The following is a 72,089-nucleotide window of genomic DNA, read 5'->3' on the forward strand; positions in this document are numbered from 1 at the left end:
AGGCAAATGCTAATTAATAGGGCCTAATGTCACCGGCTTCTATTTAGCATTTTGTCTCATGTAGGAAGGTAGTATTTAGCAAGCTACTGTGACATTAGATAAAGTGGTACTTAGTACCTGCTACATGAGCCAGTTGGTGTTATTAGGCACTATTAATTATTAGTTTCTAGCTTCAACTATGATAGGGTTCTATTTAATAAAATACTAATTAGCACATCGAGACATGCTAAGTAGGACTTACTCACATCTGGCATAGTGCAAATTAGCACCAACTGACATCGTGCATAGTTCTTAACAAGATCTCCTTATCCTATATGGTGCTAATTAGCACTTTGTGGTATGTAAATAGGTGCTAGTTAGCACTTTGTAGTATGTCTAGAGGTGCTAATTATCACTCTGCAGTATATCTATAGATGTACACCTATAGTGCTATAATTAGCAAACTTGTTGACATACTATAGAGTACTTATTAGCACTCTGTAGTATATCTATAGAGTACTTATTAGCACTCTGTAGTATATCTATAGATCCACACCTATAGACATACTACAACGTATTAATTAGCACCTGTATGCAAACTATAGAGTACTTATTAGCACTCTGTAGTATATCTATAGAGTACTTATTAGCACTCTGTAGTATATCTATAGATCCACACCTATAGACATACTACAATGTACTAATTAGCACCTGTATACACACTATAGAGTGCTAATTAGCACTTGTCAATATACTATAGGGTGCTAATTAGCACCTGTATATACACACTATAGAGTGCTAATTAGCACCTGTAGATATACTATAGGGTGCTAATTAGCACATGTAGACACACTATAGAGTGCTAAAATAGCACCTGCAGACATTTTGCAAAGGCTTTTTTAGCACCCATTGACATGAAAATTAGCTTTACCACACATCTAAAATGAACTTACCTCCATCAAACCCCTTGAAGCCCACACCAGACATGGCACTTGATGGTATCTACATACTACAATTTGCAGCTTCGCATTTGTTTACTGAGTTGGCATATAGTTGTGCGAAACAACAGAAGGTGTGGTAGGAATGTTTCCAAGGTAGAACCACAAGCATATGTACCTCCTTGTTAAGAATAGGTAAACCCCATGCAACACATTTTCCCTTCACTTCCACCTTCTCGATAACAAGGATAGGTGTAGATGATTGGTGAGGGGAGATGAAACCATTCACTTATGGTTGTTTCTAGCTTTAATTATGACTCTAGGATTCATGTCTCAATGCAACTACTTCATATAGTTGGTATCTTGACAATGCTTCTTCCCCAACAAGTACATTACTTCTCAAAGAATTTTGTTCAATAATATGGAATCTGCGAAGGATGTGGTCACAATGTCATGTGTACCAACAATGCCTCCTACCTAGTCAAGGGTATTGGAATCTGTGCAAGATGGTCACACTGTTATGTGTGCCAACAATGCCTCCTAATCCTAGTTAAAGGTATTGGTGATATTTGACTTATTACTACTAGTGTGAGGATTTTTATCTTAAAAATGTACCTTTTTGTTCTAGGTATATATAAAAATCTACTTTTAGTTCCCACTCTAAAAAGAGGGGATCTTAATGTTAAATTTGTAACCAACATGGGATATTAGAGGACCTACCTCAACAACATGGGATGTTAGAGGACCGGCCTCAACCTGATCCTCCACCTAGATAGGGTTTGCGAAGGATGTATCCTTGGAAAACTCTCCCACCAATTTTTCCTAAAAAATATAGTGAACATAGCTATAACCAACAAATTGTAGCAAATTGCAGCTAATACACAATGATGTGTGTGGTCCAATCCAAACTTTGTCTTTGGGAGGAAATCTTTGCTTTGTGACCTTAATGAATGATTATACTAAATTCGGTTGATCTTACCCCATGAAAGAAAAAATGAAACCAATTTAAAAGTCCAAAGCCTCGTATAGATAGAGAGGGGGGATTTTGTCTAATTCTTTCAAAGACTTTTTGGCACAAAATAACACTAAGCATCAATGCATAGCTCCGTAGCAAAATGGTGTTGAAGAGAAAAAATAGGACTCTCACATGGAGATGCATGGTTAAAGGTTAACAACTTCCATAAAAGTGTTGAAGAGAAAAAATAGGACTCTCACATGGAGATGGTTAGATGCATGGTTAAAGGTTAGCAACTTCCATAAAAGTGTTGGATGGAAGAACTTTTTTAATGCTACCTATGTATTAAAATAAGTGCCCCACTAAAGCTTTGAAAACCATCACTCCTTATGGAGCCTAGTTTAACAAAAAACCATCACTCCCTATGAAGCCTAGTTCAACAAAAAACCATCACTCCCTACTATGAAGCCTAGTTCAACAAAAAACCTAATGCATGTTTTTGGTTATTTGGCATATGCCCATGTGCCAACACAAAGCAATACTACGCTTAATGATAAGGCAATGAAATGCATTTTTATGGATATCTTTCAAAAACCAAAGGCTATCGCCTTTACAATGCTCTTACCAAGTAAATCATTGTCTCAGTAGAGATGTTCTCTTTGTTGAGACAATGTATGCTTGTTTGAGGTGGACATCCACGTAACTCGATCGAGTTATGTGGTTGAATCCATGTATGTGTCACTTGTATGTGTCAACTTGGTAAGTGGACATCGACCATGTAACTTGAATGAGTTATTCTTTGCATATGTGGATGACATGTTTATAACCCGACCGAGTAACATATACATACTTTCGAAGTGCGCTTCATGCATGCAACAACACGATCATGCTCCCCCTTCCCATGGCCAGTCCCAAAAAAGCTCCAAATGGCCTGTCTACCAGTCTCTGAGTGCCATCTGTAAAGCCAATAGAACTACCTCAAAGACTTAAACTAACCACCACACCTATCATACCAAATCCATCGCTCATGCCATGTGCCTCCATAGTCCATCATAAATGCATTGTGAAGGGAGAAACAATGATGTACAAAAAGTGCATTATGCAAGTGATCATCTCACGAATGTAAAAATGGTACTCCTTGATGATACAAGCTGCCTCGGGGGTGTTTGCAACTCCATCCAAGTGTATCTCTGCATTGTAATAGCTAATAGCACCAAAATAGCCACCTAAAGTGTAATAAAAATTCGTCTTAATACAATGGTCAATTGTGATCTATTACATCACAAAGCAATCAATGATATTATACTTGCTCTAAAAAGTAGTACTCATACGGTATCTCCTGGTAGGGCAACAATGTATAGTTCTCAGCAAAGTCCACCACTAAGATAACCACACCAATGGGAAACTACTCCAAGAACACATGAAACTAATGGTCCTACCTCTTGGCACATGGGTGTGTCATATATAAGGGTAGATGTGCTCTCTAAAAGAAGTATTGCACAATGCATGTGCAATATATTTTTCCACGAGCTACAAGCTCTTGGATTTCTCCCCACCATTGAGCAAGCGCACTACATACTCATATTGCCGCCAATGCACTACCTCAATGTCACTAACATTCCCCTCAAGGATAGGTAGCCCTGCAAACCCAGCACATGTGCCACACATCCCCTCGACACATGAAAGGTGATGGTATAAGGCATTTGGCTTGCGTGGACACAAAAGAGAAAGTATGAAATTGTATGGGCTAGTAGGTCTCCCATTGTTTCCTCTAAGGGAACGAAACACATCATAGTAAAGTTGAAACTCCGCATGGTATCAAAACAACATGTGTCGTGTTGATGGCTTGCATCGCTCAAAAGATCTTTGGCCAATCTTGAGGTGAGGCTGTGCCTCCACAAACTAAGTGTATAACTTAATTTGACTCACCTTAAGAAAGCAAGCCCCATATTCAATGAACACACCCTTTGAGGCTCTTTTTCACAATGCTTTCTTCAACGCTGGCAAAGCTCTACAATTCTCCTCCCAAAATTTCTCTAGAAGTTCCTTGGTGCTATTGTTAATTAAACGATTACACCTAGGAGCACGATCACTAGAATCCCACAATACCCCAGCATCTAGAATTTCCCTCCTCAAAGAACCACCTTTAAGAGTGTGTGGTGCTATGTGAAGAATGCACGAGATAACTCTCATCTCGCCTGCCATGTGGGGTCTACAAATGGCCGCTATAATAGCGTGACGAGCATCTAATGCATCCAAGGTATTCCTCTTCTTGATGGATGCATATGAGCGACAAACACTATTAAGAACCTCAGCACCCGCTCTCCTCTCTCGACACTCACCAATCCCAACAATATCCCTACACTTAGCTAGGTCAGGATGGTCAATAAGGGATGTTGAGAAGAACAAATTGTGACAAGGGAGTGAGATCTTGAAAGAAGTTGCAAATGATCTGGGACACACAACAACGTATGGCGGCTCCTAGCATTCACACTCTCACCAAGAGGAGGAGGATTAAACATTGTGAGAAGGGAGTGAGATCTTGAAAGGAGTTGCAAATTATCTTAGACACACGATGACATATGGCGGCTCCTAGCATTCACACTCTCACTCTAGAAGGAGGAGGAGGAGGAGGAGGCTCACATGATTCAACCAAACCAAGGGGAGCAATATTAGGGAGAGGTGGAGAAGGTGAGGGTGGTGGTGGCCCACCAACATTAGTTGGCTGCCTATTGCCATACTCTCCACTCTCTTTTTCACTCGTGAGCTATCCTCTTTCTCTCCACTTCTTGAGCCACATGAGCAGGGGGCTCTCCTATTCCTATCAAATTTATTACTCTTATAACTTTGTGAGCCCATTCTCTTTATGAAATGCTATGAAGACTAGACACCAAGTTATGATTGAACGAAATGAGCATAGAAGTGTGTGCATTTGTAGGAAAAAAATACTCTCTTATCTTGTATTGTATTGGATATTCTAATTCATAAGATACGATTACCTTATTCAATTGGATGATTATGGATTAATAGATATATCTTTTTTATTAAATCTACATGATAACTTTAGTTAGCTTTTTAAAATGGAGAGGATTTTGATCTAATATATATTTAAAAAAATACTAAAAAATAAAAATTCTAAAAATAAAGAAAATCTCTCTCAAAAGCAACACAAAAAATATATTTCTTTTAACTACAAAATAATATATTATTTAATTTATATATGTTATCTATTTTTTAAAATTTAAATTTACTATTGTGAAAATAAATAATAAAAAACGTACACAATATATATATATTCAATAAACTAACAAATACATGTGATTTTTTAAAAAATCATATAGATGAAATAGTATATTTTCTTTTTATTTAATTTTTATTTTAAAAAATAAATATCATAATAGTATTTTACATATATATGGATGGATTATCTATAAATTAAATATGTATTATTTTACATGTATGTGAAACCATGAGTGGATGCACCCATGCATGGGAGGTGATGATGACATGGGAACTCAAATTGATGATGTGGAATGGCTGACTACCGATGTGGCATACAGGTGAGACACATGGCAGTAACTCAAGATGAGGTAGTAGCTCTCCCTCCTTGATGTTGTGTTGGTCCATGTGACATAGCATCTAATGAGGTGGCATTCCATGTCATTTATAATGAGGTGGAATAGTAAGGTGGCATCCAAGTCATCAATGATGAGGTGGCATGCCAAATGGCCAGAGGCCTCACTCATAGTGATCACCCAAGACTACAGTCATAGGCCTCACTATCTCCTAGTGATGCCAAAAGCTCCACAGTCTCACGAGAGACCCTTGTGACCAAATGGTCATTGGCCTTACTCACTAGTGATCCCTAAGACTTCATGGCTTGAGGAGAACCCTATGGTCAAACGGTCATAGGCCTCACTCACTAGTGATCCCCAATACTCCATTTCTTAAGGAGATACCTATGGCCAAACAATCAAAGTCATCACTCATTAGTCATCCTCCAAGACTACTTTCATTATTAAAAGAATAGCTGCTAATATCCGTAGCCTTTTGAATAACGTAGGCCTCACTCAATAGTGATACCTAAGACTTCATGGGACTCTAAGACTTCATGGCTTTAGGATACCCCCTATGGCCAAACAGTCATAGGCCTTCCATTACTGATCCTCCAATACTCCATGCTTGTGGAGACCCTTGTGGCCAAACGTTCATAGGCTTCACTCAATAGTGATCATGGCTTATTTGAGCATATGGGCAAATTTTCCTCATAATTTTCTATTGTTGGATCATTCAATTAAGTAAAAGTACATAATTGTTTGTATAAAGATGTGCTATACAAAAAAAAGCCTTTTTGTATACTTTAAAAATAGATAATAATTAATTAAAAAAAAGAAATTACATGTAAATTTACTTAATAAATTAAGGTAAGAATTCCATTGCATGAATTCCTTGTTCGTAAATTGGGGGTGGAATTGGAGTTGAAACAAAGAAGTTATCAATGTTTTATGGTCGTACTATCTACCTCTCTAAGTTTGGGACATGCCATATGTACTATATTTGTGACGTAAAAATTTTGGCATTTGAAATTTCTTATTTTTGATCGAACCATATATTTAAGTGCACAATTAAGAGTGTGATGTTTCATTAGAAGATCTCAATGTCAAATTCATTTGCCAAGTGGGTGAGATTAGCCAAGTGGTTCTCCATTGCTTATTTCTTTGTTTTTCAAGCTACACAACTTATAAGCTTTTCATAGATTCTCCTATAGATTTTAGTTTTCTATAGAGTGGAGCTCACGAGGTGTCATTAAATGTTTTCTTGAAGTTTTTAACTATTATGTGGGCACCTTGTCTGTAAAAACCTCACATAGTCGGCTCTATAGTAGCTTGTTTGGTGGTTTCCATTTGAATGTAGACTATATAGCATATAGTCTGGTAAACACACACTTTACAAACAGACAAAAAACTACACAACAATCAACTATATTACAATCATACAGCTAATTGATTCTAGTGTCCATTTCTATCATGAATTAGTTGATGATAATTTTTGTCTCGAGATGACTTAAGAGATCTGTCAAGGATTCTATTTTTTTCCAGTGCTCCATTATAGTGTGACATGTGGTAGATAAAATCTACAATGGTTTGCAATTTTCTAATCACTTAATAGTCCAATTAATAGTTTGAGCAATTGTGAATATTTCAATCGTCCAGCTTTTATAATTTCTAGCCTAAACAATCTATGACTTCTCCAATCATCAACTTCTTCAATCGTTTGCATTAACAATTTATTCTACATTCCAATCAATGGATTGGATTGGTTCAGTAATTGCTGCACAGAGAAATCACTCTAATTTTCCAATCATGGCTTCTTCAATTGGTTGATCAAATTGTCCGATCTTATAGTTCAATCCATGATTCCCCTTATCTAATAGTTCAACCAGATCCCTGCCTGAGTTCAGAAAACAACTCTAACTCCTTGTTCCATTTTCTTCCTCGACGCACGCGTGGGTATCTTTGGCGATCCAGAGCCTAAGCACCGTATGGTCAGCACCCTCTAGGCTCCTTCGCAAGTCACCTAGCACTTCACTCATAGGCCGCTTACTTGGTCCCTCATCCACTGTACCGGAAGCTCACCATTTAAATCGAATCGAGGCTGGTCAACCGGCCTTGCTACACGAGACGTTCTCCATTGACTCTCCGTCACAGCTGTTGCAACTTTATCACTTAGGTCTCCACGACCTCATTCACAAGATGGTCAAAATGCTTCGCTAGTATTCTTGACATAAAACAGTCATTTAAAAACAGGTTTCATAACTAGAGTTTCTAATGAACTCTCATCTTTCCACATTGTTCCACATCATTTCCCGTTATTCCTCATTCTTCTACATCAATTCACATTGCTTATTCCACATCCAATCATATGTATTTCCATCGTCCTTCATCCATCCATTCACATCCAATCACATCATATTACATCTCATCACATCTATCCGAGTCATATCTCATCCATTCATATTTAACCAGATCCACATCATATCTCATCCATTCATATTTAACCAGATCCACATCACATCTCATCCATTCACATCTCATAACATCACATTAACATCTCATCACATCCCACCACATCCATTTCAGATATCATCACATCACATTCACATCCATTCACTTCTCATCACATCCTTTCACATCTCATCACATCCACTCACACCTCATCACATACATTCACATCTCATCAAACCCAATTCACATCTCATCACACCTGTTCTTCACATCTCATCACATCCACTCACATCTCATCACATTCACGTGCACATCCATTTACATCCCATCACATCCATTCACATCACATCACATTCATCCACATCTCGGCACATCCATCCTCATCTTATCACATCTCGTTCACATCTATCCACATCACATTACATTCATTCCATCCATATCACATCACATCCACATCTATCCACATAACATTCACATCTATTTACATCACATCACATCAATTTACCTTCATTCAAATCCACATCTCATCATAACACATCCATCCTCATCTTATCACATCTCGTTCACATCCACTTTTAGTACAGTTTCTCTACTTTTGATAATACTGATAGGACTTTTCTAAGTTTCTGCCAATTGCTTGACCTAGTTAAAGGTACGTTTTTTCGATCCCATTAAATCTGAGTATCAGAGTGTTGTTGAAGGTTTAAAAAGAAAAAATAAACCTTATCAGAATTGAATAGTAAAAACTCAGAAAGAGCAGTTACCTATTGTATTTTCATTCCTTAAGCTTCATTAATGAGAATTAATTCTAAACTTTCGTTTACTCATTAGATCCTCGATCTTCCTAGGGATTCCAGATTCCCTTTTTTGAATAAGAATTATCCAAGTTTTCTTGATGGATATTTTCACATTCTTTCTCGAATTTCTCAAATAAGATATATTCAATATTCTTCTTTTTATAAAAGATTCATGGGATTTACAAAAATCAATTCTACCCAAATTTCTCAATAAAAATCATAATACTCAAAATTTTACTTTTGATAAATACTCATAATTTGAATTATGCCAAAAATTTCTCTTTTACCATTTAATTACTTGGATCTCAAATATCATGGGAATTCCTCTTTTTGCATAAAAACGAATTTACCAAAAATTTCTCTTTTTTTAAATTAAATATTTATGCATAAATACTAGAATTTTATTCTCCAAGAATATGATGACAATCATTATTTTTGCATAGGATGTCTAATCCTAGACTCTATGGTAGGAAGTCCTCTTTTAGCATTACGCATAAAAATAAGATATGTATTATTTTCTGAAAATTTTTGCCATAGCTTCGCTGCTGCTGCTATTACTGATAATTCTCATTTTTTCTAAAAGAATAAAAACTTGTAATGAAAATATGATAGTAGTTCCTCTTTTATGCTTAAAATCAAACTATGAATTTAAATCATAATTTTAACCATAATTATAAACATAACTATGATTATCCCACTAGATTAAGCTAATTTCAACATTCCTCTTTTCCCAAATTGTTAGGATAATCCATTTCTCATTTAGAATGAATAAAAGTAATCTTTATTTACTCATAAAAAATCTAGAAAAAGGATTAACCATTATTTTCACTAATCCATAATCATGAAAATATGAATTCTTATCCTCTAGCTCATCGATCCTAGAGTTTAGATTTGAATTAAGAGACTAACATTGAGAAGCATCCTTTTCCAAGGGATTTAGCCATAAAGATGGATATTCTTTTAGAGAGAGAGAGATTTACTTAAAGAAAGAATTACAAATAAGCATAAAGACTAACTTTCTCTTAATTAAACATTAAGACTTTTAGGGAAAGCTTGATTTGAATTAAAACAATCATTTAGAAAGCTTCTCAAGCTTAAGAGGGGTTGAGAAGAAGAAGTCATTGAGATAAATTGAAAAAAACCATATAAATTGATTTTACCTCCAAGTTTGGCTTGATTCTCTATTAGCAGAGTGAAGCCCCCGACCAATCAATTGGTCCACCAAGAGGAGAAGAGCAACTCCAAGAGTTGTTGGAGAGAGAGAGAGAAGTTTCAAGCTCTCAAGAGAGAGGAAAATTTAAGGGATAATAGAAAATATGATGATTTTAATATATTATTGGCATGGTATAGCTCCAATATAAAAATACAAAAGAATGAGGGTCTATTTATAGGTGAGGAGGCCACTAACCAAGTCCAACTGGGTTCTAGAATTTTCCAGGTTCAGTTTGACTCAATTTGGACAAGATTTGGACCAGTTTGGCTCCCTTTTTTATTTGGTTTGATCCTGTCCAGGAGAGAGGAGAGATAAAAATATCACAACTTTTTGAATTAAAAAACCCTTCCACACATGTGAAAAAGGAACCTACATCAAAGGTCCCCCTCTCCTTACCAAGGTGTCAAAAATGCATCATTTCTCCAAAATATCTCATTTTTTTAGTAATATCTCTTAATTTTTAACAAATAAACCTTGTACTGAGTCAACTCTTCATCTTATGTGAGCATTTACTCATTTTTGGGTATTTTCCTTTATTCTTTGGATTTATCTCATCCCAACACTTGGATTAATCCAATTGGCCCGTTGGAACCTTAATCAGACCATAATCCAAAAATTTCTGAAAATGTAGGCCCTTAGGCTAAGGTCCCTTATACGATTTTCAAATAATTCCTAATGCACATTGAAAAGTTCATTTTGAACTTCTGATTCAAGGGAATCCATTTTATACACTAGGAGAATTTTTGTATCTAAAGATATCTCAATTTTGAATTACCTCTCTCTAGATATTTTCTCTCTCTAAGCCAAAATAGGGTAAAACAAGATCTTTCTTCTATTTTAGAGAGGGGAATAATTACAAGAACAGAAGGGGAGGTTCTTACACCTTTACACCTCAAAAGCTGGAGGGAGGAATCTTACACTGAGTAGGAAGAGACCTACGAGAGGAGCTGATGCTTCGAGGAGTACACCAAGCACCCCACCGAGCTCTCCCATCCGGGTGAAGCCCTGATGAAGCAAGTTAATGGACACACTATCCATTCCTTGATGAAGAACCATCGTAAAGTTAAGCACAAGCTGCTTAACTACATAGGGCCATGCTATAGAGCTGTTTACAGTAGCTGACTAAGCCGTGGTCCATGATCAGAGCCGTGGTCAGCAGCTACTCGGACGGGGTTGACTACCCACACTGGAGCCTTGGGGGGTAAATTTGTAGCATGACTTACATCTCACAGAGACCTATGATGTAAACCAGCATACAGGTATAATCTTGGATATCGAGGGAAGACACCATCCAGTCCAGCTTAGCATAGGACTTGTGGGGGAGGCACTAGCATTACCACAACTGGAGCAACCATATGTCCACCTTGTCAATGTCTTTAAGCTCACTCGTGGCCTATATGGGGGCAATGCCAACAAGGATGGAGTTGAGAGGGTCAACATTTCCCAAGAAGACTTTGTGATCCTAGCTCATGCCCTCGAGTTTCTCCTTATGACAAGGTGGACCAACAGGTTTAGCAGGTGTAGTTTGACAACCTTGGCTCATGTGCACCAGGGCCAACAGGCCGATTATCTCTTCCAAGAGCTCCATGCCGTTTTCTCCAAACCACCCCAAGGAAAGTTGGCAGCTGCTAGTTTACATACCAGGGTTCTATATTACGCACTGGGATAGGAGGAGATGCCACTAGCTATACAGTTGAGTGGACCAGATGCTGCAGTTGCTTCTTTATACCCTCCATCCACCATTTCCCCACTAGCCAAGAGGCCCCACCATGAACCCGCCGCCGCAACTACCGAATAGGCATAGCTACCCCCAAGCCCCAGGCCCACACATGAAGATATTATTGTCTCATTGCAGCTATAAAAGTCGCCAAGAAGGCCGTAGAAGAGGAAGAAGATCGCTAGAGTCATAAATTCTTAAATAGAAGTCTTTATGAGACCCCATCCCTTTGACAGGTTCACCAAAATGCCACCTCATGATGATCAGGCAGGGCCCTCCTCCCCCAGTGACACCCAAAATACCGTCAACACTCGTCGTTAAGCCCGCACTAGTAGTTTCAGCTCTAGCCATAATTAGATAGAAAGCATCAAGGTGGCCTAGGGAGACATGCCTAGTTTTGCCCAAGGTTTTGCTAACATGGCTCGAGAGCTCATCCAACATATGACAGACTGCATCTCTAGGCAACAAGAAGTGGCACAAATTTCACAGAGGGAAATGTTAGTAGCCAAAGCCCAAGAGCACGCAATGTCTAAGAAGTTATACTAGACAAATGTGCGGTTTATGGACCTCCAGACAAAGTTTGATCAACAAAAAGAATAGTTGGGCACGGCCATTTCCAAAATTATTGAGCTTCAGCAAAACAGGTTAACCAAGCCCATGCAACGACTGCAATAGCCCACAAAGAGCTGACCATCATAGACGGACTACATCAAGAGGCAATGAGCCGGGCCCAAACTGTAGAGGAAGCTCTTGCCCACACAACCGAGGATTTTGCAAGGCACCGTGACTTGACACAAAAGCCACCCTCCATCACCTACATGAACAACTCAAAGAGTTAGAGGCCCGGGCTGCCCAGCCAACAACCACCCCATCAACCCCTTCATCTAGCTTGATCAATCATAAGGTGGACACACTTATGGAGACTCAAATTGAGCTCCCTATTTTGGCATTCCCCCCTCAAACCCCTAGACAACTCCTTGACTTGTAGTATCGAGCCATCCGCCTCAACCTTCTCTAGCATGATATTTATATAGAGGAGTCCCTCTCCCACCAACAATTCACTTATGCTCTCTCCAAGATCCCCCTCGATACCCTAAACCTCATTCCCCATTTTTTCTTCCATGTATTGATCACTTTCCAACACTTCATGACTTCTTTGAACTGCCCTTCCACTCCCTATGCAAGCCATCCTAACCACTTGGAGTCTATTACTTCAATATGGTTTCCCTACCTCAGCCCCATCTGACCTCATTGAGTTATCCTTACTAGATGGTGTCTGCCCCTACCCTTATCTCCCCCTCCTCTCAAGCTAGGCGCTGCAGTATCTCTGCACCACTGGATGGCACCCCATCCATGACTCCTACATCTCCCTCCTCATGGATTTTCTACCACCCTACTCCGCATCGGGCCTCCTCATTCTCTAGCACCATTGCTTCGCCCTAACCAAGGTCATGGAGGCCATTGGCATATGCCAGTTTGATGACATGCGCATTTCTTTTCCATGATTTCTTTTCCATGGGATTTCAGCAAAGTCGAGGCTGCCCTTGCAATTACTTTCTTCTATACCCAGAGTCCTCAGCATGCAAATGGTCCTGCCCCCAATGACAATGATGATGTCATAGATGGGCATGGCATCTTGTCACCTCTAAACCCAAAAGTCTCTTCACCACCACCTCCTCCTCCACGTCAGGACCCTCATCTACATCTCCTCACACACAACCCCCACCCCCACCACCCCCCTCAAGCACCTCCACACTTGCACTTTTTGGTGCCCCAACTTCTTCTCCCCCCCTTCACTTTCCCACTCCACCCCCATCACACCCACACCCCCCTCGCCACCTTCACTATCCCTTATCTTAGGAATGCACACATCACTCGGCGATATTCCCTCCACCTTTGCTAGACCCCACCGTTCCCTGACACGAGCCTCATGTACCAAGCTGTACTTCCTACATCATATATGAAGTCTCCTCATGCAACATATACTCTTCTTGGATGTCTTCTATCCAATCTTTATGCACTTCTGTGATGGTAAGCAATGTACAAGCCCACATTCTTGCGAGTGAATCAATCACCACATTATCCTTCCCCTTTGTATAAGTGATCTTAAGATCATAATTTTGAAGGGCTAGCAACCATCTCCTTTGCTTAAGTGAGAGATTTGGTTGAGAAAGGAAATACTTGAGAACCCTATGGTCACTTCTCACATAAAACTTGCTCCCATAGAGACTCGTGATTCTATTTCTTGATCGCATGTAATATAACACTCATTTCTTGATTATAAATGTGCATCTCTTTCTCTTTGTAATCAAGTTTACGGCTTTCAAAAGAAATTACCCCGGTGGCCTTAATATAACATGGCACCAATCCCTCTTCCACATGCATCCGCTCTAATAGTGAAAGGCTTGGTGAAATTAGGGCATACCAAAATTAGGGTGGAAGTAGGCATTCTCTTTAACTCTTCAAAGATTTTATGAGTCGTTGCATCCCAAAAGAATGCCTTCTTCTTCAACTTATCAGTTCAATGGAGTCACTATGTGGTGACAACCTCTAATTTTGGCACCAAAATTAGCAAAATCAACAAAGTGTTCTTCATATTTTATGCTTTGAATCAAGGTATCTCTTTGCCTTTGTACTTCATTTGATATATCTTTTGTAAAGTATGATTGGCAATTTATTAGATTTTCAAAGCAAGATAGCACACGATTGTGGTTCATGAAGAGAGAGAGAAAGATAAAGGTCGCCCAAATGCCTACAGCCCATGGAATGCAATGAAGTTTTCAAAGAAAAGGAGAAAAGAATATCGCTTGCTTCTTTCATTGATGGTGGTGGCTACATGACACGAGAAAGAATCTTGTGCGCTTGATGCATGAATGAATGAAAAGAAAATGAAAATAGCATCGTGGGTGAATTATGAAGGTGCGGCAGCAGGCCTTGAGCATGTCCAACAAGAAGTCGATGGAGAAAGAGGTCTTTGTGTTTGCAACCAAAGAGGCCCGTCTGAAGCTAGAGGAGTGTGATGAAGAAACAAAGAAGAACGCATTGATAAGCAGCAGTTTTCAAAAAGGAAGGAGTACTAGAGAAAATAGTGAAGAAATCAACACCATTGCTACATTCATGAGGGCTGGTACGCTCACTAGAGGCAGTTGAGCTGGAAAGGAAAATGGACGTGATGATTGTGCTTGCACAGCTTTATAGGCGCAACAGCCTGCACTACCTAGATTTTGTGATGAATGAAGTTGATGTCTCAACTTTGTAGATTTGTCACACACAATGCTTCATACTAAGATAACAAGAGGCTATGGTCATCATCATCATCATCAATATCCAGCCACCACCTTCAACATGTCTCTGCTCTCACATTAAAGCTAGGCTAAACATCGTGCGATTAGAGAGGATAACCAACAATGGCCATGGAAAACGCTAATGAAGAAGACGAGGTTCCCCCCAGCAGCTACATGATCATAAAGAAACATCGCCTCAAATGCATATAACGGGCACCACCACCACACGCATTGCCTCTGATCAGCTACAACTTGCAGAGTTTGTATAACGGCGGTCACACGTGTTGCTATAGCCACTCTCTCACACCTGCAGTTCCTCCTCCGAAGCGTCCTCGTCGCGAACACTTGGAAAGAAGAAGAAGAAGAAGAAGAAGAAGAAGAAGAAGAATACTTTTTCTTTGAAATAAGAACCTCTAACATGTTGATTAAGAAACCACAATCACTTCTCTTCTTCTTGGAGCACCACTTGGTGGATTACAGCCATCACCTGCTGAAGCAACACCTATGCCTCATCATCATGCAATTTTCATATCTACGGTCCTCCATGGTTTATAGGAGTAGGATCTTCTGAGCTGATTTCAACACTCTCAGAAGCAAACTTGCCTTCTCCCTTCTCTTTCTCTCCACACAAACTCTTTAAGTGCGATGAAGAGCCTTGGTCCTCCCTGGCAACAACATCATCGAAATGATGGTGACAACTTCTCCACTTAATTTGTGAAGCCTCCAACAAAATAGGGGTTATCATTCCTCCTCCACTTAATTGTGAAGCGTCCTTGCTTTTCTACTCTCTCAGCACCCGCACCACTCGTCTCGCTGCTGGCTGTCGTCTTGCACTAGAAGGTGACGAAGAAGAATATGATTATCATCACAATGCTGCCTATTTCCTATTGGTTGTCTTTCTCTAGAAGGTCTCTTTTCATTCAGCCCACAAGCAGCCATTTGCTTTCTTTTCCACCATGACCTCCTAAATTTGCAGGCAGCTTTTCTTGCTCCAATGTCTATCTCTTTCAAGAATACACAGGAATAGAACAACACACACACACCAAATTTTCTTCCAATTCTTGCAGATTCCATGGCTAGCCTGGTGGTCCGACAAACGGAACCAAAATGAACATGCTCTCTCCCATCTCTCACAATAGACACAAAACCAAGGTACCAAGGCAACAAAATATATGCTTAGGGCTTAGCCCCTCACCATGAAACCTGCAAAATTTTCTCTATTACCAAGAAAATTATCCCCACTCACTCACAAGAACAATAGCACACAAGAGAAAAAGAGAATTGTGCCAAAATGAGAGAAAGAAGAGTGGAAGAAGCATGCACATAAGGACTAGTCGTGCATAATCTCCTCAACAACCTCCCACTTCTTCTCTTGATATTATAAAGAATTGACTACATCTTTGGCCTAAGGTTCATAAGACCTTTCATTTTTTGTAGAATAAAGAACTAAAAAGTATCCCACAACCTTCCACCAAAAGTTGGAAACTCAGATAATGCACAAAAAGAGGGGTTATCATGTGGACATACTTCTCAATGAACCTTCGATAGAATGAAGAAAGCTCCAAAAGTCCTCTTAGTTGAGTGATGTTAATTGGTATAGGCCAATTCTTCACACACTCTACCTTCTTTGGGTCCACTCTAATGCCATTTTCACTGATAATATGACCAAGATACTCGACTTCATTTTCCATGAAAGTACACTTACTCTCGCGAGCATATAATTGTTTGGCTCTAAGTGCATTAAACACCTTGCGTATATGAACCAACTCTCCTCTTCACTTTTTCTATACACCAAAATGTCATCGAAGAAGACCAAAACAAACTTGACGAGATATGGTTGTAGCATCTTGTTCATCAAAGCTTGAAAAGTGGTGGGTGCATTACATAGCCCAAACGGCATCACCATGTAATGATACAATCCCCTTTTAGTTCTAAATATCGTCTTAATCTCATCACCACTCTTCATTTTTATTTGATGATAGCCGGACCTCAAGTTAATCTTTGTGAAGAACTTGGCACATAGATCATCAATCCTAGGGAAAGGATACCTATTTCTGATTGTGATCTTATTCAAATCTCTATAATCAATGCACATTCGAAAGGTACCATCCTTCTTCTTCACACCAACAACACCGGAGATGTAAATGGCGATTGACTTGGTTCCATCCATCCCATATCCATTAACTCTTGAACTTTCTTGGCCACCTCATCTTTCTCCACTTTTAACAATCTATATGGTGGATTGTTGATAGGCCTAGAGTTAGGCTCAAGCTCTTTTCCTTGATCAATCTCACATAGGTGGCAAGAATTTTGGCATTTTACATATATCTTTATACTCTTCCAACAACTTTGCCATTCCTTCATATGTGACCTTACTTTCATTGCCAATGTTGTTCTCTTTGCAAATCTATAACACATATGCTATACTTAAATTCTTGAGTGCCCTTTTAAATTGATTGCAATTGATAAGATTCAGCTTTGGTGTATGGTTGCCCCATAAGGTTACACTCCTTCCATCATGCATACACTCCACATAACCCCTTGCAAGTTCATGGTTATGCATCTAAGAGTAGATAACCAATCATACCCCAAGATTATATCAATGGGATCCATGTCAAGCATCAACAAATCCACTTTGCAAGTGTAATCATGTGAAATCACCAATGCCACATCATGACATACCATTTTGCAATCCATATTAGCTGCATTTTCCACTTTTACTTCATGCAAATTTGTGAAACACATGGGCTGTAATTTGAGACTCCATATGGATTTTGTAATCACAAAGCTATGTGTACTTCTGCTATCCACCAACACATGAGAAATTCTTCAATTGATGTATGCCTTAATCCTCAAAGTATTTTATCCTTTGCACCCGGCATACAGATCATTGGACAATGTGCATAAATTTGGCTCCATGTAAGTATCCTCCAAAGTACACATATGTAATAAGCCATCATCATATTCAACTTGTGAGACCAATGTCTAGTGCCGTCAGGGTTGAAAGGAAATTCACCATCCGCATGGTCAAAACTCTCCTCAAATTCCTGACAACAATCATTGAAGATCTCAACCTCTTTGTCATTATCATCCTCCACAACTTCCGAGTACACCATAATAATCTTGACATTCCTTGCTTTACAAACTTTCTAATGCTCCTTGTTCCATTTTTCTCCACATTTAAAGTAAAATTCTTGGCTCCTCAATTCATTCATGTGGTCCTCCCTTATGAACTTTCTCTTGGTAACACCATTAGTACCACCATTAGGAGGCTTCCCATCAGCATTTGTAGATTCTTGAGCATGAGAAACATTGCCAAATCTATAATTTGATCTTCCTCCATTTCCATACACTGTTGGAAACTTGGGCAAAAAAGAAGTGGGTTTGGCATCTCTCATTGACTTGTTGAAATATACAAGTGAATGGGTGTGTGCGAGAACAAGCCCTTAACAAAAGGCTGTAAAAGAGAGTCTGTAAATGAGTGGATAGCAGTGAAGAGGTGAGTGGTATCTATTGGGAGAGAATAAAGGGTAGCATGAGAAGTTCTAGGATGTGTGGAGATATTCTGGGAAAAGTGAAGAGGTGGAGAGAATCAAGAAAAAGAGGTGGAGTGAATCAAGGAGAGATCAGTGGGATTATATGCTTGGCATCTTGGCATTAGCCTAATGAGTATTGGCTGGTTTTTGAGTATCCATACGTACATTAAACTATCAGTTATTTGCTCACTAATCTTATTTTAATTATCATCTAATCACTTTGTTAATGATGTGGATTCTTGCATTTGATCCACCATAGCTCATCACTTTGATTGCATTTTAACATGGTATCAAACCCTAGCTTAGGATCCATCCACTTTATGAGCTTATTTATCTTGATAATCACCCTATTAATTAGGATTAAGAGATAATCACTTTTTTAGTCTTTTTCAGCAAGCTCTCTGCACCCCCAGCTAGTGGAGGGGCTTGATCTCTGTCTAGCCTCAACATTAGGCAAGGAGGTCTTAGGCACACATAGCTAGCTCATCCATGCTTCAGTCCATTGCGTCAGATCATCAAACCGTCGCGCGGGCTGTTCTTGATTTTCGTGAATTTACAAGCACCTCCTTTCTGAAGAAAATCTCAGATCTACACTCATATAGAAGTAATTGGTCTAATTCCTCTTGGCCCTAGGGGTTTTCAAGGGTGCTCTACATGCAAGTGATATCAGATTTGTGAAATTCTTCAAGGAGAAGTGGCATCAAGCTCTGCATCAAATCTGCAAGTGACTTTGGTAAAGCAAAGATTAAGCATTCAATGTTTGGTTAAATCTTTTGTTTCTTGGCTTGATCCTCTACTAGACTAATTGCTATTGATGCCTTTTAAAGGAGTTGAGCTCATTTTAACTCTAAGGCCCCAAATCTTGCCTCCCTGCACACTCTGTTTTTTGCACACAAAACAAGAGATTATTTTACTAATCAGTTGATTAATCAGCACTTATCACTGTATTTTGATACAATTGATGGTTCAAATTTACCATTGGGTATTTGATACAGATCCTTAAAACTTTAAATTACAATTCGGAGATGGTTTGATACTTTAACCATTCAGTACAGATTTGTTACCCCTAGCTTTATGTAATTTTTGGTGAATTTATGCTCATAAATCTGGTAAACATCATTTAAACACCAAATTTGAGTTGTAAAAGGGTAGAAACTGCCCTTGAATCTTGAATTAGATCAAGGAATAAGAATCCCTTCACATCATCATGAGCACGGCACAAGAAATAGCTAAATTTAATGGGGAGCAGTTTTATACATGGCAAACAAAAACCATGTATTTGCTTATGAGGAAAAATCTATGGGGGCTAGTTGAGGGAAGAGATGAATGCCCAGAGGTGATTGGGAAAAATGAGTGGAAGAGCAGGAATGAGAAAGCATTAGGACTCATTGCACTTAGTTTAAATGATGAAATCATTCACTACATCACAGGGATACAATGGGCAAAAGATGATGGGATGAACTCAATAAAGTATTTGGCACTCAAGCAAAAATTCAAAGATAAATCTGTTAATTCAATTCTACAAACTTGACATGAAGGAAAGTGAATCTCTAATCACAACTTGAACAAATACAAAAGCATTAAGCAACAATTGGTAGCCATTGGTAAGAAGGTAGAGGATGATGAGGCACTAGCAGTGCTTCTGAAGAGTGTGGACAAAGGTGAATATAAAAATATCGTGGCAACCTTAAAGAATGTACCTGAATTGAAGCTGCATGAGATAGAAGGATCTCTACTAGAGCAAGAGACCAAGGTCAAAGAGAAGAAAGGGGTGGACTCAACAATTGGAGAGGAAAAAGCATTCTTCACTCGAGGAGGATTCTCATGAGGACGAGGATGAGGAAGAGGTAGGGGAGGAGGAAGGACCTTCACTTGCCACAACTGTGGGAAGCCAGGACACTTGGCAAGAGACTGCTTCTACAGCAAACCCAGTGGAGAAGGAACGACAGTGGCAAACTTCATGGAGACTCCTAAAGGAAGTTGAGTCATATCATCTTTTCTGAGAGAGAAAGAGAGAGAAACCCCACAACCCAATGTAGCCTGCCCCAACAGAGTAAAACCACCTCTGAGCCACCGATGATGTAGGCCATGTGGTAGATGTATGTGTGAGAACTTTAGTCAAGGTCATGGGCACTTATAGTAAGCCTTGGACACATAGAGAGAGAGAGAGAGAGAGTGTCAAGGGCTATGAGTTAGGCACCTGAGGATCTGGTCGTGGGCTACCAAGTAAGAGGGAAACTTGTTATAGGGTCCAGGTGTGCTAGAATTATTCACTTGAGGGGAGGTGTTGAAATATATAAGTGAATGGGTGTGTGCGGGAACAAGCCCTTAGCAAGAGGCTGTAAAAGAGAGTCTGTGAATGAGTGGGTAGTAGTGAAAAGGTGAGTGGTATCTACTCGGAGAGAATAAAGGGTAGCATGAGAAGTTCTAGGATGTGTGGAGATATTCTAGGAAAAGTGAAGAGGTGGAGAGAATTAAGCAAAAGAGGTGGAGTGAATCAAGAAGAGATCAGTGGGATTAGATGCTTGGCATCTTGTGGATGTAAACTCTATAAATTTAGGCCTTGGCCTAATGAGTATTGGTTGGTTTTTTAGTATCCATGCCTACATTAAGCTATCTCAGTTGCTCACTAATCTTATCTTAATCCTCGTCTAATCACTTTGCTAATGATGTTGATTCTTGCATTTGATCCACCATAGCTCATCACTTTGCTTGCATTTTAACATGACTTTCCCACCGTAAGTGTTAGGAGATGAATCACTTCAATAACTACCTCGCGTGAACCATGAATTTTTATACTTATCCTCATATATCTCTGCCCAAAAGCATGGTTACCTTCAGGGTAGTTGGCCTTTGTGCTTTGACAACTACACCGATATTGGTCCCAAAATCCGTGATGTGTTTTAAGCCTTCTTGAACTCCTCCTAAACCCATGCACATGTAACATATACTTCATGAACTTGTGGGTGTAGTCTTTGACACTACTTTGCCTTTGTTGCAAGTCATCCCAATCACACATAAGCTTTTCTTGATGCAATTGAGAGATGAAAGTGTCTCTTGTTTCATCCTTGAAAGCATCCCATGAGGTATTAGGAACTCGCATAGGCTTTTGTGTATGGTGTTGTGGAGTACTCTTATTATTCCTTGGTCTCTAAGTGTTATGTTGAGGAAGGGGCTTTGATGATTGAGGCACCCAAATTGGATTGACACCTTCTTAATAGCGTTGAGCTACAAGTAATTGCTTCTCCACCCATATGTTGATACCATTAAGATATCGCGATCTTGGCTATCTTGGTGGAGTTTTCTTTTTGGTTGATGTGGAATATTTGGGGGCCCTTCTTGACATTGGTTGGCGCTAAGGTTACAGGTTTGAGACTCATGGGTATTTTTTACGAGGAGGCTGGAATCTCTTGTGAAGTGTTGTTGGTGATGATGTTGAGGATTTTGAGCATGCAGCCTTATCTTGTGTTGAGGGTGGTGGTTGAAGAGGTGTGGGATCTGGAGCTTTTCCTGTGAGTTTCTTTTTAGAGGTAGATGGTTGCACTTGGGGAACTTTTTCAAGAATAGCTATTGATTTTGCAAGGTTTTGGCATTGGAAATAGAAGCTCTTTCTCTTTTACTGAAGATGGAGTCAGAGTGGTAGATTCTTTATCAGATTCAGCCAATGATGTAGATGGTAGGTCTTCATGTAGAGAAACTTCCGAGGAAGAGGCTTGTAACATCATAGAAATCCATTAGGGTTGTATCTTAGAAATCCATTAGGGTTGGATCCTCTTGTGGCAGTATGGTATTGTCAACTTTGTGTCGTTGACCATCACGATGACCCTATCGCTAACAAAGCATAATGGTACTTGAGCATCAATAGTCCATTTATGCCCCAAGATCAAATCTGCTTCCAATATATACTCAACCATAAAAAGCTTGCAACAAGTAAGGGGGTTAGTTTGAACATATATTATATGGTCAAAGTATCCCAAACATGGCATGTTCAAGTCTTGTGTGAATGGAATTCTATCATGATGAGCCATGAGTGTTGGTTGACCTAACAAACCCCATAAATTGAGGGCTATGAGATTGTGCTCTCATGTTGGATAAAGCCGTGCTTGAATTATGGTGAGTTTCTAAGTGGAAAGTTCTAATCCAACCATAAATATTTTTGGAATATTCTCAGTAAGATATGTTGAAAGTTTCAACTCCTCTAAGGTCTCTTCCTCTCGTAATAGAAATTTCACAATGCCTGCAAGAGTGTTGAAGGTGACTATTTGCACGGATTCATCAATTGAATACAACGAGTCAGCTATCCAATCTCCACCAAGTATGACATCATAGTCAAGGAAATTTGGGGTAACATGGAATCTCAATTCCACATTTAAATTGATTGAGTAGTATAGCTAAATTAACATGGAACTTCAATGTTTTGTCCACCATTAGGACCTTTTACAAGACCATTGTCTTAAGGGATGATTTGATTGTGTCCAATGACACCCAAGTGTCTATTGTCATGATGTTATGACTAGCTCAAGGGCTAATCAATGCGCATTTGCGCTTAACATCATTGCCTGTAGGAAAATCTAGCATACCATGATAGAATCTTTAAGAGGAACCATGGATGTTTCAGTTTTTCTTACAGCTTCAGATCTCTTTTCGATCTCATATTTCCATTCACTTTCATCCTCTACTTGGCTTTTAACGTTTTCAGTAGTACGCAATGTGTACGATGGCACACTTGGTCCTTTTACAATTTTAATTGAGGTCTGTTTAAAAACTTACAAATCTTACAGTCTTGTTCTATGTAGCTTTATATGTCTTGGTATAACTCATGTTTAGCCTTTAATGGTGCAAGTGTTGATGCTATGCTAGCTTCACCATCATGAGAGAAGAGCACACCTCCAAATGAGGAATTGAGAGACTTCTTTAATTTTGTAAGGGATTCATTAAGTTCCTCAGATGCTTTTTCAACCGCATCATTTGTGCAATCTACCTCTGATGACTCTTCCTTAGAGAGTACCACTTTCTCTTAAAAGGAAAAGCGATAATCCTCTAGTTTTTGTATTTTAGTAGTTTTTTTAGGATTGGCATTATGAGGTTCAATCACAACTGGTGATCCTGTATGACACTCAACAATGCTAAGCATGCTGTCGTGAGCTTGTTTTTGGTGTTCTACATATGTCATGTGATCATGATTTTTCAATTTGGGGTGGTTCGGTGGGTTTTAGGTTTGATTGGTCTGTGGGGTATATCTATGTGACGAATCAAAATTTGTTTCATCCTCACTAAGTGACACACTAGAGGTTGTTTCATCTTTTGACTTTCCTTGGATCATCAGGTTTTCATTATGTTTTCCCATGCAACGAGAACAAACTATCTTTTTTTTTTAAATTCTTTGACTTACCCATGGGTGTTGTGGTTTGAGTGGTAGCCTTTGAGGTGGATGCTTTTGCATCATGTGTAACTTTGTGGCTCTATTGGGATTATGTCATCCATAGGCTCTTTTCCCTTGTCCTTTATTTCAATTGTGGTTTCGATAGTTTGTTGTCCCTTATTTTTCTTGGGTTTAGAAGGTTTTTCTTTCATTTTTGGCTTCTATTTTAAAACATGCTCTTCTACCCATTCCAAAGTGTTTTCTTTTGTATTATTTTTTACTATTTCTTCTCATGCCTTGGCTTGTAAGCGTGTAAGGACATTCACGGGTACCGTGGACAATTGTCCATTTTGTACACTTAAGATGTTAAGAGTTGTATTTTGTGAGACAAGTTGCAAGCAACTCACATTAGGCAACCTAGGAATATGTTATCAATGCCACATCACTTACATATGGGTTGCAAAATGTCAGTGAACGTGGGCATGGAAGTATTTCCAATTGTACAGTCTGCTACTTTGTGCGGTCCATGACAATAGAAACACTGAAGTGTTTGTTGAACTGTTTCGTGATGAGCAGTTTTGACCCTTTGAACTATTTTTGTTGGGGTATGGGAGATGGAGGTTTTGAGTTAATTGTAGATGAATTGGGACATTACGGTGTGTCATGACCAAAAATTTTATAATATGTGCAGTATGAAAAGATAGGCACCTTGTACGCACAACAAGGATTGAGATAAACATAGTGATTGCACTTAGCACAAGGCATCTCGCCCATCACTTGGAGAGGCATTAAGGATGGTTGGTTTTGAGGGGGCTCGTCCTCTCTTGGAGATTTTGGTTCAAGCCTTTAAAGCAAGGTTGCATAGAATTCACGGAATGAGAATTATGAGATTAATTTTTGTTTAGCCATTGCTTCACTTGGTTTATCTAAAGAACATCTCGTATCGTGATCATCCTCCATCATGTTGTCATCTAAACGTATTGCTTTTCTACAACATTGATCGAATGTTTCCAGATACAATGATCAAGTTGTGTAAGCTGTTATTCTTTAAGTCCATCGTGAAACATCTCTTCAATTGAGAATCATTTAGTTTCTTCCATGGCTCAGATCGTAAGTCTAAGATTTTTATTCGAAGGAGGATAAAATCTCTAATGGTTTCGTTTTGTTTCCATTCAATTGAATAGAGTTCTTTTGCTGCACTCCACCAACCACCTTGTCTTAAAAAGCCATGGATAAAGGTGTTCTCAAGGTCTTGAAGTTTGTCTTGATCATCGGCATCAATGTGATGAACCATGGACTAGCCTTTCCCACTAAGCATAGGTTCAACGTATGTATCTTGGTGGGGCAGTTTGGATTTCTAGAGGCTTCGCATCGTTGTTCAAACATTTGTATGAATTAAAGAGGATCAGATGTTCCATCGTATTTGGCCATGATTTTTTGTATGAGTCACCAAGGCCTCGTATGAGTGCTAATGTGGGTAGCGACTCACTTAGTCCTTGGGAAATCCCCTTCCTAGATTAGTCAATACGTCCAAGGTGTGGGTATCCCCAGGGGTTGCAAAGGGTTGGTACGTAGCGTGTCTACAGGCTTAGGACTTGATAGTGCTAGGCAAGGGACCAAATCCTAGAGGGATTGATGTGATAGGGGGTGTAAAACTTGATGATACGCTTGTTGTAGGCATGGAAAATAGAATGGGGAGATGCATTTGGGACATGGATCTCAACGGCTGGAAGATATCAACCATTGGGTTCAGTCTCGGTGTGAGCCCACGTAATCCCTCTATCGTGGTCATATCTTGACGTTGTCAATTGCTCCTTTAATGAGCAAGCATAGTTTTTTTTTAAAAATTTAAAAATTTATTTTTTATTTTTTTTAACTTTTAGGTTTTTTTTATAGCCGGTTACAGTCTCAAGAGGCCTGGCGTACTCTTCATTGGGTCAAATGAGTGTTAGTTTGCCCTAATTAGCTTAGGTGTTACATGCACGTGAACGACCTCTTAGAGATATTTTTTCAAAAAAAGGGCATGCCATTAGCATCTTAGATGGAAGAGGTCTCAAAACCTATTTTCCATCACTGTCTCAAGATGAATTTTTTCCCAGAAAGATTTTCCCTCTTTTGTAGCCTAATTTTTAATGTGTTCTAAAAGGAATTTGGAAAAGCTCTGTATGAGAGAGTTGTAGTATTAAATTTGGAGTACTACAACTTTGGCTCTCTAGGTTTTTCGTAATTTTGTCCATTGACACTCAAAAAGTAGCCCGAATATGGTTCACAATTGTTTTTAGGCTATTTTGGACCATTTTTAGTGCTTTGAGGATTGTTTTTTGTCTCAATTTCCAAGTCAACTTTTGAGGTTGCTGGTCAGAGGACCAAAATGATGGATTTTGTCCTTGGACGCTCAAGACAAATTTTGAAGAGCTCTTGTTAACCCTAGGAATGTTAATAGAGATGGTAATAACATGTGTTTTGGCAACAATGCGAATGTTTCTTCTTCTCAAAGGAATTTTCAACACGCTATTCCAAATACTTTTCTTGGTTCCACATCTCATGCATCTTACAAAAGGGAAAGGAAAGAACTCCGGCAACTGAACAAGTGTGGGTACCAAAAATCTTACTACAAGCACAAGGGTACTACTAAGGAAATACCAAAGCTTGGATTCCCAAGCGCATCAAAAATTTCCCTAAGCCTGCACAAAGAAAGAAACCTCGTCACTAAAAGCTACAGCCACAAATTTATAATTCTCATCAAAGATAGGTGCGTGTGCATGTACTTCAACAACAAGGAGAGATCAGTGGGATTATATGCTTGGCATCTTGGCATTAGCCTAATGAGTATTGGCTAGTTTTTAAGTATCCATACGTACATTAAACTATCAGTTAATTGCTCACTAATCTTATTTTAATTATCATCTAATCACTTTGCTAATGATGTGGATTCTTGCATTTGATCCACCATAGCTCATCACTTTGATTGCATTTTAACATGGTATCAAACCCTAGCTTAGGATCCATCCACTTTATGAGCTTATTTATCTTGATAATCACCCTATTAATTAGGATTAAGAGATAATCACTTTTTTAGTCTTTTTCAGCAAGCTCTCTGCACCCCCAGCTAGTGGAGGGGCTTGATCTCTGTCTAGCCTCAACATTAGGCAAGGAGGTCTTAGGCACACATAGCCAGCTCATCCCTGCTTCAGTCCATTGCGTCAGATCATCAAACCGTCGCGCGGGCTGTTCCTGATTTTCGTGAATTTACAAGCGTCTCCTTTCTGAAGAAAATCTCAGATCTAGACTTATATAGAAGCAATTGGTCTAATTCCTCTTGGCCCTAGGGGTTTTCAAGGGTGCTCTACATGCAAATTCTTCAAGGAGAAGTGGCATCAAGCTCTGCATCAAATCTGCAAGTGACTTTGGTAAAGCAAAGATTAAGCATTCAATGTTTGGTTAAATCTTTTGTTTCTTGGCTTGATCCTCTACTAGACTAACTGCTAATGATGCCTTTTAAAGGAGTTGAGCTCATTTTAACTCTAAGCCCCCAAATCTTGCCTCCCTGCACACTCTGTTTTTTGCACACAAAACAAGGGATTATTTTACTAATCAGTTGATTAATCAGCACTTATCACTGTATTTTGGTATAATTGATGGTTCAAATTTACCATTGGGTATTTGATACAGATCCTTAAAACTTCAAATTACAATTCGGAGATGGTTTGATACTTTAACCATTCAGTACAGATTTGTTATCCTTGGCTTTATGTAATTTTTGGTGAATTTATGCTCATAAATCTGGTAAACATCATTTAAACACCAAATTTGAGTTCTAAAAGGGTAGGAACTGCCCTTCGGAATCTTGAATTAGATCAAGAGGTAAGAATCCCTTCACATCATCATGAGCACGGCACAAGAAATAGAGAAATTTAATGGGGAGCAGTTTTATACATGGCAAACAAAAACCATGTATTTGCTTATGAGGAAAAATCTATGGGGGCTAGTTGAGGGAAGAGATGAATGCCCAGAGGTGATTGGGAAAAATGAGTGGAAGAGCAGGAATGAGAAAGCATTAGGACTCATTGCACTTAGTTTAAATGATGAAATCATTCACTACATCACAGGGATACAATGGGCAAAAGATGATGGGATGAACTCAATAAAGTATTTGGCACTCAAGCAAAAATTCAAAGATAAATCTGTTAATTCAATTCTACAAACTTGACATGAAGGAAAGTGAACCTCTAATCACAACTTGAACAAATACAAAAGCATTAAGCAACAATTGGTAGCCATTGGTAAGAAGGTAGAGGATGATGAGGCACTAGCAGTGCTTCTGAAGAGTGTGGACAAAGGTGAATATAAAAATATCGTGGCAACCTTAAAGAATGTACCTGAATTGAAGCTGCATGAGATAGAAGGATCTATACTAGAGCAAGATACCAAGGTCAAAGAGAAGAAAGGGGTGGACTCAACAATTGGAGAGGAAAAAGCATTCTTCACTCGAGGAGGATTCTCATGAGGACGAGGATGAGGAAGAGGTAGGGGAGGAGGAAGGACCTTCACTTGCCACAACTGTGGGAATCCAGGACACTTGGCAAGAGACTGCTTCTACAGCAAACCCAGTGGAGAAGGAACGACAGTGGCAAACTTCATGGAGACTCCTAAAGGAAGTTGAGTCATATCATGTTTTCTGAGAGAGAAAGAGAGAGAAACCCCACAACCCAATGTAGCCTGCCCCAACAGAGTAAAACCACCTCTGAGCCGATGATGTAGGCCATGTGGTAGATGTATGTGTGAGAACTTTAGTCAAGGTCATGGGCACTTATAGTAAGCCTTGGACACATAGAGAGAGAGAGAGAGAGAGTGTCAAGGACTATGAGTTAGGCACCTGAGGATCTGGTCGCGGGCTACCAAGTAAGAGGGCAACTTGGTACACGGTCCAGGTGTGCTAGATTTATTCACTTGAGGGGAGGTGTTGAAATATATAAGTGAATGGGTGTGTGCGGGAAGAAGCCCTTAGCAAGAGGCTGTAAAAGAGAGTCTGTGAATGAGTGGGTAGTAGTGAAAAGGTGAGTGGTATCTACTCGGAGAGAATAAAGGGTAGCATGAGAAGTTCTAGGATGTGTGGAGATATTCTAGGAAAAGTGAAGAGGTGGAGAGAATTAAGCAAAAGAGGTGGAGTGAATCAAGGAGAGATCAGTGGGATTAGATGCTTGGCATCTTGTGGATGTAAACTCTATAAATTTAGGCCTTGTCCTAATGAGTATTGGTTGGTTTTTTAGTATCCATGCCTACATTAAACTATCAATCAGTTGCTCACTAATCTTATCTTAATCCTCATCTAATCACTTTGCTAATGATGTTGATTCTTGCATTTGTTGATCCACCATAGCTCATCACTTTGCTTGCATTTTAACATGACTTTCCCACCATAAGTGTTAGGAGATGAATCACTTCAATAACTACCTCGCGTGAACCATGAATTTTTATACTTATCCTCATATATCTCTGCCCAAAAGCATGGTTACCTTGAGGGTAGTTGGCCTTTGTGCTTTGACATCTACACCGATATTGGTCCCAAAATCCGTGATGTGTTTTTAGCCTTCTTGAACTCCTCCTAAACCCATGCACATGTAACATATACTTCATGAACTTGTGGGTGTAGTCTTTGACACTACTTTGCCTTTGTTGCAAGTCATCCCAATCACACATAAGCTTTTCTTGATGCAATTGAGAGATGAAAGTGTCTCTCGTTTCATCCTTGAAAGCATCCCATGAGGTATTAGGAACTCGCATAGGCTTTTGTGTATGGTGTTGTGGAGTACTCTTATTATTCCTTGGTCTATAAGTGTTATGTTGAGGAAGGGGCTTTGATGATTGAGGCACCCAAATTGGATTGACACCTTCTTAATAGCGTTGAGCTACAAATAATTGCTTCTCCACCCATATGTTGATACCATTAAGATATCGCGATCTTGGCTATCTTGGTGGAGTTTTCTTTTTGGTTGATGTGGAATATTTGGGGGCCCTTCTTGACATTGGTTGGTGCTAAGGTTACGGGTTTGAGACTCATGGGCATTTTTTACGAGGAGGCTGGAATCTCTTGTGAAGTGTTGTTGGTGATGATGTTGAGGATTTTGAGCATGCAGCCTTCTCTTGTGTTGAGGGTGGTGGTTGAAGAGGTGTGGGATCTGGAGCTTTTCCTGTGAGTTTCTTTTTAGAGGTAGATGGTTGCACTTGGGGAACTTTTTCAAGAATAGCTATTGATTTTGCAAGGTTTTGGCATTGGAAATAGAAGCTCTTTCTCTTTTGCTGAAGATGGAGTCAGAGTGGTAGATTCTTTATCAGATTCAGCCAATGATGTAGATGGTAGGTCTTCATGTAGAGAAACTTCCGAGGAAGAGGCTTGTAACATCATAGAAATCCATTAGGGTTGGATCTTAGAAATCCATTAGTGTTGGATCCTCTTGTGGCAGTATGGTATTGTCAACTTTGTGTCGTTGACCATAACGATGACCCTATCGCTAACAAAGCATAATGGTACTTGAGCATCAATAGTCCATTTATGCCCCAAGATCAAATCTGCTTCCAATATATACTCAACCATAAAAAGCTTGCAACAAGTAAGGGGGTTAGTTTGAACATATATTATATGGTCAAAGTATCCCAAACATGGCATGTTCAAGTCTTGTGTGAATGGAATTCTATCATGATGAGCCATGAGTGTTGGTTGACCTAACAAACCCCATAAATTGAGGGCTATGAGATTGTGCTCTCATGTTGGATAAAGCCGTGCTTGAATTATGGTGAGTTTCTAAGTGGAAAGTTCTAATCCAACCAACCATAAATATTTTTGGAATATTCTCAGTAAGATATGTTGAAAGTTTCAACTCCTCTAAGGTCTCTTCCTCTCGTAATAGAAATTTCACAATGCCTGCAAGAGTGTTGAAGGTGACTATTTGCACGGATTCATCAATTGAATACAACGAGTCAGCTACCCAATCTCCACCAAGTATGACATCATAGTCAAGGAAATTTGGGGTAACATGGAATCTCAATTCCACATTTAAATTGATTGAGTAGTATAGCTAAATTAACATGGAACTTCAATGTTTTGTCCACCATTAGCACCTTTTACAAGACCATTGTCTTAAGGGATGATTTGATTGTGTCCAATGACACCCAAGTGTCTATTGTCATGATGTTATGATTAGCTCAAGGGCTAATCAATGCACATTTGCGCTTAACATCATTGCCTGTAGGAAAATCTAGCATACCATGATAGAATCTTTAAGAGGAACCATGGATGTTTCAATTTTTGTTGCTGCTTCAGATCTCTTTTCGATCTCATATTTCCATTCACTTTCATCCTCTACTTGGCTTTTAACTTTTTCAGTAGTACGCAATGTGTACAATGGGACACTTGGTCCTTTTACAATTTTAATTGAGGTCTATTTAAAAACTTACGAATCTTACAGTCTTGTTCTATGTAGCTTTATATGTCTTGGTATAACTCATGTTTAGCCTTTAATGGTGCAAGTGTTGATGCTATGCTAGCTTCACCATCATGAGAGAAGAGCACACCTCCAAATGAGGAATTGAGAGACTTCTTTAATTTTGTAAGGGATTCATTAAGTTCCTCAGATGCTTTTTCAACCGCATCATTTGTGCAATCTACCTCTGATGACTCTTCTTTAGAGAGTACCACTTTCTCTTAAAAGGAAAAGCGATAATCCTCTAGTTTTTATATTTTAGTAGTTTTTTTAGGATTGGCATTATGAGGTTCAATCACAACTGGTGATCCTGTATGACACTCAACAATGCTAAGCATGCTGTCGTGAGCTTGTTTTTGGTGTTCTACATATGTCATGTGATCATGATTTTTCAATTTGGGGTGGTTCCGTGGGTTTTAGTTTCTTCATTGGTCTGTGGGGTACATCTATGTGACGAATCAAAATTTGTTTCATCCTCACTAAGTGACACACTAGAGGTTGTTTCATCTTTTGACTTTCCTTGGATCATCAGGTTTTCATTATGTTTTCCCATGCAACGAGAACAAACTATCTTTTTTTTTTAAATTCTTTGACTTACCCATGGGTGTTGTGGTTTGAGTGGTAGCCTTTGAGGTGGATGCTTTTGCATCATGTGTAACTTTGTGGCTCTATTGGGATTATGTCATCCATAGGCTCTTTTCCCTTGTCCTTTATTTCAATTGTGGTTTCGATAGTTTGTTGTCCCTTATTTTTCTTGGGTTTAGAAGGTTTTTCTTTCATTTTTGGCTTCTATTTTAAAACATGCTCTTCTACCCATTCCAAAGTGTTTTCTTTTGTATTATTTTTTACTATTTCTTCTCATGCCTTGGCTTGTAAGCGTGTAAGGACATTCAAGGGTACCGTGGACAATTGTCCATTTTGTACACTTAAGATGTTAAGAGTTGTATTTTGTGAGACAAGTTGCAAGCAACTCACATTAGGCAACCTAGGAATATGTTATCAATGCCACATCACTTACATATGGGTTGCAAAATGTCAGTGAACATGGGCATGAAAGTATTTCCAATTGTACAGTCTGCTACTTTGTGCGGTCCATGACAATCGAAACACTGAAGTGTTTGTTGAACTATTTCGTGATGAGCAATTTTGACCCTTTGAACTATTTTTGTTGGGGTATGGGAGATGGAGGTTTTGAGTTAATTGTAGATGAATTGGGACATTACGGTGTGTCATGACCAAAAATTTTATAATATGTGTAGTATGAAAAGATAGGCACCTTGTACGCACAACAGGGATTGAGATGAACATAGTGATTGCACTTAGCACAAGGCATCTCGCCCATCACTTGGAGAGGCATTAAGGATGGTTGGTTTTGAGGGGGCTCGTCCTCTCTTGGAGATTTTAGTTCAAGCCTTTAAAGCAAGGCTACATAGAATTCACGGAATGAGAATTATGAGATTAATTTTTGTTTAGCCATTGCTTCACTTGGTTTATCTAAAGAACATCTCGTATCGTGATCATCCTCCATCATGTTGTCATCTAAACGTATTGCTTTTCTACAACATTGATCAAATGTTTCCAGATTGGATACAATGATCAAGTTGTGTAAGCTGTTATTCTTTAAGTCCATCGTGAAACATCTCTTCAATTGAGAATCATTTAGTTTCTTCCATGGCTCAGATCGTAAGTCTAAGATTTTTATTCGAAGGAGGATAAAATCTCTAATGGTTTCGTTTTGTTTCCACTCAATTGAATAGAGTTCTTTTGCTACACTCCACCAACCACCTTGTCTTAAAAAGCCATGGATAAAGGTGTTCTCAAGGTCTTGAAGTTTGTCTTGATCATCGGCATCAATGTGATGAACCATGGACTAGCCTTTCCCACTAGTTATAGGTTCAACGTATGTATCTTGGTGGGGCAATTTGGATTTCTAGAGGCTTCGCGTCGTTGTTCAAACATTTGTATAAATTAAAGAGGATCAGATGTTCCATCGTATTTGGCCATGATTTTTTGTATGAGTCACCAAGGCCTCGTATGAGTGCTAATGTGGGTAGCGACTCACTTAGTCCTTGGGAAATCCCCTTCCTAGATTAGTCAATACGTCCAAGGTGTGGGTATCCCCAGGGGTTGCAAAGGGTTGGTACCTAGCGTGTCTACAGGCTTAGGACTTGATAGTGCTAGGAAAGGGACCAAATCCTAGAGGGATTGATGTGATAGGGGGTGTAAAACTTGATGATACGCTTGTTGTAGGCATGGAAAATAGAATGGGGAGATGCATTTGGGACATGGATCTCAACGGCTGGAAGATATCAACCATTGGGTTCAGTCTCAGTGTGAGCCCACGTAATCCCTCTATCATGGTCATATCTTGACGTTGTCAATTGCTCCTCTAATGAGCAAGCATAGTTTTTTTTAAAAAAAATAAAAATTTATTTTTTATTTTTTTTTGACTTTTAGGTTTTTTTATAGCCCGTTACAGTCTTAAGAGGCCTAGCGTACTCTTCATTGGGTCAAATGAGTGTTAGTTTGCCCTAATTAGCTTAGGTCTCAAAACCTATTTTCCATCACTGTCTCAAGATGAATTTTTTCCCAGAAAGATTTTCCCTCTTTTGTAGCCTAATTTTTAATGTGTTCTAAAAGGAATTTGGAAAAGCTCTGTATGAGAGAGTTGTAGTATTAAATTTGGAGTACTACAACTTTGGCTCTCTAGGTTTTTCGTAATTTTGTCCATTGACACTCAAAAAGTAGCCCGAATATGGTTCACAATTGTTTTTAGGCTATTTTGGACCATTTTTAGTGCTTTGAGGATTGTTTTTTGTCTCAATTTCCGAGTCAACTTTTGAGGTTGCTGGTCAGAGGGCCAAAATGATGGATTTTGTCCTTGGACGCTCAAGACAAATTTTGAAGAGCTCTTGTTAACCCTAGGAATGTTAATAGAGATGGTAATAACATGTGTTTTGGCAACAATGCAAATGTTTCTTCTTCTCAAAGGAATTTTCAACACGCTATTCCAAATACTTTTCTTGGTTCCACATCTCATGCATCTTACAAAAGGGAAAGGAAAGAACTCCGGCAACTCAACAAGTGTGGGTACCAAAAATCTTACTACAAGCACAAGGGTACTACTAAGGAAATACCAAATCTTGGATTCCCAAGCGCATCAAAAATTTCCCTAAGCCTGCACAAAGAAAGAAACCTCGTCACTAAAAGCTACAGCCACAAATTTATAATTCTCATCAAAGATGGGTGCGTGTGCATGTACTTCAACAACAAGGATACTATGATGGTAATCCCATCATATAGTTGCCAAGATCGAACAAAGGAAGGAACACTTCACCAACACCTTGAACTCCAATAGCTTTACCTAAAGTTTGACAAGAATGGAAACCTAAGCAACACCAAGAAATTCACTTAATAAATACAAAAGAGCTTGCGTGTTCATTTAAACCCAATGGCAACCAACTAGAAGCTCTACTTACCACCTCGACAACACTTGAGCCAAAAATTTAAGATTCAATTTTCACGTCTGCCAACAGAAACTTTTGAGTGCATCATCAAAGAAAAACTCACAACATTTGCTCTTTTCACCCCTTTGGATGAGAAGCATAAGTGCATAAGTTACGGGGTAGACATAAGAAGCTATTCTCTAAAAATAGGGTAGACACAAGAACCTATTGTTGCTGGCAAGGTGGTAGCAAAAAAAAAAAGAGAAAAGAAAAGAAAAGAAATTTTAAAAAAAAGGAAGAAGAAGAAGATGATGATGAAAAAAGAAGACACAATCACAAGGGAGTCACACATATGGCCTCCCTAAAAATAGTAGAATAACACAAGCAACTCCCAACAATCTTCAATAGCCATTACATTTTTTTTAAGCTTAAAGATTACTATTCTTTTGGCTAAGCTGCTCCATGAGTACATATCCATACTCATACCTTGGAGGACATATGCACTAGAGCCTCATCATCGAGAACCTTCCAAGTACATCTCTAGATGGGGGGGCCATGGTGGGCCACAACCTAGTCCATGGTACAATCCATCACATGTCATTTTCTTTCACATTGCAAACCTCTCCAAACACAAGTCTTCACAGCACATGGGTCTCTAATCCTTAGTGAAGATATCTATATTAGACTTGTAAGTCAACTTAATTCTTTCATGCCTCGCCAACAAGTAGCTACTTCAACAGTAATAGCTTAATAAGAGTCCATGTGACTCAATTATCATACTTCATGTCTATTTACTTCATAGAGCACATAAATATACATAAAAACATAAACAAAACATGGAAAGAAGCATGTAAGAACAGATCCTACTCAATAACATTTAACAAGAATGCTACCACAAAAAGTGACCATCGAACTTGGCCAATTTATTCAAATGATGAATTTTTATTCAATGACAAATGGAGAGTTGAGAATCCCAATCTTGTTTTGACGATTTTTTTCTACATTCCTCAAAATTCTCTATCCCTTCTCCCCAATTATTAATATCTCTTAGTTGCCCAACTAACACAAATACCATGTACCTCTGCTTATGATTGCTAAAAAATAATGTGAGAATAAAATACTTAAAAAAAACTCACAAAAATTATAAAATGCAACACCCCAACCATCCCCACCCCATTAACAATTTCTACTAATTACTAAACTTTTCATTTACTAACTAGCCTTTTTTATTCCTTCCAAAGGAACAACAACCATTGAACGTCACTCAACATAAAAAGCCATCTACAAAGCTTGTCAATTCTTCCCACACAAAGGTCTTCAATGTGATCATCATGAGAGGACACGATCGACATTAGGAAGGGCGGGAATGTTAACCCATTCCTAGGGTTAACAAGGGCTACTAACATTATCTTATATCAAGGAGTCAAGGTAGATACACCAAAAGGTCATACATTCAAGATATGAAGCAATGGTGTCTAAATCTACAACTTGGACGGGTGCCAATAATGGTCCTATGTGTTGAAATATACAAGTGAATAGGGTGTGTGTGGGAACAAGCTCTTGGAATAGAGGCTATAAAAGAGGAGATGTAATTGTGAAAGAACCTGTGAAAAGGTTAGAAGAATCTACTGGGAGAGAATAATGGGTAGCATGAGGGAATTTAGGAGTGTGGAGATATTCTGGGAGATATTCAGGGAAAAGAGAAGAGGTGGAGAGAATCAGGCAAAAGGTGGAGATATTCTGGGAGTGAATCATGGAGAAATCAATGGGATTTGATGCTTGATGTAGACTCTATAAATTGAGGCATAGCCCTAATGAGAATTTGCTGGTTTTTGAGTATCCATGCCTACATTAATCTATTTGCTAATTATTCACTAATTATGTCTTAATCATTTCTTAATCACTTTCTTAATCATGTTGATTCTAGTGTATGATCCACCATAGCTCATCATTATGCTCAAATTTCAACATGGTATCAGAGCCATGCCTAGAATCAATTAGATTTATGAGCCCATTAGTGAATTAATTAGGATTAGTAGGTAATTAGCAAAAAAAATCAATTTTTAGTGAGTTTTTCATCTTCCCCTTCACCCCCAGCCAGTGGAGGATCTCTAGCACCTTGCACACTCTAAATTAGGGCACAAGCTTCTAGCTTAAGCTAGCCAACACCCCTGGCTACCAGCTCATCGAAACGACGCAGCAAACCGCCGAAGGAATCAGGAGAAATTGTCATTTTCGCCGGTGCCTTTTTTCTCTGCAGATTTTGCCATTGCTACTTCATCAAGTCAAATTGCTTCAATTCCTCCTAGCCCAAGGGGTAATCAAGCATGCTCTACAAGCTGGTGAAGACAGAAATCAATTTCATCAAGTCTACAGTGAGATCCAAGCTCTTCATCAAATCTGCACGTGACTTTGGTAAAACAGAGATTAAGCTTTCAATATTTGGTCAAATCTTGTGTTTCTTGGCTTAATCCTCTACTAGACTCATTGCTATTGATGCCTTTGAAAGCATTTGAGCTCATTTGAAGTGGAAGGCACCAGATCTGGACTCCCCGCATACTCTGTTTTCTGCACACAAAACAGAGCATTAATTTGCTAATCAGTGATTAATCAGTGCTAATCACTGTACTTTGGTGCAATTGAGGGTTCAAATTAACCATTAGGCATCTGATACAGATCCCTATAACTTCATATTTCAAATCGGAGTTGGTTTGATACTCCAACCATCCCGTACAAATTGGTTACCCTTGATTTAATGTAATTTCTGGGAAAATTGTGCTGATAAAATTGTGAAAATCATCATTTTGCATTTAACCCTTGGTTAATGCCTGTAAATCTCACTCAAATTCAAGATTATTCACAGCCAGAGTTGCATTTGGAATGTGCATGAGAATGAATGCTATACGCATTATGTATTGGGCACATTGCATCAGTGTAAAAATGGAAACAGACACTGCCCTTGTCCAGAATAAGGCAAGAGGTAAGACCTCCCACATAAATTTGGGTTTGCATTGCATAATGATACAAAATAAACATAAAAAGCCCAAAGTAACTATCAGCAAAACATTGAAACATGTTGCTCACATGGAGCAAAATGACCTGACGGACAATCTCATGGCCCCAGCCATGGAAGAAGAAGAATATCTCTTCCCAAGAAGAGGATCCACACCGAGAAGAAGACCTGAAGGAAGACATGGAGACGAGAAGAGAAGCTGCCACCACGAGAAGAGAAGCTACCCCAAGAAGACTGAAAGAAGAGACGGACGCGTGGAGAGAAGCTGCCACGACAAGAAGACTGAAGACAAGAGAAGATGTGAGGCTCCAAAGAGTGAGGAGCCATGTGAAAATCTCTGAGAGAGAGAGAGAGAGAGACCCCACAACCCAATGTAACCTGCCCCAATAAAGTAAAACCACCTCTGAGCCACCGATGATGTAGGCCACGTGGTAGATGTATGTGTGAGCACTTTAGTCAAGGTCGCGGGCAACTATAGTAAGCCTTGGACACATAGAGAGAGAGAGTGTCAAGGACTATGGGTTTAGGGACCCGAGGCACTGGTCGCAGGCTATTAAGTAAGAGAGAAACTTGATATAGGGTCCAGGTGTGCTGAGATAACTCGAGGGGAGGTGTAGACACTGGTCGCGGACTACCAAGTAAGGGGAGGCAAACTTGGTATAGGGTCTAGGTGTACTAGAAGTATTCACTTGAGGGGAGGTGTTGAAATATACAAGTGAATAGGGTGTGTGTGGGAACAAGCTCTTGGATAGAGGCTGTAAAAGAGGAGATGTAATTGTGAAAGAACCTGTGAAAAGGTTAGAAGAATCTATTGGGAGAGAATAATGGGTAGCATGAGGGAATTTAGGAGTGTGGAGATATTCTGGGAGATATTCAGGGAAAAGAGAAGAGGTGGAGAGAATCAGGCAAAAGGTGGAGATATTCTGGGAGTGAATCATGGAGAAATCAATGGGATTTGATGCTTGATGTAAACTCTATAAATTGAGGCATAGCCCTAATGAGAATTTGCTGGTTTTTGAGTATCCATGCCTACATTAATCTATTTGCTAATTATTCACTAATTATGTCTTAATCATTTCTTAATCACTTTCTTAATCATGTTGATTCTAGTGTATGATCCACCATAGCTCATCATTATGCTCAAATTTCAACACTATGCAATACTTATGGCGATTCCCACTTTAAGAGCCTGTGGTAGTAAGTTAGGATAAAGTCCCAAGTGATGTAATTCATGGATATATTATGAGATTAGTCATTGTAATAGAATTAGGCCTCTCATGAGCCTAAAGTTTTCGGTCGGCCACAGTTTAAGTGAGTATGAACACTTATGGCCATGTATATAAGTGAAAATATCCCATAATACAAAGAACTCTCCCATTGTACAATAGAGTGTTGCTCTTGCAAATCCTCTTGCTAATATCTCTCTCTAATGCATTCTAGTGAGTGTGTGTAAGTGAAGTGAGATGAGAGGAGGGACGAGTACACGTAGTGCAATAATGCGGTGGTGTGACAATGCTCGTGGAGACGCGGTGGAATTGCTTGTCAAGGAGTTGTAGAGCTTGGAGACCTCAAGGGTTACGAGCTCGGACATTGGAAAGATCCTCACGGCATTTGCAGTTCACCAGGTGATCTCTTGTTGGATGTGTTTCAACGGCGGTTAGGGTGAGCCATAACACCAATGCTTACTCCTTTTGTTGGCCTTGGCATCCCATCATCAAAAGATAAGGTTTTTTGCATTCCATTTTCATGAGGAATTTGATCCCTATAAGTATCTTACAAAGGTTTCCTATCATGACTATGCATCCTCACATCTTGATGAGGTGGTTGAGCAACACCATTCCTTGATTCACTTCTCAACAAGGCCATCTCACTTTTGAAAGTGTTGAGAAGTTGATTTTTTAAGGTAAGGAGTTGGTCTTAAAATTTGAATTTCTTATCATTAAAACTCTCCAACACTTTCCTCATGATGCAAAACATTTGATACATGTCGTTAGATGTGGGTGGTACTTCTTTAGCTTTGGAAGATTATGTCCTTGCATTAGTGACATCATCACATACTCCTTTGCATTTTGATGTCACTATGTTTGCATAGGTAACCTCCTCACAACATTCTTGCCTTTGCCCTATCCAAGCATTCTATCACACATCAATCCATGTATAGGAATCGGCTCAACACATGCATCATTCCCTATGTCAAGTGCACCATCCATGTCTTCCCCACAAGTGCCCCTTGAATAGGTTCCAACATCCCTTAAGTTTCATCTACAATCTTGCATGGCCTTCCCCTTAGCATAGCTGAAATTTTTGGATTTGAATGGATGAAAGGTTAAATGATATTGGAATTGAGTGATCAAGGGCTCTATGGATAATAGCTAATGATGTGAAGAACACAATATGCAAAAATAGAAAGTTTTCGGATGAGGCAAATACTCTCTGTTTTAGTTTTATGAAGTACTACTGAAAATGAAAAGTTGACTATAAGATGACCAAAACTTGACTGATTTTAATGATCTATAGCTTGTTGGAACTATCTTAGCAAGTACTAGCATCCCCCCAAAGATTTTGACTAAAGTCAAATCTATTTTATCTTTTGTCAAAAAGTCAACTATCACTTTGACCTACCAAATGAAATCAAAATCACAGAGTTAAGTGTGTGATTGGAAGTTCTAATGAAGTACTAAAAAAATATGTAAAGACCTGTCCTACACAATCTAGGGTTTATCACTAAATTAGGGTTTGGTGATTTTTGAAAAAGTTCATATTGGGTGTGTAAGTGGTGTGACTAGTCTTATGTTTATATGAATACCCAGCTAGGGGGCCTAGGAACTCTTTTCCCTAGCACCCAAGATAAAACCTAACCAAATTCCTAATTGGATCCCATCACTAGAGTGGTTGGGCAGTTGGTGGCTAACCCATGGGACTGGATGGAGCTAGGCTGGAGTGATGGATCCGTAAATCGAAACTCAATTTCTGTATAGTACGATAGATGAGGGAAATCCTAGATAAAAATTGTTCTATGGAAAAGAATCAACGGTTGTGCCTCTCAATGAGAAAAAAAGCGTTGGTCTCTATGATCCAAGTATAATCTTTTCCCTGATCTGATTATGGGACTTACGGGTTCGATCAGTTCAGTTCAGTTAGTTCAGGCTTTTGACTACGTTAGAGAAAAGTTATCCTAGAGGAATCGCCCGTGCTTTCCGGGCAAGGGAAGTTTTTCCGAGTTCGTCCGTTTTGGAAGAATCGATGGATTAGTCTCTTGTCTGGATATCCGTGGGCGAGGCCCCGAGTGTGGGACCTTACCCTGTGCAAGAAGTGCTACTTCTGCTGCTAGCATCCCCAAATTCGTTGCAAGTGGGGTCAGGGATCTTATAGCTGGTATCAGAGCAAATTTGGCTAATGAGGACCAACTGAGAAGCCAAAAATATCAAAAATTTATGAAGAAGCAGTAAAAGGTTGTAATTGTGTGATAAAATTCATACAAATTAATATTCAAACTGAAATTCGTAAATTGGTAATTGGGTCTTCAGATGGAAGTACCGCAATCGTATGGAATCCCTGACTTGCTTGAGGCCTAGACATGATGGTATTTATCTTATAGTTCCAAGGACCGTGACTACCCGTATATACGGAGGGTATAACTGTAGCTCTTTACTGGTGGTATATACGAGTAAATCTAAGACTTGAATGAGTGTGTGCGGGAACAAGCCCTTAGCAAGAGGCTGTAAAAGAGAGTCTGTGAATGAGTGGGTAGTAGTGAAAAGGTGAGTGGTATCTACTCGGAGAGAATAAAGGGTAGCATGAGAAGCTCTAGGATGTGTGGAGATATTCTAGGAAAAGTGAAGAGGTGGAGAGAATTAAGCAAAAGAGGTGGAGTGAATCAAGAAGAGATCAGTGGGATTAGATGCTTGGCATCTTGTGGATGTAAACTCTATAAATTTAGGCCTTGGCCTAATGAGTATTGGTTGGTTTTTTAGTATCCATGCCTACATTAAGCTATCTCAGTTGCTCACTAATCTTATCTTAATCCTCGTCTAATCACTTTGCTAATGATGTTGATTCTTGCATTTGATCCACCATAGCTCATCACTTTGCTTGCATTTTAACATGACTTTCCCACCGTAAGTGTTAGGAGATGAATCACTTCAATAACTACCTCGCGTGAACCATGAATTTTTATACTTATCCTCATATATCTCTGCCCAAAAGCATGGTTACCTTCAGGGTAGTTGGCCTTTGTGCTTTGACATCTACACCGATATTGGTTCCAAAATCCGTGATGTGTTTTAAGCCTTCTTGAACTCCTCCTAAACCCATGCACATGTAACATATACTTCATGAACTTGTGGGTGTAGTCTTTGACACTACTTTGCCTTTGTTGCAAGTCATCCCAATCACACATAAGCTTTTCTTGATGCAATTGAGAGATGAAAGTGTCTCTTGTTTCATCCTTGAAAGCATCCCATGAGGTATTAGGAACTCGCATAGGCTTTTGTGTATGGTGTTGTGGAGTACTCTTATTATTCCTTGGTCTCTAAGTGTTATGTTGAGGAAGGGGCTTTGATGATTGAGGCACCCAAATTGGATTGACACCTTCTTAATAGCGTTGAGCTACAAGTAATTGCTTCTCCACCCATATGTTGCTACCATTAAGATATCGCGATCTTGGCTATCTTGGTGGAGTTTTCTTTTTGGTTGATGTGGAATATTTGGGGGCCCTTCTTGACATTGGTTGGCGCTAAGGTTACAGGTTTGAGACTCATGGGTATTTTTTACGAGGAGGCTGGAATCTCTTGTGAAGTGTTGTTGGTGATGATGTTGAGGATTTTGAGCATGCAGCCTTATCTTGTGTTGAGGGTGGTGGTTGAAGAGGTGTGGGATCTGGAGCTTTTCCTGTGAGTTTCTTTTTAGAGGTAGATGGTTGCACTTGGGGAACTTTTTCAAGAATAGCTATTGATTTTGCAAGGTTTTGGCATTGGAAATAGAAGCTCTTTCTCTTTTACTGAAGATGGAGTCAGAGTGGTAGATTCTTTATCAGATTCAGCCAATGATGTAGATGGTAGGTCTTCATGTAGAGAAACTTCCGAGGAAGAGGCTTGTAACATCATAGAAATCCATTAGGGTTGTATCTTAGAAATCCATTAGGGTTGGATCCTCTTGTGGCAGTATGGTATTGTCAACTTTGTGTCGTTGACCATCACGATGACCCTATCGCTAACAAAGCATAATGGTACTTGAGCATCAATAGTCCATTTATGCCCCAAGATCAAATCTGCTTCCAATATATACTCAACCATAAAAAGCTTGCAACAAGTAAGGGGGTTAGTTTGAACATATATTATATGGTCAAAGTATCCCAAACATGGCATGTTCAAGTCTTGTGTGAATGGAATTCTATCATGATGAGCCATGAGTGTTGGTTGACCTAACAAACCCCATAAATTGAGGGCTATGAGATTGTGCTCTCATGTTGGATAAAGCCGTGCTTGAATTATGGTGAGTTTCTAAGTGGAAAGTTCTAATCCAACCATAAATATTTTTGGAATATTCTCAGTAAGATATGTTGAAAGTTTCAACTCCTCTAAGGTCTCTTCCTCTCGTAATAGAAATTTCACAATGCCTGCAAGAGTGTTGAAGGTGACTATTTGCACGGATTCATCAATTGAATACAACGAGTCAGCTATCCAATCTCCACCAAGTATGACATCATAGTCAAGGAAATTTGGGGTAACATGGAATCTCAATTCCACATTTAAATTGATTGAGTAGTATAGCTAAATTAACATGGAACTTCAATGTTTTGTCCACCATTAGGACCTTTTACAAGACCATTGTCTTAAGGGATGATTTGATTGTGTCCAATGACACCCAAGTGTCTATTGTCATGATGTTATGACTAGCTCAAGGGCTAATCAATGCGCATTTGCGCTTAACCTCATTGCCTGTAGGAAAATCTAGCATACCATGATAGAATCTTTAAGAGGAACCATGGATGTTTCAGTTTTTCTTACAGCTTCAGATCTCTTTTCGATCTCATATTTCCATTCACTTTCATCCTCTACTTGGCTTTTAACGTTTTCAGTAGTACGCAATGTGTACGATGGCACACTTGGTCCTTTTACAATTTTAATTGAGGTCTGTTTAAAAACTTACAAATCTTACAGTCTTGTTCTATGTAGCTTTATATGTCTTGGTATAACTCATGTTTAGCCTTTAATGGTGCAAGTGTTGATGCTATGCTAGCTTCACCATCATGAGAGAAGAGCACACCTCCAAATGAGGAATTGAGAGACTTCTTTAATTTTGTAAGGGATTCATTAAGTTCCTCAGATGCTTTTTCAACCGCATCATTTGTGCAATCTACCTCTGATGACTCTTCCTTAGAGAGTACCACTTTCTCTTAAAAGGAAAAGCGATAATCCTCTAGTTTTTGTATTTTAGTAGTTTTTTTAGGATTGGCATTATGAGGTTCAATCACAACTGGTGATCCTGTATGACACTCAACAATGCTAAGCATGCTGTCGTGAGCTTGTTTTTGGTGTTCTACATATGTCATGTGATCATGATTTTTCAATTTGGGGTGGTTCGGTGGGTTTTAGGTTTGATTGGTCTGTGGGGTATATCTATGTGACGAATCAAAATTTGTTTCATCCTCACTAAGTGACACACTAGAGGTTGTTTCATCTTTTGACTTTCCTTGGATCATCAGGTTTTCATTATGTTTTCCCATGCAACGAGAACAAACTATCTTTTTTTTTTAAATTCTTTGACTTACCCATGGGTGTTGTGGTTTGAGTGGTAGCCTTTGAGGTGGATGCTTTTGCATCATGTGTAACTTTGTGGCTCTATTGGGATTATGTCATCCATAGGCTCTTTTCCCTTGTCCTTTATTTCAATTGTGGTTTCGATAGTTTGTTGTCCCTTATTTTTCTTGGGTTTAGAAGGTTTTTCTTTCATTTTTGGCTTCTATTTTAAAACATGCTCTTCTACCCATTCCAAAGTGTTTTCTTTTGTATTATTTTTTACTATTTCTTCTCATGCCTTGGCTTGTAAGCGTGTAAGGACATTCACGGGTACCGTGGACAATTGTCCATTTTGTACACTTAAGATGTTAAGAGTTGTATTTTGTGAGACAAGTTGCAAGCAACTCACATTAGGCAACCTAGGAATATGTTATCAATGCCACATCACTTACATATGGGTTGCAAAATGTCAGTGAACGTGGGCATGGAAGTATTTCCAATTGTACAGTCTGCTACTTTGTGCGGTCCATGACAATAGAAACACTGAAGTGTTTGTTGAACTGTTTCGTGATGAGCAGTTTTGACCCTTTGAACTATTTTTGTTGGGGTATGGGAGATGGAGGTTTTGAGTTAATTGTAGATGAATTGGGACATTACGGTGTGTCATGACCAAAAATGTTATAATATGTGCAGTATGAAAAGATAGGCACCTTGTACGCACAACAAGGATTGAGATAAACATAGTGATTGCACTTAGCACAAGGCATCTCGCCCATCACTTGGAGAGGCATTAAGGATGGTTGGTTTTGAGGGGGCTCGTCCTCTCTTGGAGATTTTGGTTCAAGCCTTTAAAGCAAGGTTGCATAGAATTCACGGAATGAGAATTATGAGATTAATTTTTGTTTAGCCATTGCTTCACTTGGTTTATCTAAAGAACATCTCGTATCGTGATCATCCTCCATCATGTTGTCATCTAAACGTATTGCTTTTCTACAACATTGATCGAATGTTTCCAGATACAATGATCAAGTTGTGTAAGCTGTTATTCTTTAAGTCCATCGTGAAACATCTCTTCAATTGAGAATCATTTAGTTTCTTCCATGGCTCAGATCGTAAGTCTAAGATTTTTATTCGAAGGAGGATAAAATCTCTAATGGTTTCGTTTTGTTTCCATTCAATTGAATAGAGTTCTTTTGCTGCACTCCACCAACCACCTTGTCTTAAAAAGCCATGGATAAAGGTGTTCTCAAGGTCTTGAAGTTTGTCTTGATCATCGGCATCAATGTGATGAACCATGGACTAGCCTTTCCCACTAAGCATAGGTTCAACGTATGTATCTTGGTGGGGCAGTTTGGATTTCTAGAGGCTTCGCATCGTTGTTCAAACATTTGTATGAATTAAAGAGGATCAGATGTTCCATCGTATTTGGCCATGATTTTTTGTATGAGTCACCAAGGCCTCGTATGAGTGCTAATGTGGGTAGCGACTCACTTAGTCCTTGGGAAATCCCCTTCCTAGATTAGTCAATACGTCCAAGGTGTGGGTATCCCCAGGGGTTGCAAAGGGTTGGTACGTAGCGTGTCTACAGGCTTAGGACTTGATAGTGCTAGGCAAGGGACCAAATCCTAGAGGGATTGATGTGATAGGGGGTGTAAAACTTGATGATACGCTTGTTGTAGGCATGGAAAATAGAATGGGGAGATGCATTTGGGACATGGATCTCAACGGCTGGAAGATATCAACCATTGGGTTCAGTCTCGGTGTGAGCCCACGTAATCCCTCTATCGTGGTCATATCTTGACGTTGTCAATTGCTCCTTTAATGAGCAAGCATAGTTTTTTTTTAAAAATTTAAAAATTTATTTTTTATTTTTTTTAACTTTTAGGTTTTTTTTATAGCCGGTTACAGTCTCAAGAGGCCTGGCGTACTCTTCATTGGGTCAAATGAGTGTTAGTTTGCCCTAATTAGCTTAGGTGTTACATGCACGTGAACGACCTCTTAGAGATATTTTTTCAAAAAAAGGGCATGCCATTAGCATCTTAGATGGAAGAGGTCTCAAAACCTATTTTCCATCACTGTCTCAAGATGAATTTTTTCCCAGAAAGATTTTCCCTCTTTTGTAGCCTAATTTTTAATGTGTTCTAAAAGGAATTTGGAAAAGCTCTGTATGAGAGAGTTGTAGTATTAAATTTGGAGTACTACAACTTTGGCTCTCTAGGTTTTTCGTAATTTTGTCCATTGACACTCAAAAAGTAGCCCGAATATGGTTCACAATTGTTTTTAGGCTATTTTGGACCATTTTTAGTGCTTTGAGGATTGTTTTTTGTCTCAATTTCCAAGTCAACTTTTGAGGTTGCTGGTCAGAGGACCAAAATGATGGATTTTGTCCTTGGACGCTCAAGACAAATTTTGAAGAGCTCTTGTTAACCCTAGGAATGTTAATAGAGATGGTAATAACATGTGTTTTGGCAACAATGCGAATGTTTCTTCTTCTCAAAGGAATTTTCAACACGCTATTCCAAATACTTTTCTTGGTTCCACATCTCATGCATCTTACAAAAGGGAAAGGAAAGAACTCCGGCAACTGAACAAGTGTGGGTACCAAAAATCTTACTACAAGCACAAGGGTACTACTAAGGAAATACCAAAGCTTGGATTCCCAAGCGCATCAAAAATTTCCCTAAGCCTGCACAAAGAAAGAAACCTCGTCACTAAAAGCTACAGCCACAAATTTATAATTCTCATCAAAGATAGGTGCGTGTGCATGTACTTCAACAACAAGGAGAGATCAGTGGGATTATATGCTTGGCATCTTGGCATTAGCCTAATGAGTATTGGCTAGTTTTTAAGTATCCATACGTACATTAAACTATCAGTTAATTGCTCACTAATCTTATTTTAATTATCATCTAATCACTTTGCTAATGATGTGGATTCTTGCATTTGATCCACCATAGCTCATCACTTTGATTGCATTTTAACATGGTATCAAACCCTAGCTTAGGATCCATCCACTTTATGAGCTTATTTATCTTGATAATCACCCTATTAATTAGGATTAAGAGATAATCACTTTTTTAGTCTTTTTCAGCAAGCTCTCTGCACCCCCAGCTAGTGGAGGGGCTTGATCTCTGTCTAGCCTCAACATTAGGCAAGGAGGTCTTAGGCACACATAGCCAGCTCATCCCTGCTTCAGTCCATTGCGTCAGATCATCAAACCGTCGCGCGGGCTGTTCCTGATTTTCGTGAATTTACAAGCGTCTCCTTTCTGAAGAAAATCTCAGATCTAGACTTATATAGAAGCAATTGGTCTAATTCCTCTTGGCCCTAGGGGTTTTCAAGGGTGCTCTACATGCAAATTCTTCAAGGAGAAGTGGCATCAAGCTCTACATCAAATCTGCAAGTGACTTTGGTAAAGCAAAGATTAAGCATTCAATGTTTGGTTAAATCTTTTGTTTCTTGGCTTGATCCTCTACTAGACTAACTGCTAATGATGCCTTTTAAAGGAGTTGAGCTCATTTTAACTCTAAGCCCCCAAATCTTGCCTCCCTGCACACTCTGTTTTTTGCACACAAAACAAGGGATTATTTTACTAATCAGTTGATTAATCAGCACTTATCACTGTATTTTGGTATAATTGATGGTTCAAATTTACCATTGGGTATTTGATACAGATCCTTAAAACTTCAAATTACAATTCGGAGATGGTTTGATACTTTAACCATTCAGTACAGATTTGTTATCCTTGGCTTTATGTAATTTTTGGTGAATTTATGCTCATAAATCTGGTAAACATCATTTAAACACCAAATTTGAGTTCTAAAAGGGTAGGAACTGCCCTTCGGAATCTTGAATTAGATTAAGAGGTAAGAATCCCTTCACATCATCATGAGCACGGCACAAGAAATAGAGAAATTTAATGGGGAGCAGTTTTATACATGGCAAACAAAAACCATGTATTTGCTTATGAGGAAAAATCTATGGGGGCTAGTTGAGGGAAGAGATGAATGCCCAGAGGTGATTGGGAAAAATGAGTGGAAGAGCAGGAATGAGAAAGCATTAGGACTCATTGCACTTAGTTTAAATGATGAAATCATTCACTACATCACAGGGATACAATGGGCAAAAGATGATGGGATGAACTCAATAAAGTATTTGGCACTCAAGAAAAAATTCAAAGATAAATCTGTTAATTCAATTCTACAAACTTGACATGAAGGAAAGTGAACCTCTAATCACAACTTGAACAAATACAAAAGCATTAAGCAACAATTGGTAGCCATTGGTAAGAAGGTAGAGGATGATGAGGCACTAGCAGTGCTTCTGAAGAGTGTGGACAAAGGTGAATATAAAAATATCGTGGCAACCTTAAAGAATGTACCTGAATTGAAGCTGCATGAGATAGAAGGATCTATACTAGAGCAAGATACCAAGGTCAAAGAGAAGAAAGGGGTGGACTCAACAATTGGAGAGGAAAAAGCATTCTTCACTCGAGGAGGATTCTCATGAGGACGAGGATGAGGAAGAGGTAGGGGAGGAGGAAGGACCTTCACTTGCCACAACTGTGGGAATCCAGGACACTTGGCAAGAGACTGCTTCTACAGCAAACCCAGTGGAGAAGGAACGACAGTGGCAAACTTCATGGAGACTCCTAAAGGAAGTTGAGTCATATCATGTTTTCTGAGAGAGAAAGAGAGAGAAACCCCACAACCCAATGTAGCCTGCCCCAACAGAGTAAAACCACCTCTGAGCCGATGATGTAGGCCATGTGGTAGATGTATGTGTGAGAACTTTAGTCAAGGTCATGGGCACTTATAGTAAGCCTTGGACACATAGAGAGAGAGAGAGAGAGAGAGTGTCAAGGACTATGAGTTAGGCACCTGAGGATCTGGTCGCGGGCTACCAAGTAAGAGGGCAACTTGGTACACGGTCCAGGTGTGCTAGATTTATTCACTTGAGGGGAGGTGTTGAAATATATAAGTGAATGGGTGTGTGCGGGAAGAAGCCCTTAGCAAGAGGCTGTAAAAGAGAGTCTGTGAATGAGTGGGTAGTAGTGAAAAGGTGAGTGGTATCTACTCGGAGAGAATAAAGGGTAGCATGAGAAGTTCTAGGATGTGTGGAGATATTCTAGGAAAAGTGAAGAGGTGGAGAGAATTAAGCAAAAGAGGTGGAGTGAATCAAGGAGAGATCAGTGGGATTAGATGCTTGGCATCTTGTGGATGTAAACTCTATAAATTTAGGCCTTGTCCTAATGAGTATTGGTTGGTTTTTTAGTATCCATGCCTACATTAAACTATCAATCAGTTGCTCACTAATCTTATCTTAATCCTCATCTAATCACTTTGCTAATGATGTTGATTCTTGCATTTGTTGATCCACCATAGCTCATCACTTTGCTTGCATTTTAACATGACTTTCCCACCATAAGTGTTAGGAGATGAATCACTTCAATAACTACCTCGCGTGAACCATGAATTTTTATACTTATCCTCATATATCTCTGCCCAAAAGCATGGTTACCTTGAGGGTAGTTGGCCTTTGTGCTTTGACATCTACACCGATATTGGTCCCAAAATCCGTGATGTGTTTTTAGCCTTCTTGAACTCCTCCTAAACCCATGCACATGTAACATATACTTCATGAACTTGTGGGTGTAGTCTTTGACACTACTTTGCCTTTGTTGCAAGTCATCCCAATCACACATAAGCTTTTCTTGATGCAATTGAGAGATGAAAGTGTCTCTCGTTTCATCCTTGAAAGCATCCCATGAGGTATTAGGAACTCGCATAGGCTTTTGTGTATGGTGTTGTGGAGTACTCTTATTATTCCTTGGTCTATAAGTGTTATGTTGAGGAAGGGGCTTTGATGATTGAGGCACCCAAATTGGATTGACACCTTCTTAATAGCGTTGAGCTACAAATAATTGCTTCTCCACCCATATGTTGATACCATTAAGATATCGCGATCTTGGCTATCTTGGTGGAGTTTTCTTTTTGGTTGATGTGGAATATTTGGGGGCCCTTCTTGACATTGGTTGGTGCTAAGGTTACGGGTTTGAGACTCATGGGCATTTTTTACGAGGAGGCTGGAATCTCTTGTGAAGTGTTGTTGGTGATGATGTTGAGGATTTTGAGCATGCAGCCTTCTCTTGTGTTGAGGGTGGTGGTTGAAGAGGTGTGGGATCTGGAGCTTTTCCTGTGAGTTTCTTTTTAGAGGTAGATGGTTGCACTTGGGGAACTTTTTCAAGAATAGCTATTGATTTTGCAAGGTTTTGGCATTGGAAATAGAAGCTCTTTCTCTTTTGCTGAAGATGGAGTCAGAGTGGTAGATTCTTTATCAGATTCAGCCAATGATGTAGATGGTAGGTCTTCATGTAGAGAAACTTCCGAGGAAGAGGCTTGTAACATCATAGAAATCCATTAGGGTTGGATCTTAGAAATCCATTAGTGTTGGATCCTCTTGTGGCAGTATGGTATTGTCAACTTTGTGTCGTTGACCATAACGATGACCCTATCGCTAACAAAGCATAATGGTACTTGAGCATCAATAGTCCATTTATGCCCCAAGATCAAATCTGCTTCCAATATATACTCAACCATAAAAAGCTTGCAACAAGTAAGGGGGTTAGTTTGAACATATATTATATGGTCAAAGTATCCCAAACATGGCATGTTCAAGTCTTGTGTGAATGGAATTCTATCATGATGAGCCATGAGTGTTGGTTGACGTGTGTGTGGGAACAAGCTCTTGGATAGAGGCTGTAAAAGAGGAGATGTAATTGTGAAAGAACCTGTGAAAAGGTTAGAAGAATCTACTGGGAGAGAATAATGGGTAGCATGAGGGAATTTAGGAGTGTGGAGATATTCTGGGAGATATTCAGGGAAAAGAGAAGAGGTGGAGAGAATCAGGCAAAAGGTGGAGATATTCTGGGAGTGAATCATGGAGAAATCAATGGGATTTGATGCTTGATGTAAACTCTATAAATTGAGGCATAGCCCTAATGAGAATTTGCTGGTTTTTGAGTATCCATGCCTACATTAATCTATTTGCTAATTATTCACTAATTATGTCTTAATCATTTCTTAATCACTTTCTTAATCATGTTGATTCTAGTGTATGATCCACCATAGCTCATCATTATGCTCAAATTTCAACACTATGCAATACTTATGGCGATTCCCACTTTAAGAGCCTGTGGTAGTAAGTTAGGATAAAGTCCCAAGTGATGTAATTCATGGATATATTATGAGATTAGTCATTGTAATAGAATTAGGCCTCTCATGAGCCTAAAGTTTTCGGTCGGCCACAGTTTAAGTGAGTATGAACACTTATGGCCATGTATATAAGTGAAAATATCCCATAATACAAAGAACTCTCCCATTGTACAATAGAGTGTTGCTCTTGCAAATCCTCTTGCTAATATCTCTCTCTAATGCATTCTAGTGAGTGTGTGTAAGTGAAGTGAGATGAGAGGAGGGACGAGTACACGTAGTGCAATAATGCGGTGGTGTGACAATGCTCGTGGAGACGCGGTGGAATTGCTTGTCAAGGAGTTGTAGAGCTTGGAGACCTCAAGGGTTACGAGCTCGGACATTGGAAAGATCCTCACGGCATTTGCAGTTCACCAGGTGATCTCTTGTTGGATGTGTTTCAACGGCGGTTAGGGTGAGCCATAACACCAATGCTTACTCCTTTTGTTGGCCTTGGCATCCCATCATCAAAAGATAAGGTTTTTTGCATTCCATTGTCATGAGGAATTTGATCCCTATAAGTATCTTACAAAGGTTTCCTATCATGACTATGCATCCTCACATCTTGATGAGGTGGTTGAGCAACACCATTCCTTGATTCACTTCTCAACAAGGCCATCTCACTTTTGAAAGTGTTGAGAAGTTGATTTTTTTAGGTAAGGAGTTGGTCTTAAAATTTGAATTTCTTATCATTAAAACTCTCCAACACTTTCCTCATGATGCAAAACATTTGATACATGTCGTTAGATGTGGGTGGTACTTCTTTAGCTTTGGAAGATTATGTCCTTGCATTAGTGACATCATCACATACTCCTTTGCATTTTGATGTCACTATGTTTGCATAGGTAACCTCCTCACAACATTCTTGCCTTTGCCCTATCCAAGCATTCTATCACACATCAATCCATGTATAGGAATCGGCTCAACACATGCATCATTCCCTATGTCAAGTGCACCATCCATGTCTTCCCCACAAGTGCCCCTTGAATAGGTTCCAACATCCCTTAAGTTTCATCTACAATCTTGCATGGCCTTCCCCTTAGCATAGCTGAAATTTTTGGATTTGAATGGATGAAAGGTTAAATGATATTGGAATTGAGTGATCAAGGGCTCTATGGATAATAGCTAATGATGTGAAGAACACAATATGCAAAAATAGAAAGTTTTCGGATGAGGCAAATACTCTCTGTTTTAGTTTTATGAAGTACTACTGAAAATGAAAAGTTGACTATAAGATGACCAAAACTTGACTGATTTTAATGATCTATAGCTTGTTGGAACTATCTTAGCAAGTACTAGCATCCCCCCAAAGATTTTGACTAAAGTCAAATCTATTTTATCTTTTGTCAAAAAGTCAACTATCACTTTGACCTACCAAATGAAATCAAAATCACAGAGTTAAGTGCGTGATTGGAAGTTCTAATGAAGTACTAAAAAAATATGTAAAGACCTGTCCTACACAATCTAGGGTTTATCACTAAATTAGGGTTTGGTGATTTTTGAAAAAGTTCATATTGGGTGTGTAAGTGGTGTGACTAGTCTTATGTTTATATGAATACCCAGCTAGGGGGCCTAGGAACTCTTTTCCCTAGCACCCAAGATAAAACCTAACCAAATTCCTAATTGGATCCCATCACTAGAGTGGTTGGGCAGTTGGTGGCTAACCCATGGGACTGGATGGAGCTAGGCTGGAGTGATGGATCCGTAAATCGAAACTCAATTTCTGTATAGTACGATAGATGAGGGAAATCCTAGATAAAAATTGTTCTATGGAAAAGAATCAACGGTTGTGCCTCTCAATGAGAAAAAAAGCGTTGGTCTCTATGATCCAAGTATAATCTTTTCCCTGATCTGATTATGGGACTTACGGGTTCGATCAGTTCAGTTCAGTTAGTTCAGGCTTTTGACTACGTTAGAGAAAAGTTATCCTAGAGGAATCGCCCGTGCTTTCCGGGCAAGGGAAGTTTTTCCGAGTTCGTCCGTTTTGGAAGAATCGATGGATTAGTCTCTTGTCTGGATATCCGTGGGCGAGGCCCCGAGTGTGGGACCTTACCCTGTGCAAGAAGTGCTACTTCTGCTGCTAGCATCCCCAAATTCGTTGCAAGTGGGGTCAGGGATCTTATAGCTGGTATCAGAGCAAATTTGGCTAATGAGGACCAACTGAGAAGCCAAAAATATCAAAAATTTATGAAGAAGCAGTAAAAGGTTGTAATTGTGATATAAAATTCATACAAATTAATATTCAAACTGAAATTCGTAAATTGGTAATTGGGTCTTCAGATGGAAGTACCGCAATCGTATGGAATCCCTGACTTGCTTGAGGCCTAGACATGATGGTATTTATCTTATAGTTCCAAGGACCGTGACTACCCGTATATACGGAGGGTATAACTGTAGCTCTTTACTGGTGGTATATACGAGTAAATCTAAGACTTGAAATTGTAAGCATTAATACTATCTAGATGATGAATTCGAATGTGGTTGATATGATTGTAAATTTTGATTGAGAACTGATGAGTTGATTTGGATTCTGGTTGAAAAATAAAGATTTCTGAATTCTCGTTGAATTGTAATAACTAAGCAAAACCACAATAAGGATGAATGGGACGAGTCCCTGTGATAATGTTCGTAGAGCTGGAATGACCTTAATGACTTCATCAAATCACTATGAGATTAGTGGATTGTGCCGGCAGATTGCTGCTGTTAACACTTGACCCAGTGGATCAAGTTAAGGGGTGTCAAATTAAAACTCTGTAAAATTGAAAATGTCCATGGTGGCGGACTATTCAGATAGAAATCTCGGTCTAATGGACCATTATTGTGATAAGGATTGAATGTTACGATCTGAGTGAATTATTATGTGATGATGAGTTTTATATAAGGGATCTTTATCCTAGGATTATGTTGCGTTCTCCAGACTATAAGGAACCCAGAATCAGTTGGATCTTAAGGAAAAGAATTCTCCTCTAGTTTTGTGAGATGAGGACATCTCGCGTTTTTTAAGTGGGGTAGAATGTAAGATTCCTCCCCAGCCTCTCAAGATATCCAGTATCTTCCCCTGTAATCAAATCCCTCTTCAGAAATATAAAAGATCTTGTTTCTACCTGTTCTGGCTTAGAGAGAGAAAACATTCTAGAGAGAGATTATTCAGATTTTGAATATTTTTGGATGGAAAAATATCTCTTCTTATTAAAATAAGTTTCCTTGAAACAGAAGTTCAAAAAGATTTTCAAAAGGTGCATTAGAAATCAAGTATAATTTGTTCAAGAGGCCTTATCCTAAGGGTCCAGATTTTTTAAAAAATTAAATTAAGGTTTTGAGAGGCCAATCGATTCATCCAAATGTGTGGAGAAGATAAATAGAAGAGATAAAGAAAATCCCCCCAAAAAAAATGAGTAAATACTCACATAAGATGAAGAGTGGACTAAGGACTAAAGGAATTACTAAAAAAATGGATTTTTGACACCTCACAATGGGAATTTTCCCCTCATGAAGGAGGTGCCTACTTCACATGTGTGGTGGAGTTTAAAATTATCAAAAATTGAGATATTTCATCTCTCCTCTCTCCTAATTCAAGTCTAGTTCCAAAGAGTAGGCTAAACTGACCTAAAAATGGTCAAAATTTGACCAAACTGATATGGAAAATTCTAGAATCAGTTTGCTTGGTTAGAAGCTCACTTTTTCCTTAAATAGAAACCTCCCCCTTTGTTGAAGCTTAATAGTGTTTTATGCACTGTTACTCTACTCCTCCTCCCAAGAGCCAAGAACTGTGAATTTCTTAATAATTCACTAGTTTTTGACCATTCCCTCTTCTAAATAATTGGTGGCCACTCTTGTTGCAAACAAGAGTAGATCCCTCAAACCATCAAGCCAAAGGAAAGCTCCCAGAATTTCATGTAAGTAAGAAATCTTAATTTTTCTATTCTTTTAATGGTTTTCTAAATTGTTTATTACCTTAAAATGATAAACAGATGCTATGCCTTCTTGGAAAGGCCTTCCCCCCCTCTTATTCTTAAATTCAGCCCTTCTTTATCCTAGTTAAGTAATCTAATTGTTCGAATTAAACTTTTCATATTGTTTCTCTTTTGAAAGTGAAATTTGATTAGTTTAGAGTGCTTAAAACCAATTGGGGATAATTTTTAAGTAATTTTCAGTTAGAAAAAATTAAAAAATGGTCAGCCATACAAAGGTGGTTATGGCAAAATTTTCTAAAAATTGGTGAAATAAGTTTTATCTTTTATTATCCAAAAAAAAGAGTAATCCCTACCAATTGTGTATTCTAAAAGTGTAATTTTGATTTTATGCATAGAAAGATGCATAAAGAAATTTTTTTTATTTCAAAAGAGTTATTTTCATCAATTTTGATTTTAAGCATAAAAAGATGCATAAAGAAAATTATTTTTGTTTCAAAAGAGTGATTCTCATCAATTTTAATTTTATGCATAGAAAGATGCATAAAGAAATTTTTTTATTTCAAAAGAGTTATTTTCATCAATTTTTATTTTATGCATAGAAAGATGCATAAAGAAATTTAATTTTTTTTTCAAACGAGTGATTCTGATCAATTTTGATTTTATGCATAGAAAGGTGCATAAAGAAATTTATTTTTGTTTCAAAAGAGTGATTCTCATCAATTTTATTTTATGCATAGAAAGATGCATAAATAATTTATTTTTATTTCAAAAGAGTTCTTTTCATCAATTTTCATTTTATGCATAGAAAGATGCATAAAGAAATTTATTTTTATTTCAAAAGAGTGATTCTCATCAATTTTGATTTTATGCATAGAAAGGTGCATAAAGAAATTATTTTTATTTCAAAAGAGTTATTTTCATCAATTTTGATTTTATGCATAGAAAGATTTATAAAGAAATTTATTTTTATTTCAAAAGAGTGATTCTTATCAATTTTGATTTCATGCATAGAAAGATGCATAAAGAAATTATTTTTATTTCAAAAGAGTTATTTTCATCAATTTTCATTTTATGCATAGAAAGATGCATAAAGAAATTTATTTTTATTTCAAAAGAGTGATTCTCATCAATTTTGATTTTATGCATAGAAAGGTGCATAAAGAAATTATTTTTATTTCAAAAGAGTTATTTTCATCAATTTTGATTTTATGCATAGAAAGATGCATAAAGAAATTTCTTTTTATTTCAAAAGAGTCATTCTCATCAATTCTGATTTTATGCATAGAAAGATGCATAAAGAAATTATTTTTATTTCAAAAGAGTTATTTTCATCAATTTTCATTTTGTGCATAGAAAGATGCATAAAGAAATTTATTTTTATTTCAAAAGAGTGATTCTCATCAATTTTGATTTTATGTATAGAAAGGATAAGAGGTGAGTGGACATGATAAGATGTGAATGGATGTGATAAGATGTGAATGGATGTGATAAGATGTGAATGTGATGTAAATGGATGTGGATGTGAAGAGATGTGGATGGGATGTGATGTGATGTAAATGGATGTGAATGTGATGAGATGAGAGAGGACCCTGCACCGCGCAAGGAGTGCTACTTCCGCTGCTAGCAACCCCGAATCCGTTGCGCGGAGGGGACAGGGATCTTTCAACTCACCCACCCATAGTTGAATGCCTTTCTTAACTTTTGCTTTCGAATACAGATACGCACACACTCCTCTTTAAAACTTTAACATATAAAATAATCCATTAACAAACAATTATTGGTTATAGATATTATAACTCAAAATTTCCATCTAGTCCCTTGTTTCTAAAAAACAATAGTCACTCTAGACTCTCAAGTGAAGTACATCTGCAAGGTACTTCACCTTACCATCCTGCATAGACAATGGCACCTTTCCAACATGGACAATTGGATGAGCAATATCATCCCCTATTTCAACAAAACTTGGCTTTTCAAGATTTTTCATATCCTTAAACCACTCGCCACATGACTAGTCATATGATTCAATCCACATACCATACATTATCATTGCATGTGAATACATCATTTCTTGACACAGCATTAAGCATGTGCCACTCACATACCAAATAACCTTTGATTGCTCATTACTTCTGCTAGAGGACACATAGTTATTCTGCTATACTTTTCCAATTCTCATATCATTTTGCTTCTTATAGCAATTTGCCTATAAATACCCAGCTTTGCCACATAGTAAAACAATCTTGTGTATACCTCAAATATGACAATGACAATAAAAATATATAAGCCCACTTTTCAAACAACTCAGGAAAGTCATGTATTAGCTTCCCATTAGTGTCATAGACATGATGATAGGACACACAAGATGCGAACACTCCAGTAGTTGCGTGGAAAAACTTGGTCCAAATGTTCTAAGACCAACACAAAGGCAAGGAAGTTACAGGTAAAGCAAGAGCTACATACTATGGTGGAAAAGAAAATCATGTCAATCAATGAATATGATTTAAACATCAAGGGAATTGTTGAATCCCTTGGGTCTATCAATGTACCGGTGGAAGATGATGATTTGGTAAGTATTTGTCTTAATGGGCTTGGCAAAGAGTACAAGCCATTCAAGGCCCCCATTACCATCAAGGAGAATATTCCCAACTTTTGGAACTTGGTGTCTATGCTGGATCATGAAAGAAAAGTCACTAGGTGAGGACTTTTCTTTGCAAATCAAGAACACATCAAAACATGCCTTCTACTACTCCAATTCAGGTAGAGGCAGAGGTAGAGGTTGTGGTCGAGAGGCCAAGGTGGTGGCCGACAAGGAAATCAGAATTCTAGACAACAAGAGTTCAATGACTCACAACATCAATCATACACAAGTGGAAGAGGCCAGTCTAGAGACAGGGGGAGCCAAATAGGCCGAGGTGGTTGGCAAAGAAATTAGAATGAAAATAGTATAGAGTGCTATTATTGTGGCAAACCAGGGCACATGGCAAAGAACTTCTATAAAAAGTAGAATGACATTAAAAGTGAAAAGTTGCAGTAAGGCAACTAAGGAAAATAGGGAGGTGATGACACAAGTGAGCAGCTGTTTGTGATGACACAAGTGAGCAGCTGTTTGTGATGTAGCATATGCTTAGCTTTATAACAAGAGATGTGTCAAGATCTCAAGATACATGGTATATGAATTTTGGTGCCTCTAACCACATGACGAGTCATGGTGAGTGGTTTATAGACATGTAGAAAAAGGAAAAACCAAGTTATGTAGATCGTGGATATCCAGACAAGAGACTAATCCCTCAGTTCTTCCAAAATCGAACTCGAAAAAACTTCCCTCGCCCAGCAGACATAGGCGATTCCTCCATGATATTTTATTCTAACGTAGTCAAGGTCATTGTTGAAATATACAAGTGAATAGGGTGTGTGCGGGAACAAGCCCTTAGTAAGAGGCTGTAAAAGAGAATCTGTAAATGTGAGAGAAGATGTGAAAAGGTGAGAAGTATCTACTGGGAGAGAACAAAGGGTAGCATGAGAAGATTTAGGAGGTGTGGAGTTATTCTGGGAAGAGGTGGAGAGAATTAAGCAAAAGAGGTGGAGTGAATCAAGGAGAAATCAGTAGGATTAGATGCTTGGATGTAAACTCTATAAATTGAGGCATTGGCCTAATAAGAATTTGCTGGTTTTTGATTATCCATGCCTACATTAAGTTATCAGTTAATTGCTCACTAATCATGACTTAATTATCATCTAATCTCTTTTCTAATGATGTTGATTCTAGCATTTGATCCACCATAGCTCATCACATTGCTACAAATTTAACATGGTATCAGAAGCCTAGCCTAGAATCCATCAAATTTATGCGCTCATTATCTTGCTAATCACTAGCTAATCAAGATTAGTAGATAATCAAGTTTTACCTCTTCTTTTCAAAGAGCTCTCTGCACCCCCAGTTAATGGAGGGGCTTGATCTCCCTCCAGGATTAACAATAGCCTCCAAGATTTTAGCCACACATAGCTACAAGCCTCATGCTCCAGCCCATTCAAGTGATTCATCAAACCGCCTACTATTGGAGCTGCCACCTAGGGATTTTCAAGGGTGCTCTACAAGATGGTGAAGAGAGTTTTTTATTTGATCAAGTCTACAGTGAGATCCAAGCTCTTCATCAAATCTGCAAGTGACTGGTAAAACAGAGATTAAGCATTCAATGTTTGGTCAAATCTTGTGTTTCTTGGCTTAATCCTCTACTAGACTAATTGCTATTAATGGCCTTGAAAGGATTTGAGCTCATTTGAACTCTAAGGTCCCAGATCTGGACTCCCCGCATACTCTATTTTTTGCACACAAAACAGAGGATTAATTTGCTAATAGGTGATTAATAAGCACTAATCACTATATTTTGGTATAATTGAGGGTTCAAATTAACCATTGGGTATTCTTACAGATCCCTATAACTTCATATTGCAATTTGGAGATGATTTGATACTCCAACCATTCTGTACAGATTTGTTACCCTTGGTTTAATGTAATTCTTGGTGAGTTTATGCTGATAAATCTATTGTAATCATCACCTAAACACCAGATTGAGTTGTAAAAGGGTAGAAACTGCCCTTGAATCTTGAAATTGGATTAAGAGGTAAGACCCCCTTCACACCATCATGAGTACGGCACAAGAGATAGCCAAATTTAATGGGGAGCAGTTTTACACATGGCAGACACAAACCATGTATTTGCTCATGAGGAAAAATCTGTGGGGGCTAGTTGAGGGAAGAGATGAATGCCTAGAGGTGAGAGGGAAAAATGAGTGAAAGAGCATGAATGAGAAAGCATTAGGACTTATCGCACTAAGTTTAAATGATGAAATCATTCATCACATCACAGGGATACAATGGGCAAAAGATGAAATCATTCATCACATCACAGGGATACAATGGGCAAAAGATGCATGGGATGAACTCAATAAATTATTTGGCACTCAAGCAAAAAATTCAAAGATAAATCTATTAATGCAATTCTACAAATTGGATATGAAGGAAAGTGATCCTTTAATCACACACTTGAACAAATATAAAAGCATTAAACTAGCAGCCATTTGCAAAAAGGTAGAAGATGATGAGGCACTAGCAATGCTTCTGAAGAGTGTGGACAAAGGTGAATATGAAACATTGCAGCAACATTAAAGAATGTACCTGAATTGAAGCTGCACGAGATAGAAGGAGCTCTACTAGAGCAAGAGACCAGAGTCAAAGAGAAGAAATGGCTAGACTCAACAACTGGAGAAGAAAAAGCATTCTTCACCCGAGGAGGATTCTCTCGAGGACGAGGACGAGGAAGAGGAAGAGGCAGAGTAGGAGGAAGGATCTTCACTTGCCACAACTGTGGAAAGCCAGGACACATGGCAGGAGACTGCTACAGCAAACCCAGTGGAGAAGGAATGACATCGGCCAACTTCATGGAGGCTCCTAAGGAAGTGGAGTCAGATCATCTTTTCTGAGAAAGAGAAAGAGAAAAATCCCACAACCCAATGTAACCTGCCCCAACATAGTAAAACCACCTTTGAGCCACCGATGATGTAGGCCATATGGTAGATGTATGTGTGAGCACTTTAGTCAAGGTCACGGGCACTTGTAGTAGCCTTGGACACATAGAGAGAGAGTGTGTCAAGGACTATGAGTTTAGGGACTTGAGGCACTAGTCGCAGACTATCAAGTAAGAGGGAAACTTGGTATAGGGTCCAGGTGTGCTAGGAGTATTCACTTGAGGGGAAACTTGGTATAGGGTCCAGGTGTGCTAGGAGTATTCACTTGAGGGGAGGTGTTGAAATATACAAGTGAATAGGGTGTGTGTGGGAACAAGCCCTTAACAAGAGGCTATAAAAGAAAATCTGTAAATGTGAGAGAAGCATTGAAAAGGTAAGATGTATCTACTCAGAGAGAATAAAGGGTAGCATGAGAAGATTTAGGAGAGGTGTGGAGATTATTAGTCTGGGGCACAATATTGGATGGTTGAAATTAAGGTCATGTGTAAAGGCACCCCAAAGGGGTGGCCTCCTCCTATTTAAAGGATGGGAACTCTTCACAATTTGTGTGAGAGTAGAGCCCAATTGCATTTGTAAGCAATTTAATAAGCAAGAGATTTCTTGTATGACTTTGTGTCTTCTCTCTCCTCCACTTGTGTCACCTAGCATGAGCACCACAAATTCTTAACATGGTATCTAGAGCTTAGGTTTAGTCTTGTAGTGTAGAATAGGTCGACTTCAAGCCAATCTGTGGGAGATTTGGGCATTTAATGCCATTTTTGCTTTTTTCACTAGCTTCCAAAGTGGCCAGCCCATACCACAGCTCATTGGAGGGCTCATAGCATGCATTGTAGGCGTTTTTGGCTTGAGGTTTTCTCTAGGGTTTTGTAAATTAGGTCATTGCTAAGCTCCATGGCCCATCAATGCCTCTGATTAGCCCCTAGGGTGGCCAAATTCTTCCACGCCCCCAAATCAGCCCGTTTTTTTGCTGCTTTGTGGTCGTACGGTCCATACGCATTGCTTGTGCACAATTGGGACAAACCCTCTTATGTGTAGGGGCGCCATGATGTGCTAAAGCTACCTCTAAGAGGGTTTGGCATTTGGTGGACCATAGAAGGAGAGCCAAGCAAAAGAGCAAGCTGTTGTCCAGAGGTGCCATAGCCAAAGCTTCACCAAGCTTATAAGTGAGATTAAAAATTAATTATTTCTCATTTTTTTAAAAGTGGAGTTGATTTTTTGGTTAAATAATGGTAATTATAAGCTTTTCCCAGCATTTGGCTAATTCCTAAAGCCAAAATTTAAACCAAGTTTCCCTCTCCATCTCCATAAAAGCCTCACCAAAAGCTTGTTTAAAGCAGGATTAAGGTGTTTTTAAACACTAACAAGTGTTGCTAAACACTAGTGGTGGCCCAACTGAAGAGGAGTGGAGTCCCTTGGCTCTAAGGGGAGGTGGCTTCATCAAAAATCTCTAAAGGCGGCGTCTTCAACAACAATTTACTCAAGCAATAAAGCTCCCTGTGGTGACTATTAGCTTGGAGAGTGTTTTTAAACACTAACGGTGGGCATAACCATCAAAGCGGGAAGTTTTTGCAACTAAGGAGGAGTTCTACATCAGCTTCTTCATCAGCAAATCTTCTATTATGAAGGTTTTTGGTAAGCACATCAATTTTGGGTGCTTCTATTCAACTTCCGCTTATTTCTTGAGCTTGTTCCATGCAAGTATGGTGCAATGGCATCCCATAAGCCATGTGCAACCCATGAATGGTTCAATGCATTCTTATTCCGCTGTGAACTCATTGTGTTTAGCATGTAAGCTGAACCTAAGAAGAGGTCAATGCATTCTAACATGCCTCTATTTCATTTTTTTAGTGACATTGCATGAGCTCTCTTGGCATTGTTTATGTAAGAGACATTGGCACATGTATAAGCAATGTACTCATGAGTCAAGAAGAGTGTTTCTTGTCATTGTGAGCCATGAAATCAGCTCCTTAATCACTCTAAATAAGCTTGTACCTTCTCATTGTATTAGTGGAGTATACACTACTCTTGTCAAATCATTAAGACAAGTGGTAAGACCCTCCCAAACCCATTCCCTTGAACACTTGTTTGAAAGGTCAAAGTGGAAAGATGAACGAGCAAGCATAAAGAGTGGAGTGCACCCGCATTAAGGTGTACATTGTCATCGACAACAACTAAAAACTCAAAGGCCATTATTAACCTTTGAAGCTCTATGGTATTTGGTAAACCCTAGTAAATCACATCACCATGAACATCATTGTATGCCTATTTATAAAGGCATTTGCATCCATAGATTAAGGGGGGGATTCTATGTGCAATACCACCCATTCCAAGCATTCATAGGTGGTATTGAGGGGGGGTATTAGAATATAGGCATTGTAACCATTAGTCTTGGGCACAATATTGGATGGTTGAAATTAAGGTCGTGTGTAAAGGCACCCCAAAGGGGTGGCCTCCTCCTATTTAAAGGATGGGAACTCTTCACAATTTGTGTGAGAGTAGAGCCCAATTGCATTTGTAAGCAATTTAATAAGCAAGAGATTTCTTGTATGACTTTGTGTCTTCTCTCTCCTCCACTTGTGTCACCTAGCATGAGCACCACAAATTCTTAACATAGATATTCTTGGAAGAGGTGGAGAGAATCAAGCAAAAGAGGTGGAGTGAATGAAGGAGAAATCAGTGGGATTAAATGCTTGGATGTAAACTCTATAAATTGAGGCATTGGCCTAATGAGAATTTGCTGGTTTTTGATTATCCATGCCTACATTAAGCTATCAGTTAATTCCTCACTAAACACATCTTAATTATCATATAATCTCATCTTAATTATCATCTAATCTCTTTTCTAATGATGTTGATTCTAGCATTTGATCAACCATAACTTATCACACTGCTGCAAATTTAACAGTCATCACTAACTAAACTGATCTGACCGAACCCGTAAGTCTCATGGTTAGATCAAGAAAAAGTCTCGCACTTGGATCATAGAGTCCAATGCTTTTTTCTCATCAAGAGGCACAGCCGTTGATTCTTTTCCATAGAACAAGGGTTATCCGGGATTTACTTCAACTATCGTAACTTAATAGAATGGAGTCTCATTTTAGGGATCCATCACTCCAGCCTAACCCTGTCCAATCTCATGGGTTAGCAACCACTGATAGGATTCATTTAGAAATTTGGTTATGTTTTGTCTCGGGTAGTACCAGGGAAAAGAGTTCCCAGGCCCCCTAGCCGGCACTTCAAGCAAACTTCAAGATAGTCACACCACTTACACACCCAATATGAAATTGCCTGGTTCACAGATTCAAAAATCTTTAAATGAAACCATAGTATCACTGATCATAATCCTCCAAAATATCAGCTTGAAATCTAATTTCTAATCATTCCTTCATCGGTGTACCTATGGCATCATTGGCAATAAGAACACTCACCACCTGTTCACTCAGGGGCCTTTTCAATAGTTCCTAGCTCATAGTACCCCGAAATATAATCACATAAGAAAATCCAGATGGACTCTCTGTTAAAGATCAGCAAGATCAACCAACAGATCCATATAAAAGAGCCATGGACTCATCCATTTTGAGGACTAGCAAGGACAAACAACCAAATCCATGCCTGAGTTCAAAAAACAGCTCTAACACCTTGTTTCATTTTTCTTCCGCGACCCTCGCATGGGTATCTTTGGTGATCCAGAGCTCGAGTACCGTATAGTCAGCACCCTCTAGGCTCCTTCGCAGGTCACCTAGCACTTCACTCATAGGCCGCTTCCTTGGTCCCTCATCCACCGTACGAGAAGCTCACCATTGGTCATGACCTCGACCGACCTTGCTACACGAGACGTCCTCCATTGACCCTCCGTCTCAACTGTTGCAACTTTATCACTTAGGTCTCCACGAACTCATTCACAAGATGGTCAAAATGCTTCCCCAACATTCTTGACATAAAGCAGTCATTTAAAAACAAGTTTCATAAATACAGTTTCTAACGAACTCTCATCTTTCCACATTGGTCCACATCATTTCTCGTTATTCCACATTCTTCTATATCACTTCACATTGCTTATTACACATCAAATCATATGTATTCCAATCGTGCTTCATCCATTCTCATCCAGTCACATCATATTACATCTTATCACATCTATCCTCATCACATCACATCATTTCTCGTTATTCCACATTCTTCTTCATCACTTCACATTGCCTATTACACATCAAATCATATGTATTCCAATCGTCCTTCATCCATTCTCATCCAATCACATCATATTACATCTTATCACATCTATCCTCATCACATCAAATCATATGTATTCCAATCATCCTTCATCCATTCTCATCCAATCACATCATATTACATCTTATCACATCTATCCTCATCACATCACATCATATGTATCTTATCACATCATATTACATCTTATCACATCTATCCTCATCACATCAAATCATATGTATTCCAATCATCCTTCATCCATTCTCATCCAATCACATCATATTACATCTTATCACATCTATCCTCATCACATCACATCACAACATATCCACATTGCATCTCATCCATTCATATTACATCACATCCATTTACATTCACTCTCAGATCCACATATCATCACATCACATTCACATCTATTTAAATTACTTCACATCAATTCACATCTATCCAAGTCCACATCACATCACATCTCATATATCCACATCATATCTCATCCATTCATATCTAACCAGTTCCACATCACATCACATCCATTCATATGTCATTACATCACATTCACATCTCATACATCCATATCATATCTCATCCATTCATATCTCATTACATCACATTCACATCTCACCTCATCCACTCATATCTCATCACATCCATTCACAGCTGGCCACCATCACACCCATTCACATCCCACATTCATTCACATGCATATCTATCACATCACATCTCATTCTCATCCATTAACATCACATCACATCCTTTCACGTATCATCACATCTCATTCTCATGCATTTACATCATATCACATCCTTTCACATACCATTACATCTTATTCACATCTCATCACATCCACATCCATATCCATTTACATCACATCTCATCACATCCACATCCATTTACATCACATCTCATCTCATCCACATCTCATCACATCACATTCACATTTAGTACCGTTTTCTACTTTTGATACCGATAGGACTTTTCTAAGTTTCTGCCAATTGCTTGGCCTAGTTAAAGGTACCTTTTCTCGATGGATATTTTCATATTCTTTCTCAAATTTCTCAAGTGACATATATTCAATATTCTTCGTTTGAGTAAAAGATTCATGGGATTTACAAATATCAATTCTACCCATATTTCCCAATAAAATTAATAATGCTCAAAATTCCACGTTTGATAAATACTCATACTTTGAATTATGCCAAAAATTTCTCTTTTACCATTTAATTACTTGGATCTCAAATATCATGGGAATTTCTCTTTTTGCATAAAAATAAATTTACCAAAAATTACTCTTTTACCATTTAAATACTTGGATCTCAAATATTGATAGTAGTTCCTCTTTTATGCTTAAAATCAAACTATGAATTTAAATCATTATTTTAACCAGAATCATAAACTTAATTATGATTATCCCACTAGATTAAGCTCATTTCGTTAAATTTTCTCTTTTCCCAAATTGATAGAATAATCTATTTCTCATTTAGAATCAATCAAAGTAGTTTTTAACTACTTATACATAATCTAAAAGAAATAACTTTTTTAACACAAAATCATAAAAATACCATTTTCTTAATCTCTAGATTATCAAGCCTAGAGTTTAGCTTTGAATTAAGACACTATCATTGAGAAGCATCCTTTTTCAAGGAATTTAGCCATAAAGATGGCTATTCTTTTAGAGAGAGATTTATTTAAAGAAAGCATTATAAATAAGCATAAAGATTAACTTTCTCTTAATTAAGCATTAAGACTTTAAAGAAAAGCTTGATTTTAATTAAAACATTCATTTAGAAAGCTTCTCAAGCTTGAGAGGGATTGAGAAGAAGAAAGTCATTGAGATAAACTGGAAAAAAGCCATAAAATTTAATTTGACCTCTAAGTTTGGCTTGATTCTCTATTAGCAGTAAAGCCCCCAACCAATCAATTGGTCCACCAAGAGGAGAAGAGAAACTCCAAGAGTTGTTGTAGAGAGAGAGAGAGCTCCAAGCTCCCAAGAGAGGAAAGTTTAAGGGATAATAGAAAATATGATTATTTTAATATAATACTAGCATAGTATAGCTCCAATATTTTATTACAAATGACTAAGGGTCTATTTATAGGTGAGGGAGGCCACTAACCAAGCCCAACTGGTTTCTAGAATTTTCTAGGTTCAGTTTAACTCAATTTGGACAAGATTTGGACCAGTTTGGCTCCCTTTTTGATTTTGTTTGATCCAAGAGAGATTTGGACCAGTTTGGCTCTCTTGTTTATTTTGTTTGATCCAGGAGAGAGGAGAGATAAGACTATCACAATGTTTTTGAATTAAAAACCCTTCCACACATGTGAAATAGGCACCTACCTCAAGAGTCCCCCTTTCTTTACTAAGGTGTCAAAAATGCATCATTATTCCAAAATATATCATTTTTTTTAGTAATTTCTCATAATTTTTAACTAATCAACCTTATACTCAGCCAACTCTTCATCTTATGTGAGCATTTACTTACTTTTGGGTATTTTCTTTTATTCTTTTGAATTTATCTTATCCCAACACTTGGATTAATCCAATTGGACCATAATCTGAAAATTTCTGAAAATGTAGACCCTTAGGCTAAGATCCCTTATACCATTTTCAATTAATTCCTAATACACATTGGAAAGTTCATTTTGAACTTCTGTTTTGGGGGAATCCATTCTAGACACTAGGAGGATTTCTATATCCAATTGCACGACGAGAGCATGCAAAGCGTCGACGAGATGATGCATATGCTGGAGCTTCGGGATCTATTGTCAGAGATGAGTGGGAAAGGGATGACAATAGCCCTGCACCCCACGAAGTTGTGGAAGAGGAAGTGTTTGATGATATGGTGCAGTATCTTTTTAGGGACGATCCCAAAGGTATGGACGACGATGATATGGAACAAGAGCATCTTTACAAGGCTTCATCAACACCGGTTTTTGAAGGGTGCACATTCTCTATTTTACGTGCTTCACTTGAACTACTCAATATACAAACAGTTTATGGATGGAGCAATGCAAGTCTTGACGCATTATTGAAGTAAGCATTCTAACTTGCAAATTTGAATTAGTGGTTTAGGATTTAGGGTTTAGGACTAATTGATGATATTGGATGCAGGCTATTATTAAACATGCTTCCAAAGGGAAATAGACTACCCATCTCAATTGACATAGCGAGGCACTATGTGACATCTCTTGGAGGATTGGATTATAATCGCATACATGCATGTGTCAATGATTGCATTCTCTTTCGTGGGACGTATAAGGAGGCTCGACATTGTTCCACTTGTGGTGAAGCAAGGTATAGAACAGATGTGAAGAGTTTTGATGTACCTCGTAAAGTCTTGTGACACTTTCCTATAATTCCTCGCATCAAACACATGTTCAAGTGCAAATCCATAGCAGAGCTCATGTCATGGCATTCCTCACATCGATCGGATGATGGCATGTGGAGAATTCCCGCAAACACTCCTACTTGGAAGCATATTGAAGATGAGTGGCCTAGCTTTAAAACAGAGCCCACAAACTTGAGACTTGGTCTAGGTATGGATGGAGTGAATCCATTTGGTTTCAAAAGAACTGCATACAGCGTGTGGCCAGTTGTGTTGGTGAATTACAACCTTCCACCATCAATGGCGATCAAGAAGGGACATCTTATGTTATCCCTTCTAATTCCAAGGAAACAGAAAGTCAAGCATATGGATGTTTATCTCGAACCGTTGATTGATGAGTTGGAGGAACTATGGAGAGGTGTTGCGGTGGTGGACATTAGTAGGCCTCCCTCCTCTTGACACTTCGACTTAAAAGCAGTGTTGATGTGGACAATGCATGACTTTCCAGGATACAGCGATTGTTCTGGTAAGAATTCTAATTACCTCCCTACTCTAATACTATTGGCTATATTAATTATAACTATTGACTTTATTATTCTAACTTTTATTTATATTTTAACAGGTTTGAAAACATCGGGTAAACATGCATGTCTTGTTTGTGGCCCTTCGTCGTTAGTACATGAGTATGCTGACAGTTTGTGTAAGACCATATTTAGGCTTGACTTTCGTCGCTTCTTTGTGTATGTTTTGGATGTCAAATGGCAAATGAACGTGGTGGAAAAAGGGCCTAATGCAATGATAAAACGCCATGCACATGGCTATGTAACTATTGACTCTACAAAGTTTTGGCAAACAAAGAAAGATAGGCTCGTATTGCCACAACAATGTGAGCAGGTATGCATTTTTTTACTAATGTGTTTCATGTACATATATATCTAAGCTCGCGTACCCCTTGACTTTTGATATGCTAATTAATTACTGCAATATGTGTATTTGAGTAGGTTATCTATTTGCCAATGGTACATGACATTAAATGGTGGTACATCATCCCTATTGCAATATGTGTATTTGAGTAGGTTATCTATCTGCCAATGGTGCATGACATTAAATGGTGGTACGTCATCCCTATTGCACCATGTTCCAAAGTGATGTATAATACATTCACTGATATGGAGCATATGGAGGATGTAACAAGCCGCAATGAAGATAATGTCGAACATGCTAATGAAGATGTGATCGATGATCAAGAAATAAGAGATGATCATGATAATGAGGATGAGCATGCCATTTCTCATGATCATGAGAATGACCCTACCATTGAGGATGATGGTGATGTTGATGAGGATGATCAGGACATCGATACCATTATCAATGGACAGAATATCGATAGTGAAATAAATTTAATCGTAGCCTTACAAATTGATTAAATGGATATTGATGTTGATCGTTTGGCAAGGATGGATCTCATTGAAGATGAGATCAAACCCTAACCAATCCATCACTGTATCGTTCTAAATTGATGACATTTCTATTGTATATGTCTTTTAATTATCTCATGATTTATTTTTGAATATATTTCATTGTTGTAAATGCATGTAGTGGGATTGTGTAATGATATATACTGTAATGTACTATGAGATGGTTTAAACAAAATAGTTTTTAATTTTCTAAAGGAATTTACTTTTTTCTAAATAAAGGAATTTACTTTTTTCTAAAGGAATTCACTTTTTTCTAAATAAAGTGTGTATTGATGCGTGTATTCATGCGTGTATTAATAAATTATGGGTTTTACCTCTTTTTAAATATGTTGAAATCACTAAGGTCTTAGATGCAAGATTTATCTATCATGTAGCTTAAAATTTTTGAAACCAGAGGAATGTGTTTTTGGTGTGGAAAGTGGTATATTTGTTAGAACATGTGGTCTCTAAGGAAGAGATAGTTATGGATGAAGCAAAGATTAGAAAGGTTAGGGAGTTATCTCCTTCTAGTAATCTTAAACAAATATGAGGATTTTAGGCCATGTGAACTATTATCGGTGTTTTATCACAAACTTTACCATTATTGACTTACCTTTAGCTGCATTGCTAAAAGGAAAGATAATCCTTTTATCTAGATGAAGGAATGTCAAGAAGCTTTTGAGCTTTTTAAAAAGATATTAGTAAAAGCTCCAATTTTATACCTCTATATTGGACTACATAATTTCATATTCACACAGGAACCTAGGTGATGTTGACATGCCATATATTATGGAAGCAGGAACCTACATGATATTGACATGCCATATATTATGGAAGCAGGAACCTACATGATGTTGAAAGAAACATACAACAACGGAAAAGGAATGTCTCTCGATTGTATGCTGAATCGAGAAGTTTCGTCATTATCTCAGGGGGTTCACTATACGTAAACCCTCTGTATTATGTGCATTCAAGGCCTACTTTAAAAATCCCTTGTCTGTGATTTTTTCATGAATAAAACACAACCTTTTTGCTATTCAACCTATGAATACTCCCTTTAAATGGTACTCTTCTGTATGAAAAACAAAAATGTAAAAAGGGGGATTTAAAAAATGCCTTCTATTAAACCCATGTGCTATGCTTACATATTTATGAGTGACCACCTAAGGTCATTATCTTTTGAGAAACAAATTCATATTCTATGTCAACCATGAGGCTCTTGAATAAGCTAGAGTTATCAGGATATGTTATTAGATGGATGCTTTTATTTCAGTAGATTTTCAGGTGGTAACCAAAAAAAGTCCCATGTATTGACATATCATTTATCTAGACTACTGATAGAGGATCAAGAGGTGGTTGTAGACGATGACCTCCTAGATGCCCAATTATTCTTGGTAGAAGTACAAGATCCATGGTATGCAGACATTGCAAATTTTTTGAGCATGGCTCAATACCCACCTATGGTGGCAGATAAGAGGGACAAGAAAAAGAAGCGCAAGATCTATGGTATACACACATTGCTAATTTTTTGAGCAAGGATCAATATCCACCTATGGTAGATAAAAGGATTAGAAAAAGATTTTGTTAAAAGAAAGGTTTTATATCTCACTCGGTGGATATCTTTATAAGTACTTCTCTCAAGAAGGAATTTAATGCCGTTGCATGCGTGAAGATGAAATTCCTACTATTTTACAAGCTTTACATGATGAGCTGTGTGGTGGACATTCTGCCAAAGAGTTAACAACTCGTAAGGTTGTCCTTGTTGGTTATTAATGACCAACACCATTTAGAGACTATCATTTTTTATTTTCCTAAATGTGATAAATGTCGACTATATATTGACTAAATGTGATAAATTCAACTATATGGCAGACCATCTAAAAGTTTTGTAACACCATTGACGCCTATCTTAGCATTGAAACCATTTGAGAAGTGGGGAATAGAT

The sequence above is a fragment of the Cibotium barometz genome, chromosome 8 (assembly GCF_041138505.1).
Source record: "Cibotium barometz isolate CiBa-2024 chromosome 8, ASM4113850v1, whole genome shotgun sequence".
In the NCBI taxonomy this organism is placed as follows: domain Eukaryota; kingdom Viridiplantae; phylum Streptophyta; class Polypodiopsida; order Cyatheales; family Cibotiaceae; genus Cibotium; species Cibotium barometz.